General features: G+C 43.0%; 1 protein-coding gene, 1 long non-coding RNA gene and 1 other non-coding gene across 5 annotated transcripts in view; all 3 read left to right on the top strand.

Moving 5' to 3' along the window:
* LOC128412717 (uncharacterized) overlaps positions 1-5067 on the top strand; it is a 9256-nt gene extending 4189 nt beyond the window's left edge. Inside the window, exon 2 of the long non-coding RNA XR_008330144.1 lies at positions 4512-5067. This is a non-coding gene — a long non-coding RNA (uncharacterized LOC128412717). The remainder of the gene's footprint in view (positions 1-4511) is intronic.
* TRNAI-AAU (transfer RNA isoleucine (anticodon AAU)) lies at positions 83-156 on the top strand. The gene has a single exon. It is a non-coding gene; the product is annotated as a tRNA-Ile (tRNA).
* A 26104-nt stretch (positions 5068-31171) lies between the features above and the next one.
* Positions 31172-62751, top strand: KATNAL1 (katanin catalytic subunit A1 like 1). Of its 3 annotated transcripts, none has more exons than XM_053385979.1 (12): positions 31172-31277; positions 32288-32392; positions 36761-36936; positions 39950-40110; positions 40925-41090; positions 45627-45754; positions 47343-47448; positions 53475-53633; positions 55807-55933; positions 57360-57494; positions 60875-61001; positions 62398-62751. In XM_053385979.1, the coding sequence occupies exons 3-12, from the start codon at positions 36775-36777 to the stop codon at positions 62594-62596; spliced, it is 1470 nt and encodes a 489-aa protein (XP_053241954.1). In that variant the 5' UTR covers positions 31172-31277; positions 32288-32392; positions 36761-36774; the 3' UTR covers positions 62597-62751. The 3 variants fall into 3 exon arrangements, with proteins under 3 accessions (XP_053241954.1, XP_053241955.1, XP_053241951.1); XM_053385980.1 differs by having other exon boundaries at positions 32288-32420; XM_053385976.1 differs by lacking the exon at positions 32288-32392 and having other exon boundaries at positions 31177-31277.
* Positions 62752-71898: the final 9147 nt, after the last annotated feature.

The following is a 71898-nucleotide window of genomic DNA, read 5'->3' as shown; positions in this document are numbered from 1 at the left end:
AGGACCATTTCATTGAATGGGTGGAGTGATATGGGAGAATGTAGTCCAACAAATATCTGGTTCCTAAGCCATGTAGGAAGAGGGCCAGTTAGCTCAGTTGGTTAGAGGGTGGTGCTAATAACGCCAAGGTCGTGGGTTTGATCCCCGTATGGGCCATTGTTCTTGCTTACTTAACTTTCTTGCCCCTTCATGGATCACTGCCTTGCTGTGGCGAAGGGGCTTGAATAACTCAGAGAAGCTATGATCTATCCCGTGCAGGGCACCCTCCCTGTTAAATATTAGGTCTTCTTCGTTGTCTTTTTGGGACCTACTGAGCATCTTCTTCATCCAACGAGCCTTCGGTTTGCATCTGCATTGGAATTGTTTTTGGATGTTTTTTATTGTATTATGATTTGTGTGTTTGGGCTCCTTCATGAAGGAGGAGGGATGTAAATTTAATAAATAATAATTGATTGTGGTTTGCTGTTGAATATACACACAATGCCAAATCTGAGGGTTTGCTGCGCCATATATGAAATGGCAGACAGGTGAACCCTCTGAATGTAGGCATTCACGCCACATTCTTCTTTGGGTGTATTTATGTAAAAAAAATCTACATAAAAATTAGGGTAAGCGTTGTGGGCCTGTATGCTGAAGTATGCAGTTTGCAGTGATTGCCAACATAACTGAAGGAATAAAAATAGTTTGATTTGTCCAATTTCTCTTCCGCCACATTTATGCTCCTAAGCTTAGTGTGATATTATTAAACTGTTTGTTTCTGTGTGCTCTGTAAAAGGAAATTGTTAATAATTTTTGGGTATGCTTCAGTTGCTCATTCTAATTACTTGTGAGAGAAAACATCTGCAGACTTAACCACACTGCTAGGAAGACTGAAAATCAGATTGTGTTTCTTCTTTCCACAATATATTAAGTTGAATGAAATAAGGTAGCAAATCCAAACTGTGAAGCTCGAAAGCAGACACATTTCTCATCCACACTGCTATGAATTAGGTCTAGTTAAAATAACTTCAAGTTGATTTATCAGTTAATCAGCTGAACAACTGGGATCTGCAGCAAAATGTTGCAGTGTATTTGCAGTGGTCTTATTCAGACAGCCTCCAAGATACATCATTTTTCTCTCACACACCTTTTCTTTCTCTCTTTCCCAACTGTGATGCAATATTTCTTGGCTTCTGAGCATGTTCAGTCCTTACTGGGCTGCTGCTGGGTTGTTGTTGTTTTTAAGAAGGGTTTCCCTCCTAAAAACAGCATCCCTGAATAATCTGAGGTCCCAAGGGACCTTGCAGCTTTCCAAAAGCATTGGCTGTGGCTATTGCTTGCCTACAGTTGCTTCTTCTGAATTGCTTAAAAAAAGGAGAGGAAATGCGTTTTTTGGAGGGCACAGATCTACATCAAAAATTGCACGTGCTAATGTATGTGCATAATTAAAAATCATTGTTGTTGTTTAGTCGTTTAGTCGTGTCCAACTCTTCGTGACCCCATGGACCAGAGAACGCCAGGCACTTCTGTCTTTCACTGCCTCCCGCAGTTTGGTCAAACTAATGCTGGTAGCTTCGAGAACACCATCCAACCATCTCGTCCTCTGTCGTCCCCTTCTCCTTGTGCCCTCCATCTTTCCCAACATCAGGGTCTTTTCCAGGGAGTCTTCTCTTCTCATCAGGTGGCCAAAGTATTGGAGCCTCAGCTTCATGATCTGTCCTTGCAGTGAGCACTCAGGGCTGATTTCCTTAAGAATGGATAGGTTTGATCTTCTTGCAGTCCATGGGACTCTCAAGAGTCTCCTCCAGCACCATAATTCAAAAGCATCAATTCTTCGGCGATCAGCCTTCTTTATGGTCCAGCTTTCACTTCCATACATCACTACTGGGAAATAAAAATCATTACTATAATTTAAATAGAAATATATCTTAGCATAGTGGCTGGGACCAAATAAATAACTTGTGTGCCTGCCTAGATGATGGGCAACTCACACACCCCAACATTTCTCCGGTGAAAATAGGGATTCTCCGGTGAAAATAGGGAGTGTCTGGAGGCGGTTGGAGGATGGATGGCGGCTAACAGATTGAGGTTGAATCCTGACAAGACAGAAGTACTGTTTTTGGGGGACAGGAGGCGGGCAGGTGTGGAGGATTCCCTGGTCCTGAATGGGGTAACTGTGCCCCTGAAGGACCAGGTGCGCAGCCTGGGAGTCATTTTGGACTCACAGCTGTCCATGGAGGCACAGGTCAAATCTGTGTCCAGGGCAGCTGTTTACCAGCTCCATCTGGTACGTAGGCTGAGACCCTATCTGCCTGCGGACTGTCTCGCCAGAGTGGTGCATGCTCTGGTTATCTCCCGCTTGGATTACTGCAATGCGCTCTACGTGGGGCTACCTTTGAAGGTGACTCGGAAACTACAACTAATCCAGAATGCAGCAGCTAGACTGGTGACTGGGGGCGGCCGCCGAGACCATATAACACCGGTCTTGAAAGACCTACATTGGCTCCCAGTACGTTTCCGAGCACAATTCAAAGTGTTGGTGCTGACCTTTAAAGCCCTAAACGGCCTCGGTCCAGTATACCTGAAGGAGCGTCTCCACCCCCATCATTCTGCCCGGACGCTGAGGTCCAGCGCCGAGGGCCTTCTGGCGGTTCCCTCATTGCGAGAAGCAAAGCTACAGGGAACCAGGCAGAGGGCCTTCTCGGTAGTGGCGCCCGCCCTGTGGAATGCCCTTCCAGCAGATGTCAAAGAGATAAACAACTACCTGACATTCAGAAGACATCTTAAGGCAGCCCTGTTCAGGGAAGTTTTTAACGTGTGATATTTTACTGTATTTTTGGTTTTTATGGAAGCCAGCCAGATGGGCGGGGTATAAATAATAAATTATTATTATTATTATTATTATTATTATTATTATTATGCCCCATTCAATAATAATAACAATAATAATAATAAATAAATAATTTATTTATACCCTGCCCATCTGACTGGGTTGCCCCAGCCACTCTGGGCAGCTCCCAACATATATAAAAACACAATAAAACATTAAAAAGATTCCCTATACAGAACTGCCTTCAGACGTCTTCTAAAGGTCGTTTAGTTCCTTACCTCCTTGTCTCAGGGGTCACATCAGTCTATACCAGGCTTCCTCAAACTCGCCCCTCCAGATGTTTTTGGCCTACAGCTCCCATGATCCCTAGCTAGCAGGACCATTAGTCAGGGATGATGGGAACTGTAGTCTCAAAATATCTAGAGGGCCGAGTTTGAGGAAGCCTGATCTATACCCACCAACATTTCTCAGGTGAAAATAGAGACGTCCTAAAGAAAAGTGGGACATTCCAGGATCAAATCAGAAACCGGGATGGTTTCCGTAAATCCGGGACTGTCCCTGGAAAATAGGGACGCATGGAGGGTCTGGCAGCTTCGAGGCCCCTCCTGAAATCCCTTCTTGTGGTTTGTTCTCTTTAAACCGGCTGCCCTCTGTAAAATAGAACTCATGACCCTCCTATGTTTGCCACATTTCTAGAATCGACAGAAATGCTAACTGAACCTACAGCTTGTTGTTAGTTTGCTTTTCAGGACTTAAGCCTTATGTTGAATCCCAGGACTGGGTTTTTCCGTTTATAACTCAAGCCATAAGCAAGATTCTTGCGGCAGCAGAACTGAAAAACAAAGAGTTCCTGCAGCAGCTCAGCTATCTGCAGACAAGGGTATTGCAAAATGTGTCGTTTGAGGCGGATGCTTCTGATGCAGCCATATGATGAAGAAGCCTCTCAGACCAAAAATAAAAAAGCGTTTGCTTGCAGGATAGGCCTCGGCCCAGTTTCTCTCGCAGTTTGGGCGCCCCAGGGTTGGTTTGCAGATGTTGCAAAGTGCAACTTAGTGCCACCCAGTGTTGGCAACTCGAAAAGGAAAAGGTTATGTTGGGTCACAACCGAGCGTTGCTGAGTGAAACACAGGAAAAAATATAATCCTGCCTCTCACTCAGTGTGTCAGAGGTGAGCTTGCTTGTTTGGAGCAGCGCAGCTCTAGCGGAGCATAGAAGCACACTTGCCAGAAGACGTTGCTGTTTTGAGTCACTCTGTTTTGTTTTTTGCTCCTGCGGTTTTTAAAAGGCCTTTTCCAAATAATTTAATATGTTTTGAACAAAGCGAGTTCCTTTTGTAATATGTCAGGCTGTTGTGAAACAAGGCCTCCTGCTCCAGCCGTCCAGGACTCTGAAGTTGTTACGAGATTGCTGTGAGGCAGATGTTTAAGGCCGTAGCTCAGAAATGTTTGCAAAAGGTTTAAGAAGCCTCACTTGTAGGCCAAATGATTTTTCTCACTGTCCAAGGTGAACAAACGGTTCCACCCACCTCTTAAATTAAACTTGTGCCTTGAATTTTGCCCATAGGCATCTTTACCATATATTAAGGTTTTGCTTGTCATTTCAGACAAGAAGCACCTTTACAGTGTGAAATGCTTGAATTTTTAAAAAAAGGAATATTTAAAATTCTATAATTAATCTTTTATTTAATATTTTCTTTTTTCAGGGTTTGTTTGTTTTTTACTCATTCATGGAAATGCTCCTTTACACATGAAGGAAATACATGCCTGATTTTACTTGCGAATAGGAACGTAAGAAGGTACGGCTTTTCCTGTATCCTATATCTGCCATATGCAGCACTGTTTCCATTCAGCTGCAGTTCATCTTCTGCCAAAAGTTATATGACTTACTGTCCACTGGGGCTTAGGCAACTGACATCACTTATTACATAAATTATGTATGTTCCATTGTCATTACATTATTCCACCACATTCATTTCAATGCAGAGGAAACACAAGGCACATGAGGGAGACCGTAATCAATTACGGATTGTTTGCGGATTGAAAGGAACAATAGCGAATACCTATCAAATTCACTGGATGGATTCCCGTTCCATACATGGGGCAAATAAGAGAACACCACCAATTTCCATTTCTGTTTTGTTTTAGTCCGAATTCTCCAACATCCCTACTTGTAAGTCAAGCACGGATATGGCCAGCTCTTCCTGGATACTTGGCATGTACCCATTTGTGATGAATGAATAAACCCAGCAGTAAACATTTTTTCAGTGTTAGGATTTTTAGTTACAAGAATGATTTGTAGAATGCATTCCTGTGAACATCCTGATTATGGCAATAATTTACACCCTGCCTTCTGACAGAAGCTGTACTCAAGGCAGATTGCTTTTTAAAAACAAAAACAAACAGTAAGTTATTAAAATAGCAGTGGCTTGAAACATTATAAAGGAGACTGCATTTAACTAAAAGTTGGCTAGAAAAAGAGAGAGTGATGGAACCTGGGGGAGGGGGGTGCCATCCTACACAGCTGAGAAGTTCCTCTTGCGTGCCAAACCACTTCACCTCAGATGCCGGAGCTACAGTTCCCAGCACCCCTAACAAACTACATATATTCCCACTATTTTGAGGGGAATAAACCACACCATATATTTAAAGCACATGGCTTCCCCCAGATAATAAGGGGAAATGTAGATTACCTCAAAGAGCTACAAAATCACCAGCAACTCATAACAAATTACAGTTCCCATAATTCTTTAGGGGAAGCCATGTGCATTAAATGTGTGTTTTCAAACACGCTTTGTCAATCACTGTGTTTTCTTAGGAATACTGCTATGCCTGGGTTTAGCAAATCCTGCTGGCCTTGTGGCAGAGTCTGGGTACACACGGCATCTTTATTCAGTGCCTCTGTTTCTTTACCGAAAGGAACGTTTTTGGAAATGGGGCAAGTGTAGACAAGTTAGCATGCTAGCTGTGTAGGGAACAGAGTGGAAACTGGTGTTGTATGCACCATTACTGAGCAGCCAGGGCTGTGCAGATGCAGCTCTTGAAGAAACATAGAATTGTAAAGTTGGAAGTGACCTGCAATGCAGAAATATGCAGCAGTCCCATATGGGGATCAAACCTGCAACCTTGGCGTTATCGGTGCCATGCTTTAGCCAACTGAGCTATCCACTTGGATAGGGGAGAAAGAAAGAGGGGAAGCTAGAACCCCACCAATCCACCATCTGGGAGAGGACATGTATATTTGGCTCCTCGTCTCTCCTTCCCACCAAACAGCTGAATGGTAAATCATAGCTGCTGTGTATTTGTGTGAGCGTGGCCTGAGTGTGACACACACACCATCCACACTCTGGGAAAGAAGGCTACTAGCAGAAAGGTCCCTCTAGCTCTCATCATCAGGACCAGACTAAGACATTTTGGATACCTCTAATCCAAAATCCACATATTCCTAGTCGCCTGCATATCTATCTATCTATCTATATCTATCTATATCTATCTATCTATATCTATCTATATCTATCTATCTATCTATCTATCTATCTATCTATCTATCTATATCTATCTATCATCTATCTATCTATCTATCATCTATCTATCTATCATCTATCTGGCATCTATATCTGTCTATCATCTATCTATATCTATCTATCTATCTATCATCTATCTATCATCTATCTATCTATCATCTATCTATCTCTATCATCTGTCTGTCTCTATCTATCTATCAATCATCTATCTTTGTCTGTCTGTCTGTCTATCTATCTATCTCTATCATCTATCTATCTATCTATCTATCTATCATCTATCTATCATCTATCTATCTATCTATCTATCTATATCATCTATCATCTATATCTATCTATCATCTATCTATCTATCATCTATCTATCTATCATCTATCTAATCTATATCTATCTATCTATCATCTATCTATCTATCTATCTATCATCTATCATCTAATAAAGCCTAATAATAAAATAACTAACAATTTCCCAGTGGCCCTACCATTGGGCAGAGGGAGGCGGCTGCCTCTGGCGGCAAATGCTAGGGGCAGGAGTTGCTCAGCTGATGGGCCAGAGCCGCAGCAACTGTCTCCCAGCAGCAGCATCTCTGCTGCTTACCAGTAGAGGAAGGTGCTGACAAGGTCAGGGCTGTGGAAACGCATTAACAGAGCCAATCCAGCACTCCCGCCCTGACCTTGCCACCACCCCTTCCTGGTAAGTGGTGGCAACAGCATTATGGGGAAGCTATCGCTGCAGCTGTGCCCCACCAGATGATCCACTCCTGGCTAGGAGGGGCAGGTGGAGAAAGCAAACTATTGGACGAGGTGGTTTTGTGTGACCCCTAAGCTAGCCTGCTGCCCTTAGATCTAGTTGGGGGGATGCTTTCCAATCAACAGCATTGAAGTAAGAGTCAGTTGCCAAGCCGGTCGGTCAGCTTGTGGAAGGGAGGTGGGGTGCTGTCCTTCACTGGCCTCAGGCAGCGAAAATTCTTGGGCTGACATTGATTCCCCACCTCTGAATGGGGCTCAAAGCCTTCTGCCCAAAGAAGCTGCCTGGCCCTGGCATCATTCTTGCCTAAAAGGGGGCAGATGCTCCTGTGCTCCTGTTTGGCTGCAGTCCAACAGGCGAATTATTAACACACGAGAGTTGCATACAATCAGAGAGCCGTGCTGAAAATCTGCACTTGGGGTTCCAAATGCTTGGCACTCTCTCCGTCGTTCTGATCCCAGGATGAGTAATACATTTGCCGTGTTTGTATAGAACGGCTGGGTGTTTTCCATCCTCCCTCCCGCCCCGGTTCACTGGGAAAGAATCTGCAGGGCAAAGTTTTGCTTCAAAGCATATCTTCAAACATCTGCTTGGACTTATTGCACAAGTATTTAGCGCAGAGCAGCGCATACTTGCCTGTAGCTTCAAGGCAAACGCGAAGGGCGGGGGTGGGGGGAAGCTAGTACACTGGATTCGGAAAAGAAAGACAACAACAGCCCTGAAGAATTTTGAACGGGGGCTTCTCCTCCTGGGTTGTAATGGAGACAGTGCTTCCACCTTCGGCCTCTTTGAGATCTGAGCTGAAAAGGGCAGCGATTGGTTCTGTTAACATGCGCAGGCGACAACTGCGTCTGAATCCACAACGAGAGGACAATTTGCAAAGCAGAAAATTATACTCGAAAGCTTTAGCAGTATGTCTTTATGCCACCGCTGGACATATGATAAGTGTGCTAGCAAGTTAGCGGCCAGGATTTGTGCCAGCCTCTAGAGTCTCTGGGGACTCTGCTGGTTTAAATAGCTTTCCTGACCTGAAATGCAAGGAGAGCCTCTGCTCCCTCTAGCGAGAGGAATGCCTCTTGGTTTTGAGGCTGTGCCAAAGAAATATTCCCAAATGCTTGATTGTCTGGCAAGGAACTGGGGAATTATTTGCTCAGTTCCCCAGAAAGCTGTGTTGAACCAAAGCAGCAGTCCCCAGACGCCCTCATGCCCTGTGTAGGGTGACAGGGAGAAAAGATGTCCAATTAGCTGTCACTTACCTGAGAGTAAGCCCTTAAAAGGTAAAGGTAAAGGGACCCCGGACTATTAGGTTCAGTCGTGGCCGACTCTGGGGTTGCGGCGCTCATCTCGCTTTATTGGCCGAGGGAGCCGGCATACAGCTTCCGGGTCATGTGGCCAGCATGACTAAGCCACTTCTGGCGAACCAGAGCAGCACACAGAAATGCTGTTTACCTTCCTGCCGGAGTGGTACCTATTTATCTACTTGCACTTTGACGTGCTTTCTAACTGCTAGGTTGGCAGAAGCAGGGACCGAGCAATGGGAGCTCACCCTGTCGCAGGGATTCGAACCACCGACCTTCTAATTAGCAAGTCCTAGGCTCTGTGGTTTAAGCCACAGTGCCACCCGGGTCCTTACTGAATCCAATAAGACTTTTTTCTGAACAGACATGGTTAGGATTGTGCTGTAAGTGCTAATTGTTCTAACTGCTCGATGGTGCTGCCATGACATGCAGATTGGTGCCTAATGGTTGGTGCAGTACCTTCCTGGTTGCATGGGTATCACCATGGTTTGAGTGGGGTTTGGATTTGGCAAACCTGGCTGCCAGGTGTCCTTCTGCCTGGTATGCCCCTTCCATTCTTCCGCCACACCCCCTTTTCCACTTGCCTTCCACCTTCTGCTGCAACCATAGTTTAGCATTCTGCACTGATTGGGACTGGTATGGATTAATTAAAACCATGCTTTGAAGTTGATGGTTTGGAGATGGAGAACTTTTTACAGCTGAATAAGTCTATCTCTTTTAACACTTCCCTCTCACTTTGTCTCAGACAGTATTTCTCAACTTTTAAAAAAAATTAATATTTTTATTAAATTTTAACATGCCAAATTTCAATTTAAACATATCATTCACCTTCACATTTAGGATTCTCAGAATCCCTTGACTTCCCACTGCCCTTCCCTGGTTTCCATTGTCGATCCCTTTTTCCTTCAGTTTATCCTATTTTCTCTAATCTGTTAGAAATATTATTAACCATTTTTCCACTGTATTTTGTACATTACAAGTATTACTCTAATCCTGCCCAAGTTTTTAGTTGTTTACAGCGTTCTCTTAAATACATTATAATTTTTTCCCATTCTTTCTTGAATTTCTTCTCTTCCTGGTCTCTGATTTTCCCAGTCAATTTTGCCATTTCAGCATAGGCCATCATCTTCATCAGCCACTCCTTTCTGGTTGGAACTTCATCCAAAACTTTTTTTTTTTAATGCCCCCATTTAGCTAATATAAAAATTCCCCACCCGTTTCAAACCTGGCTCCCATGTTTATTTTATTTGAATTTCTAAATGGAGTGAATTTTTGTTCCTTCCTTCCTTCCTTCCTTCCTTCCTTCCTTCCTTCCTTCCATTGCACATCTTTTTTGGAAGCACTCATGCCCCTCCACATAGTTCTTCAGCTGAAAAACACTGCTATAGAAGTTCCATGATGAATTCTGCTCTGTATTATGGTTGGAAGATGGCTGTGGGAATAAAGGGCTTTGTTAACCCCAATTCCTTGACGCAGGAGGCCGATCCATTTCTGCTGCCTTGGGCCAAACTGCATGTTAACTTAATTGTGCCTTTTTTAAAAAAAAGCATGCTTAATGCTGCTTTGTCTAATTTGAAGGAAAAGCTGCCCTGGGGCCCTGATCTTGCACCCAATTCTTATCTGGGACCCTCACCAAGCCCCATCCCATGAAGCTGTTTGCCCCCCTGGGTGCTTTTATGGACTTAATAATATGACTCTTATTTTGAGGATTAAAGGTGAGGATTAAAGGGGCCACTGACCCCTAGGGAACATACACACAGAATACACACAGAAACTTTCTGATTCAAGAGGTTGTTTGCCTGTTTGTTGACATATTTTAAAAATACCAGGGATATAAGAAGGTGTCACTTTCCATTCTTCCACGCCATCATCACTTGCAGCACTGCTTCCTTTCCACTGCAATTCAGCTTGCAGAAAAAGCTATGTTATTCATCTCATTGTCCGTTGTGGCAAAATTTTACCCAATCAATTGTGTGAATAATGCCATAATTAATTATAGAATCATTACGTTATTCCACACCATTCATTTCAGTGCAGAGTAAAATGTAAGGCAATTTGGAAAGAAAGTCATCAATTACACATTGCTTGCAAACTGAAAATAACAACAGTGAATATTGATCATGTTTGCTGGATTGACTTCGGCTCCGGACAGGGAATGAATAAGCAAATGCCAGCAATTTCTGCTCCCATTTCTGCTTCCGTCAGAATTCTTTGACAGCCCTGTGGTACATAGCATACAAAATTACAATCAGAGTCATGCCAGACAAAAAGACACCTTTCCTCTTCCAGCACAGTTATATATTTCTTAATGAGCAGTTAGAATGTTTTTCTTTAAATAGAGTAGCTCAACCAGACCAAAAGAGCTGACTGAAAACTTCCAAACAACATACCAGTCAACAGACGGCAGTTTCTCTCCCCACCACCACACAAAAAGCCTACAAAATTACTCAAGCAACAGAAATAATATATTTTTCTTGCCCAGAAGGTTGACCAAACATGTTTCCTGAAGCTTAATGATCTTGGCGCAGTTGTTTCCATAAAGCCTTCTGTTTCTGCATGTGTTCTAGAGGCCAAGTGCTGGGGAGGAGGGTTATGTTTATTTTGGAATGTGAGCATCTAATTTTTGCATCAGCCGTCATACACTATTTCAGGGCAAATCCAGATTTCACTGTCTCAAATTCATATGTAGGTAACACAAGCATTCAGCCGACTGAATATCCTGAGGACATGTCAAAAATGGTAGCTTCCTATGCTCTTGTCTCAGCATTGCAGTGTCCAACCAGAAAATCACTTCCGGGGAAATCCAGATACCATCCCTCCTGGGAAAGGGACACTTCCATCATCACTGTGGGAAGCCAACCATTTAGACTGCACAACCTGCTCTCAACACTGTAGCTTTGTTGCCCAGCAGGAGTGCCACTCAGTCTGTCCATTGGCACAGCAGGGAGTGAAAAGACTAGAACCACAGACCATATGATCCCTTGAAGTCCTTTAAGGTTAGGTATTTTGTGGTTCCGGGTATATAAATTCAATAAAAATAAAAATACCCTTCCTACCTGGATGTTGTTTCCAGAGGGTGATGCTTGTGGAGCGTTCTTTGGCCCCATGGAGCCTCAGCGTTCAGTTTTATCCCCTGTGCTGTTTAACATCTATATGAAACCTCTGAGTGGAGTTATCCTCAGGTTTGGAGTACATTGTCAGCAGTATGCTGATGACACACAGCTCTGCTTCTCCTTTGCATCTGCAAGTGTGGCAATAGATATGTTGGACCATTGTCTTGCCTGGGTAATGTACTGAATGAGAGCCAACAAACTGAAGCTCAATCCGGTAAGGTTGAGGCACTGTTAGTAGGTGGTTCCCTAGACTGGATAGATGGGAGGGGACTGCTCTTGATGGGGTTACACTTCCTCTGAATGAGTGGGTATGTAACTTGGGGGTACTTCTCGATCCATTGCTGTTGTTTGAGGCTCAGGTGGCCTCAGTGGCGCAGAGTGCCTTCTACCAGCTTTAGCCGGTGGTCCTCCATTGCCCCTTTCCGGATAGAGATTGCCTAACGCCTGTCATCTATGCTCTGGTAACCTCTAGCTTAGATTACTGCAACGTATTGCACACAGGGCTTCCTCTGAAGATGGTTCAGAAGCTTCAGCCATTGCAGAATTCAGCGGCCAGGCTGCTGACCAGGTCAAGACAGTTTGAGAATGTTATACCAATCCTGGCCTGACTGCATTGGCTACCAACTGGTTTCCAGGCTCAATTCAAAGTGCTGGTTTTGACGTATAAAGCCCTGAACAGCTCAGGACCACAAACCTCTCTCCATATGAACCAACCCAGATCCTGCAATCGAAGGCCCTTCTTTGTGTGCCTCCTCCACAAGAGCTCTGGAGGGTGGCAACACGATGACCGGCCTTTTCTGCAGCGGCTCCCTGCTTGTGAAATGCTCTCCCCAGGGAGGTTCGGCTAGTGCTTTCATTACATATCTTTAGGCGCCAGGTGAAAACATTTCTCTTCAACCCAGTGTTTGGCTGATAAATATTCTATGGCTTTTAAAATGTGTTTGTGGAAGGGGGTTGTTGGTTTGTTTTTATTACGCATTCTGTATTCTCATTTTGTATTTTTCTGTCGTGAACTGCCCTGGGATCTTCAGATGAAGGACCGTATACAAATTTTTCCAACAAACTCAGTGATAGAAGTAATCTGCCCTCATGAGTGAATGGCCCAAGAGCTGCAGCTAGTGCAAACTGCAGTCACTAGGCTGTTGTGCCCATCTGTTGCCATGTAACACCTTTGCTGAAAGACCTGCACTGCCTGCCAATTTGAGGCCTGGTTTAAGGTTTGGGTATTAACCCACAAGGCCCTAAACAATTCAGCGCTGGGATACCTCAAGACTCTAGACCTGTTCCGCCACTTTGGTCATCGTTGGAGTGCCGCAACCTGCAGATGTCCAGATGGCAACAACCAGGATGCAGTTGGTGGAGTGGGGGTATTTGCTTGACCCATTATCACCAGTGTTGCCAGTCTGGCTGAGCCAATCTGGTGCTCAGTGCCAGTGTGGTGTAGTGGTTAAGAGCGGTGGACTTGTAATCTGGTGAACCGGGTTCGTGTCTCCACTCCTCCACATGCAGCTGCTGGGTGACCTTGGGCCAGTCACACTTCTTTGAAGTCTCTCAGCCCCACTCACCTCACAGAGTGTTTGTTGAGGGGGAGGAAGGGAAAGGAGAATGTTAGCCACTTTGAGACTTCTTTGGGTAGTGATAAAGCAGGATATTAACTCCTCTCCTCCTCCTCCTCCTCTTGCCAGCGTGTTTGCACTGTGCTGACCTCTGCCACTTTCCCCCACCCTCACCCCCTCTCCCTCCCTCTCCCTCCCAGTAAGCTGCAGCAGTGCAGCTGTCAGTGGTGACAGGGGGTCGGGTAAATGCCCCAAGCCCACTGGCCACAACTGGGGCCTTTTCCAGGGTGATGCTCACACTCTGAAATAGCCTTCTCCCTGTGCCGAATTCGTTAAAGTTTTGGCAGAGGCTGAAAACCTTTTTGTTCGCCTTCGCATATGATGGCTCGTGATACCAGCTGCTATGGCGTTGAATGCCTGCTGTTTTTACTTTAGATATTTTGGCTGCTGATTATGTTATATTGCATTGTTTTTACTTACGCCGCATATTTGTAACTGTTGTGTTGTTTTTCTTCTTGTTTATTGTCTGGATATGATTACATGGCAGGCAGTATATAAATATTTTTTATATTGGAATACATAGAATAAAATACCCACCCGCCCGCCATTGCACAGCTAACACCAGTTAAGCTAACAATTGGAAGATTGGACAGAAACACCAAGTGAAATATTATGGAATGTATCTTTGGCATATTGAGGCTATTGTATTCCACAGAAAGGAAATATTTCTTTCCCTACTCTGCACATAGCTGCTTCGAAAATGCTTCTTTTCAACACGTTAGTGCTGGCAACTGAAGAATGAAAGAACTGTCTCTATAGCTATAAACACCACTACAACTGCTGCTGATTTCTGCATCTAAACCAACTTGGAAATTAAATGTCTTCCTTCTGCAGGAGAGTCTCTTAAGCCTCAAACTGTTCACCCACAAAGAGTATTATTGGACTCCTTTAAAACATACATCAGAGGGAGAGTAATGAGTCCTATAAAAATAAAATCCGGAATTTAATTAAATTGAAAGAAGAGAAAACAGAGACCGTGCTGCTTCACCCTTCCTTGAACTACTGAAAGAAATACAAAAGGCAAAATTACAAAATTAATAAGAAGTCTTTACAGATGAAGTTGGGTTTGCATTATGGTGTTAAAAAAGAAATGCGCTGGAGGAGAGGGAAAAAGGTTAAGCTGTTCATTTACCAATGAGGCAAGCATTCAGGCATTGCTCACTATAAGAACTATCACAGATACACCAGAGCTGTGAGACCACTCATTCAACTCTGCCCACAAAATCATCAGGCCCCTCATGTGGTAACATGGACCTCTGAAGCACGGCTTCTGTATCTGTGAAGGCTTCCCATGAGATTAAGACCCCTGGTTTTGGCTGCGTACACATCAACATTTATTCTGGCTCCAGTGGGCTCCCACCACTGGTGTCTGAAGCAACGTGCACATGGCATTAACCACAAGGCATATCTCTCCTGTAGTTTTTTGATAAATACTATTGCTTGATGTGTTTTCCCTCAAACCAGCTTCCATCCGATTTGAAAACGTAACCCACATTCACTTGGCAGTTAAGCTGAGGTGTGTGCATTTGAGACAACCACTGTGCATGCACAGATGGCAGCTTTCTTAAATGGGAGTTTGGGGGCAGAGTTGTATGCAGGGGAAAGCCAACGGGTAATGTGCATCTGAGCATCTCAAAGTTGTGCTCCTCCAAGCTCACATTCCCAGCACATTCGCACTCCTGTCTCAGCGACGTCTACGCTGGTTTGGTCATGTCCACAGAATGGAAGACGGCAGGATCCCCATGGATGTGCTCTATGTGGGGCTGACTTCAGGCACCAGGTCCGTTGGCAGTCCAGTTCTGTGTTACAAAGATGTCTACAAATATGACATGAAGGCTGGCAACATCCACCCTGCCGTACGGAAATCCCTTGCAGATGACCGCAGTGCCTGGAGACCGTCAGTCAGATCTTGCATCCACAGCAGTGACCAGAGGAGGAATGGCCGCTGGGAGGAGCACAAAGAGAAGAAACGCCATTGTACATCTGCAGCAGCACAACCAGACGCCTTCTTCTGCCCCAGCTGCAACAAAACATGTCTCCCATACTGGTATCTACAGCCACAGCAGGAGCTGTAACTCTCCAACGGTTTGACTTCACCCCGAAAGGCCCACCCCTCCAATGTCTCCTGAGAGAGATGGATGCCAGCCAAAAATGTGCATCGAGTGAAGACATCCCTGCCCCCTCACTACCTTGAGATACATTCTCCACTCTCCTCTTCATATACTCCTTGTCTGGGGGGGGACAATGAGGATTATCAGAGGCTGTGGGGAAATCCTGTTGTTTCCACAGCTCCTCCCAGCCTTCACCCTCGCTTTAGGCACTGACATTTGAGACCAGGAAGCCTACGGACATAGAAAATAAACCCATCAATTCCCTCTGCCTGCCACTTGTATAATGTTCTACTTTTACCTTTGGCCAGATGGTTAATGCAGCAAACACTGCAAAAGTTTGTTAGCTCTTGGAAGTTGAATAAAACAACTCCCACTGACAAGCCTTTAAAAAAATTTTTTTTTTCTTAAGACACCAGAAAGCAAGACACCCTGTGGGCAACATCAAGCACCACAGCTCACTGTGTAATGTGCCAGGGCAGTGTGCTGCACTTACATGTTGCATAGTCTTCTTCCAGCAGGCAAGGTTTTAATCATTCTGCCCGAAAACAAGTAGTAACAGCTCAGTGTCAGCCTAACCTAAGCCACGTGGCACGAGAAGCAATGAGAAAACCTGAATTGTTTAAAATAAAATATCAGGCAGGAGCTGAGTGAACAAGGGGTGGCATATTTCGTATTTTCTAATTCTAGGTAACTGCACTCTCCACCCAGTTTCTTATATTCTGTTAGAGGAACATAGGAAGTTGCCTTATACTGAGTCAAACCATTGGTCTATCTAGTTGTCTACACTGACTGTTAGCGACTCTCCAGGATTTAAAATAGAGGACATTTTCAGTTCTGCCAGGGATTGAACCTAGGAGCCGCTGAATGAGAAGCAAGTGCTGTAAGACTGAGCTATGACCCTTCCCCATGTTGTGAACATCAGAGGTCCGTGATGTGTGTCCGGACTGCAGTTTCCCAGAGCTTCACAAGCTAACACCAATTCCCAAACCCTTTGCAAGGCTTCAGTTACAGATTATGCCCTGAGGCTCCCCTTCTGACATGAGCTGGCCTCACTGCCTCCACTCCATCACTTTCAGCACTAAGGACAATCCTGAGCATCCAGACATCAACTGTGTGAATTAAAACGCTCGGCCCTTTCTCCAAAGGGAGACCTTAGGCGGTGTGTCATGTTGGACCCACACCTTAGCTTCTGCCTAGCTCTGTCATGCTTGCCAACTTTGCACCGTATGTCTGGGTGCCGCAGTGAATTTTGGAATAAAGCTTTTAATCCCAACAACCGAGTTGAGAGTCCGAGGAGACCCGAGTCTGCGAGTGGGAGCCAGGACAGTTGGTCCACCAGATGTACCCAAATGAAATCCTGCTGTCGACTTGGACCCGCGAGGCTGATCCTGATAAGGATCTGCTCTGTAGCGCCAAAAATGTTCTCCGCCCCTCCTTTAAGCAAGTAGCGCTTTCCAGCATGGGTGGGTCCAACAATTAGGATCCAGCTGTGGCTGCTACTGTGTGGGGCTGAGACCTAGTTTGTTTCTTGCCAAGGCTGTGTTTGGAGCTCTGTGTTCCTAGAATCCTGTATCCAGCCTTGTCTTGCCACAGTGGGCCCTACATCCAGCCTGAACCTCTCCCTTCACCCAGTCTGAGTTCTGCCTTTCCATGCCACACTGCAGAGCAGGACACATTGTTGTTTAATTTAAACACATGAACTGGAACTAGTTGTTTTATGGTGAAAGGAACAAGCTGTGACGAGCCTCCGGTATACATGCTCCCCTCTCCTGTGAGGCTGCGAGGAAATTGGAAGCTTCCTCTTCTGTTTTTAGTTAGCTACAGTTTAGTGTTACGTCGGAATCCTAACTTGCAGTTAAGTATAACTGTGGCTTATTGAAAGAAGCTGGCTTCATAATTCATAGTTTGAAGTTGGCTTGTTTCAAGCAAACCACCGTTACAACCAAGCACGGTTTGTCAGGTTTGGATGAAATGGCAAGCTGCGGTTAATCAAAAGAAAAGTGAAAATGTCCAAACTCCTCATCATGCCACCCTGCAGGTGGGGGGGCTGGAGCCTGGATCTGCTATCCCTGTGGATCTTGCCACCTGAGGCAGTCGTCTCAAGTTGCCTCATGGGCAGGCCGGCCCTGTGTATCTGCCATTTTCATTACACAGTTTCTAGTGAATGCTGAAGGAACACACCTCTTTGCCCTGGCTTTTGATGTGGAGTGCATTTTTTAGGACCCACCTCATTTTTGTGATTGTAAGCGGCTTTAAGCTGCTTTTAATATTGCGTTTTAATGTTGTAACCTGCCCTGAGACCTTAGGGTGAAGGGTGGGTAATAAATAAATAAATAGGTAAATAATAATTAGTTCCAGAGGTCATGTATTGGAGCTGTTTCCACTATTACCTTTTTGGAGGGGTGGGTGTGTGCAAAATTCTACAAAAGTACAAAAATATCTTAACCATGATTCCAGTTGAAAATTGCATGTAATATCTTTTCAAATGGCTTCTAATTTCAGGGCTCATAGAACAAAACTCCCTACTCAACAAAGCATAGTAAATAATTGTATGTAGATATGCATACTGTTTATTGTTGTTATACACAGTATTTCAAAGCTGTTATCAGAGCCACTCCCCCCCCCCCCCCGGAATACAAACGACACATCCATCAATGATATTCATTCATTCCGCATGAACTGGTTTTCTTTCGTTACTGTATAATTTATTTCTATCAGTGCCATCATTCACTAAATGATCTTTATTGAAAATTGCTCAGATTAAAGATCCATATACTGTATTTAATTTGCTATTAACGATTGATTTAATTGTACTCATTAAGCCATGTAACCTTGTTTATTTTCTTTGTTTCATTAAAATCCCCTCCCTGCCATGAATTAGTTTTCTAATTATGTTTCTTCAACAGGTTTTATATCCATAACTGCTTCTTATTCTTGTTAAAGGAAGGCTGTGCTCACGAGGTTTCTTTGTGTAACAGACTCTACACACTTATGCATAGGTTACACATTACTTAATGCTCCAGAGTATCATGTTTCCAAGGCTTAGCAAAGACACAGAAAGAAAAGAAAAGCAGCCATTGGCTGAAAATCACCTTGCTGATGAAAACCAGAACCAAATAAAACCTTGCTAGTTCATGAGCAGTTAAATGTTGGGCAAAAAGACTGCAGCTCTTGAATAAACTTGCATAGGAACAGTGGCTACAGACAATAACAGCTCCTTGTGTTATGGGTGAGAATTTTTGCCAACATCACCGCTCCTTACTCATCTCCTGTCCTGCTGGGGTGGAAACCCTTTTATGATATCCTTTTGATAAGACCAACCAAAGAATTAAAATGTACAGACATTATTGGGTAGGATCCAAGTTATTTCACATGGTGCTTCTGCAATTTGAGCGGTTTTTATGCCCGGGAAATTCCAAACGTATGGCAACCCTACATTAAGGCCCCTTCTGCACCATACATTTAATAATAATCATAATAATTTATTACTTACACCCCATCTGAATGGGTTGGTCTAGCCACTCTTGAGCAGCTTCCAACAGAATATAAAAAACACAATGAAACATCAAACATTTAAAACTTCCTGATACAAGGCTGCCCTTAGATGTCTTCTTAAAGTTGTATAGTTGTTCATCTCTTTGACATCTGATGGGAGGGCGTTCTACAGAGTGGGCACCGCTACCCTCTGCCTGGAAAAGGTCCTCTGCCTGGTTCCCTGTAACTTCATTTCTTGCAGTATCACGCCACACCACACTCCAAGAAACCTGGAAACTATAGTTTGGTAAGGGTGCTGAGAGTTGTTAAAGGTAAAGGTACCCCTGCCCGTCAGGGCCAGTCGTGACCGATTCTAGGGTTGCGTGCTCATCTCGCTCAAGAGGCCGGGAGCCGGCGCCGTCCGAAGACACTTCCAGGTCACGTGGCCAGCCAGTACCAGCGCCGCACACGGAAACGCCGTTTACCTTCCCGCTACAAAGCGGTCCCTATTTATCTACTTGCACTTAGGGGTCCTTTCGAACTGCTAGGTGGGCAGGTGAGAGTTGTTAGGAGACCTGTATTCCCCTCATAGAACTACAGCTCAGAGTGGTTTAACAATCTCTCTTCCCAGGGAGCTCTGGGAATTGTAGTTCTGGTCCATGACTGGTTACAGCGATATGATGCTGTTTAACCAGGGCCCTTTGGTTTGTGATGTTACAGCTGTTTCTATCCACCTGCTGGTTAATGCATTGAGTGTACAGTGGTACCTCGGGTTACAGATGCTTCAGGTAACAGACTCTGCTAACCTAGAAATAGTACCTTGGGTTAAGAACTTTGCTTCAGGATCAGAACAGAAATCGTGCTGTGGCAGCGGGAGGCCCCATTAGCTAAAGTGTTACCTCAGGTTAAGAAGTTTCAGGTTAAGAACAGACCTCCAGAACGAATTAAGTTCTTAACCCGAGGTACCACTGTATTCATAATTAAAGCCTCCTACCTAATGATACCCAAAAATTCACTTTAGTGGTACCCTCGCTCCCTATGTGGGACTCTAGCTCCCATCATCAGTCTCTGCCACCTAGCACAGCCAATGGTCAGGAACGTTGGGAGATGTTGTCTCACAAAATTTGGAGCAGTGGCAGACTTTGGGCTCTTAAATTTCAGTGGTGCCCTGCGAGATGCTAAAATTTGGCACCCCCTCCCTCTCATGCTGCATTCTATCCACAGCATTGCTGTGGCACCCCCTGCAGCACAACGCCCAGCGCAACCCAGTTCCACCTGCTTTTGTACATGTCCTTGCTGTCCTAACTGATGGTTTTTTTCCATCCTGCCTGCCTGAGGAAGTGCTCTATATAATTCTCTCCCCTTGAATGCCCTCGCTTGAATATTAGACAGGTGCCGTCTTTTGGGCAATATCTTCCTCTTTTCAACAAGTTGTTTAAGTTGAGATCTTTCCAAGTCGGCAGCTGTACTGGAATTGTTTTTAAAGATGCCGTTAAAAGTGTTTTTACCGTTCTATCACTAGTTGTTTGCCTTCAGGGGCTCCCTTGGGAAGATTGGTGGTGGTGGGGATATAAATTTTATAAATAAAGGATCAAAATCTCGCATAAGCAAATATTTTGGCCCAGTAACAGGCATCAACATGACCCTTCAGGAAATGCTAAGGAACAGCCCCGTTTGGAGTATACTATGAGCTTCTCTCCTGCAAGGCTTGTGCACCCACTGACAGACATTTCCCTCTCTTTTCAACTCTCTTGTGTCTCAGAAGACTCCCTGTCTGATTTCTTGCTCTGAGGAGATTAGTGTCTTGGGGGAAATACAAAAAACGACAACCAGTGCTTTACACATTGCTCAAATGCGCCACCCCCACTGCTTCAGTAGCCTTAAAAAGAAAAAAAGGAAGGAAACTTGAGGTTGGTGGCTTGGCAGGTGCAACCCTTTTCAGGCAAACATCTGTTTTAGTGGTAGCTCGGAACCAGTGCATGAAAGCAGAAAGCCTGCCTCCGCTCCCTTCCCTTCCCCTTTTCTTACTGTTTTTACAGACATCGAGGTTCCTGTAGAAGAGATGCACTCATGCTGCAATTTCACTCAAGCTTGCACATTGAGACTTTGCACTGTCATACTTGTAAAGGGGGGTTACCAAGGGTGAGGACGACTTCCTTTTAGACCAATAACTGTTTAATGCAGCTGTTATTGTTCTACAGAACAGCCAGACTTTAGTTACAGCACAAAACTGGTGTAAAAAACCCCCTAAGCTTGGAAAACTTTGATCACATTCACACCATACTTTAAAGCTCTATGATACCGCTTTAAACAGTCATGGCTTTCCCTAAAAAATTCTGGGAGCTGTAGTTTGTTAAAGGTGCTGAGAGTTGTTAGGAGGCCCCAGAGCTACAATTCCCAGAGTTTCCTGTGCATTGGGGGAAGCTGTGACTATTTAAAGAGGTATCATAATGTTTTACATGTATGGTGTGAATGTGGTCTTTGTGAAGGCTGTTATCTTTTTCTTTCTTTTTTTAAGGATACAGGCACAGTTTGGTATAGTGCAGTAAAATTGGCTTAATAAATACAGTTTGCCTTAAGGGGCTAGAAGGATGTTATTACCAAAGACGATGTTGGATGTTGGAGATGTTGCGCCTGTAATGTAGGACTCTATTAAAAGCATTTTGCAGAAAGTAATAGCAAAACAGCTGAACATGCAATATGATGAAAATTGTTGCTATGTCCATATATCTATCTATATATGTATATGTATATATACACATACAAAAAAACAGTAAAAGTAATAAGCGTAACCAAAACAAATGCATGCAGAGATAGAAAAAATAAAATGAAGATACAATGGGGAGGAAAACCTAAAAACAACTGAGAATACAATACAGCATTCAACTAAAAGTGGGGTGAGTCAATTCATTTCTCCATAAAGCCTCTCTACAAGCTTATCTGTAGAACAGGAGGTTTAGTGGGCTGTTCAGCTGAGTTAAAATAGGAGAAAAACTTAATAGCATGTCGAATAAAAAAGATGTTTTTAATGAACCATTAAGGATTCTCTGTCCTGAAATATCTTGGTTGATTTCTATTTAACACAAGTGGAAAAGAAACGCAAAAAGATTGTTTGGGCAACCGTATCAAACTAGGAACATAGAAAGCTGAATTATACCAAGTCAGATTATTGGACCTCATAGCTTAATATTATCTTTGCTGATTGTCGGGTTTTCAAACGGCACATTCCAAGCCCGTCCTGAGGAACCAACCCTGTAGATGCTTTCCTACTGAGCTATGTGCTTCCCATAAATGGCCCCTTTTAAACCTTTATGTAGCCTCTTCTTTTACAACCTCTATTTATTACCCAGGCAGCTGACAGTTTAAAATCATGGCTTAGATTTGCTCAGCAGTATTTCCAAATAGGCACGCCAGCCAATCATTCAAAGATGCAGGCTCCACACCTATTCAAAAATAGATTTTCCCATGAGAAGGTGCCGCAGCTTGTTGCTTCATGTGGCACATCCATAGCACATTTGCCTCATTTACCTCACAGCTCTTTTGTATGTGTGGTATGGGCTGCAAATACGTGATAAGCTGTGGAACAAGGGAGGAAAAGAGATTCCAAGAGGCCAGTCAAAGAGAAATCCACTGGAATGAAGAACCTCTGAAGCAGAGTAACCCCTTATGTATGAAAGGAAAGTAGATCTTCTCATGCTGCAACTTGAATCTCTACACAACTTGCTATGTGTACGGTAATTTATTCTTCACAGATTGTATGTCTTCTTGAAGTCACTAGGTGGCGTTTGACTATGACACTTGGTTGAAAAATTCGACTAACACCCTATCCTACCCTTTTTAGATGGGAGCCAGGGCTAAAGTAACTAGATGTGAGAAATGCATAAATGCAACTCAAATGGATAAAGAGACATAAGAAGAGCTCTACTGCATTAGACCAAAGGCCCATCTGGTCCAATACAGTATCCTGTTCTCACAGTGGCCAGCCAGATTATTTACTTATTTTATATGCCACTTAAATGTCAAAATAAGCTTCTAAGGAATTTATGAAGTATAAAAAGCAAGTTACACAAACCATTGAAATATAAATATCCTTAATTCAAATACACAATAAAACAGCATCATTAAAATAATACAGAAATAAAAAACTAATGTCAGGAAATCAAGGGAATAGCAACAAGCGTATCTTCAAATGCCCATGAAATCTGTTGCTCACATTTCCACAGTAGTTATATTTTATTTTTTTTAAAGGAAGAATTCAGTTAAGTTCACATCTAACTTGGCCCTTGGTCCCATTTATTTCAAAGTGACTTCCAAGTGATTAGATTTAGGGTAAGGATGCATTTATTGTATTATCACAAGTCATTTTTGTGATTGCAACCCATTTCCCACTGGTTTCTGAGATTGGCTGATGAGAGAATGGCTCTTTCCATGTCCTGAATGAACCTCCACTTCTGTTGTTGCTGAACAATGTCCACTTTGACATGTTAAGCAGAGATCACCAGCTTGGCATTGCGGCATCTGATCATAGCCTGCATTTTAATCAAGGCTTATATTTTGATCAGATTCCTGTATTCTAAAAATGAGCTTAAATTCACAAATGTTTCTTTTCGAGACAGGAAACCAGCAGGCAAGGTCTTTGTCGCAGGCAAGGTCTTTGTCAGAGGCCCCTTTGGTTTATTGCGGTCATAAAACAGGCTGGGAGCAAAAGGTCACACTGACCATACAAATTATAGAATACAATCAAGGTTGCAAAAATAGTAATAATTATGGTGCCTCCCATTAAACTTGAGCCACATCTTCCTAAGGTTAAAAGGGCAAATAAACAGCAGCTAGACTAGGCAAAGCAGCTCTCTGAAACTGCTTTGAATCTTTGAAGCTTCAGAGAATTTAGAGAACCTAGCTTTTACTAAGTTCCTTTTTACTTAGACAAGATCTTTGCTTCTAAAAATCTATATATGTTATGTTATGAAATATATTGGCTTAAATGTAATTATGCAAAGGATTTAGAAGAAATGTTAAATAGAATCATAGAAGAGTTGGAATAGACCATGAGGGCCATTGGGTCCGGACCCCTGCCAGACAGAGAGACGCCATCAGAGCACTCCTGACATATGGTTGTCGGGCCTCTGCTTAATGACCTCCAAAGAAGGAGATCTTTCATTGATAATGTGTGAGGAGGTGAACCCAAAATATCTGTTTAAGATAAAAATTAGAACCATTAGCCACCATCTGTTTTGGAGTGAATAGGGCAATAGGGCAAAAGATGAAATGTTAGTTAAGGCGCCTAGTCTAGGGCAAAAGGTTATTTGGTAATTAAGGTGCCTGGTCGAGGTAAATGTAAGATATATGACTACTTATTTGCCAATTATAAATAGAAGAATATATAGCTCTTTGTCTCCCATAAAAGGTAATAGGAAATGGGTGTATCTTTTATGATTGGTTCTAGCAAACAGCCAATAGGAATTTTAACCAGGCTGATTGGACAGAGGCAGCCAAAGGAGGAGCAAGGGGGCTGAGCTGAGGGAATATAAGTGCTGGCCATAATGGCAGGAGGCCAGGCCAGAGCTTGGTAACCATATACCACTGTGCCTCTTATTTATTTGTCCGACAAATAAATTATTATTTTAATTTCTCTATTGCTGCGTTGAATATTTCATTCCAGCTAAGCGTTAACCACAAGCAGGGTGCTACAGCATCAACAGGCACCAATATGTCTGCCAGTAATTCTTATGGCACCCACAAAAGGTCTCCGTAAATATCCTCTCAAAAATCCACACTACATGAGAGGTTTGCATTGGCTTGGCCTCTCTGACATAGAACATGCATCCTTAAATATGTCCATATTTCTTGGATGCCAAGGACTTTTGGAGAATGGCAAAGAGCATTTCTCCATGAGTGTGCGTGGCAGTGGCCGATGCAGGTTCCTTTCCCCACATTGATGGGCTCGGGGAACATGTCAACACCATTCTGTGGTCCTGCCTCTTTTCCTGCTCTTTTAGATGTGGCAGCCATTTTGTGTTATGCCACAGACACGCACCGCCCCCCAGCAGCCATTTTGTATTTGTTACCTATGGCACTATCTCAAAATTCCAGATATGCCCACAGGTCCCAAAAGTATGGTGACCCCCCCTGGTGGTAAGGATATGTGGCTCAACATCACACATTCTTTCTTAATTAATTAATTAATTAATTAATTAATACCTACTGGCACAAACACCTGTTTACTGACTTGCTACATTAAAAGAAATAACATCATTTTGGGTGGCTATGAAAAACCAGCAGGGAAACTGAGTTTGAAGAGAGAGTAACAGAGTATCATACCTCTGAAACACTACATCCACATAGATTTCTGAGCTCAGAGCTCTGAAATGACATGATGTGAGTTCCAGCAAAGCATGCAATCCACTTTTGTCACTGGGAAAAGCAGAGACCACCCACTGATCACCAAGAACAGCTGATGTCTTTTCTTGGCCTAGAGAGTGCATTCACTGGACTCATATGGCCATATGCACTCATCAGGAGAATGTGATAAGAAATACCACTGTTCTTTGCACTGCAAGGGAAAACAGGTGCCGTGAGAGCCTATCTTTGGGTAACTCTGTGTCTGTCTCTGTGTGAGTCTGTCCACCATAAAGCATGTATGATTTTCAGTGGGGAAAGAGAACTTTAATTGCGGTTATTCATAATCCAAGTTATTCATAATCAATACTGGAAAATGTAGGCTATAAAAACCCAACTCTGCTCTCATCTGCACTTGTATAAATCAGCCACTCGCTTGATGTCCTCATTTTATTATTGATACCTCAATGTTCCAAAATAATCCATCAGGTCCTAAATCAGGCAAAAAAACACACACCATACTTCAGATGGACGCCGCTTGCTTTCAAGGCATGTTCCGGAGCCCAGGAGGTGATGAATGTTAGGCAGCGTTGCCAGATTACCCATTTAGAACATGCTGTCTCAAATCCTCATGTTTCATTTTTGTTTAGTTTATTCAGACTGTTGCCTCATATTGCCATCCTCTTTCTTTCAGTGACCCAGACGTATTAGCTGCTGCCTCTCATACATAGAGGCTTGTAGGCCCATCCCCTTGTCTCCTGCCCATCTGTTCTCTTGCAAACACTCTTTGCCTTTTTCCACTCCCTGAGGGAACCAGCTAACAATCCACATTGACAAACTGAGGGGGAGAGGAGAGAGAAGCAAGGACAAGGCAGCCCCCACACTCTGTGAGCAGGAGGGTTTTCACAAACATAGCAGCAGCCTTACAGCAGGAAAAAGCAAATCCTGTCCATCAGCTCGTTCTCCCACTCAGCCATTTGTTCGAGTTTCCTGACTGTAATAACAAATCCTAGTGTGCAAGTTAGCGCCGTGTGGAGCATACCTAAATTCTTCTTTTTAATTATTTTTTTAATGGGCTTCCAGTTTTCAGAATACAGTGGTACCTTGGGTTAAGTACTTAATTCGTTCCTGAGGTCTGTTCTTAACCTGAAACTATTCTTAACCTGAAGCACCACTTTAGCTAATGGGGCCTCCCGCTGCCGCACAATTTCTGTTCTCATCCTGAAGCTAAGTTCTTAACCCGAGGTACTATTTCTGGGCTAGCAGAGTCTGTAACCTGAAGCGTATGTAACCTGAAGCGTATGTAACCCAAGGTACCACTGTATACAAACTTAGTTGCATAACAGCATAGTGCTTACATCAGTATAGATAACAATAAACGACTAAAAACCAAATAACATTAAAACCCAGGTCTTGTAAAGTGGATGAGCAGCCCGAAATTCTTGTATCTTTTTGTACAAAAGTGCAAAGCAGTTTTTGCTGCCTGAGATGGGACTCAATCCCTTCCTCTGTTCTTCCACACCGCCAGCAGCCACAAGTCTAATATAGCTTCATCAAGTCAGTGGTGAAAGGCTTTGCCAAGTCTTCTGAGGCTTGGCCAGGCGAGACTTGTTTTTTTTTTTTTTTTAATAATATTTTTATTGAACAATTTTTAATATAACAAAAACAAAACATACATAAACAAACATCAGACAATAATAAAACATAAAAACAAGTACCATTTCATAACCCAATTTGTAAACCTTACTTCCTCGACCTCCCCTTACTTCCCGTTTCTGTATTCCAAATTCTTACAGTTATTCAGCGAAATCTTGCCTTATTTTATTATAAATTTATAATATTCACCCTTATTCTCTTTATCATAACCCTTACTGATAGTAACCATTTATTTTAATCCAACATCATTCTAACTGTCACCAATTTTATAATGTTTCTTTAAATACTCCTTAAACTTTTTCCATTCTTCTTCCGCCGCTTCTCTTCCCTGGTCTCGGATTCTGCTTTGGCCAGGCGAGACTTGAAGGAACCTGTAGGAGGGCTGCTGACCAGACCAGTCCTCTGCTGGAAGTGGGGCAGTTGCTGCCCTTCGGACAAATGAGAAAGGGGCCCAGCAGCAGCTCCCCATGGCCTAGCTGGCAGGCAGAGGTTCCAGTGGTGCAGTAGTCATGCCTCATGGCTGTAATGATCCAGCAAGGCAAGAGTGGGAATTCAAGCAGTGGGGTGCAGAGACTCAGGCAGTGACCTGAGGCAGTCACTTGCTCGGCTTCCCCCCTCTCAGCCATGTTATCATCTGAGACGAAGGATCGGGGAGGAATTTGATTCAGTTCACATTTATAGCTGAATTTATCAAATTAGCACTTTCTGAAACCGTAGGAGAACTGAAACATAGCCAGCCTTCCAGATTCACACCGATCTGAATTTTGTGATGGAGTTCAGCAGCTGACCAATGTGTACAAAAATCAATGTATTAGGTAAAAGTGCATAAAAAGGAATATATTAGTGAAAAGAACAGACAAAAATGCATTATACTGGGAATTTTCTTTTGCAAAAATGTGTACATTAGTCAAAACAGAAGTGGCTTTTATGTTGTGTGAAAGAAAAATCAAAAAGCAGAAATTAAAGGAAACATTGGGAAAACGGAAAAATGTGCTGTCTGGCATGCCCACCACAGAGAGGCTTGCCAAGCAACAGACTCATGAAGTTTTTGGTAAAATATGATTTCTTCTGCCACTCCTACAGAGATAGTTGCCAATGCTGTTGACATGAATTTTATAGTGTTCTTACCTTAAGATATTCTATTGTTGAGGATGTTTTATTGCATTGCTTTTATGTGTTTTATTGTACAGTATATCATTGCAGCTACATTTGGAGAGACTGTTTATAAATATAAACAAACAGAGTGGCATTTGGCACATACGTCCGGATAAGTTGCTTAGGACTGAAACAGATGTGACTCCAAACCCCCCCCCCCCCATTTAAAACCAGCCTCAGAGGGATTTTAATTTATGTCAAAGCAGCCTGGGAGAAGGGAATGTTAACCCTGCTTATGTGCCATTATGAAGCTGCTATGACATCCATCAATGGGGAAAAAAACACAGACACAGGTACTTGTAGTGTGTTCGTATTTTTCCACCAACAGGGTCAACAGCTGCATGGGAGTGGGCCAAACTGAACATTGTTTTTCACCAGTTGATGGTGGTATGCACCACACAGGTCCCTGATGCACATGGCTTTATTTTGCTTTATTCTGCCTTACAAAGGGGCCTGTGTACTGAATGGAAGTAGAGATTTGAGAAAGTCCCATTTTCTTTAGGAAATAACACCTAAGAATCCAACTACATGTGCTGTGACCAGATCTCCTGGTGACCTTTTGGCTACATACACACCATACATTTAAATCACACCTCCCCAAGGAATCCTGTAAGCTGTAGTTTGCTAAGCATGTTGGGAACTGGAACTCTGGGATGGTGGTAAACTACAGTTCCCACGTTTCTTTTCTTTGGGGGAGGGGAATGTTCTTCAAATGTATGGTGTACATGCAGCCTGTATGTATTTGTGACTTGTCTTGGGATAGAACCTCTCTAAGGAATGAGTTAAATACCCAGAAGTTGCTAATAGACTCACTAAGGAGGAAAAGACAGACACTAAACTCAGCGGAGCTTACTTCTAAATAGGAATCCACAGGATTTTTGCCAGCTCATCTATCAACCCATGTCTGTTTATTGTGTAACATTTTGCTCATCAGCGCTCCCAAGCAGGAAGGACCATCTGCTCAACACCCTCCTCTCCCCCCCCCAAAAAAAACCAACCACCTTGCATATAAGAATATGCTGTGTGTGCTTCAGAGATGCAAAAGAACGGTATCTTCAGCCCTGAGTGTAGTCAACAGCAGCTTTGAGCTGAGGCGAGGGACGGGGAGGTATGGAGCCAAGTCATTCTTTCCCATATCCACCCACAGTGGTTTTTAAGATTTAAAGAAATTATCAAGAGATCCAATAATGCATTGCCTGCATTACATCTTACTTGGCCTTAAGGGGCAGCCTTTCATTGGAAGATGACACCCTTAGGAGTGCTGTGCAGCAATGAATAATGGCTATTACATTTTTTAGACATTTCCAGTGCCTAATAATGCTGATCTGATACCTACCAGGGAAATTGCCATTTTAGGCCTGGAGCCTTGAATTGAGTCCTTAGCTGCAAGTTACGACTGCAAATTAATGCTAAGGTTTTCATTGCTATTTTAGATGCTGCACCAAAATTATGGCACACTTTGGTGCTGTTCATTGAAAACTCCTTTTTTTCTCCTCTTTGCAGATGTTCAGCCGTCTCCAGCTCAATAACTTGAGCTTCTCTCCAGAGAGCTTTAAGTTCTTTAAATATCTTCAGGTTGCCAGATTTCTTATGTTCTCTATCCAGGAAACCAATTTTGTGTCTAAACTCTCGAGATTAGTTTGACAGCATCTTCCGTGTGTTCCATGCAGCCCAATAAAATGCTGCCTAATTGCTGCCTTTGCAGAGTCTGGGGAGTGAGTGGATTTGGCTTTAGACTATCATTGTGGACAATAAATTCTTCTCAGGCTGCCGTTAAGCCTTATTATTGAAATTGGAGCTGCAGTTCTCTAAGTAACCCCAAAGCACCTTGTACAGTTGCTCCCTTCACACACAATGCAAGGCTGTGATTTGCAGGCAACTGATATGATGAATGAAGACAGAAACACCAGCTTTCTTTCCTCTTCAAAATGAAAATCAGTGTTTCTTCAAACACAGCAGTGAGCAGCACTTAAGTGGAAACTGATAGGATTTATGTTAGTAGTGACAAAACTGTTTTGTCACCCACCCACCTAGAGACTTAAACATGACTAAATTTAGTTGGATCTGAGCCAATTTTGTTAAATTTAGTTGTATTTTTTATTTATTTACTCCATTTCAAAGGGCTGCAACAGGAGGAAGGTATTTAAAACACCTTGCTTCTGCTTAAATATGTTTAGTATTGTACTGTTTTCTTTCATTACTGCTGCTAATTTTATTTATAATAATTAACAGCACAATCCTAGGCCTGTCTACTCTGAAGTATAATCCCAGTGAATTCAATGGGATTTATCCTCAGAGGCTGCAGGGTAAATGCATTTTTTGTATCAAAAAGCATTGTACGGTAATGATGACTCTATACAGCTTTAATAATGTACATAACACCTCAATTTTACGATGGAGGAAATAAAGATAGGTACAGTGTCCACAATTTAATTTTCCCATGATTTGTAAAGTTTAATAGAACACATCTTATTATATAGTCAGAGACTTGGTAAAAGCTCAATATGATTTTATTTGTATTTCTTTACTTCATAAAATTTATATATCATTTGATTGTAGGAAAAAAACTCAAAGTGGTTACCGTTTTCCCATGACTACATTAAGGACCTTGGTGGGATAAAAGGTGGGTTATTTAGAAGAGGTAGGGCTGCATCCAGACCCATAGCTGACCCACTGACACTAATGGAACAAGGTAGTCATGACTACCTTAATTCCCATTGATTTCAGTGGCATGACTGTCTAGCTACAAGCCTGAATGCCTATTTTATTTTGTGTGTGTGTGTGTATATGTATATATGTGTATGTATATATATATATATATATATATATATATATATATATATATATAAAAAAAACACTATTATATTATTACACTTTGTAGCCATGATCGTTATACATCAACCAAGCTTGCTTGTAATTGAAAAGAAAAATGACATATGAAGGGGGAAAGGGGGCAGCATAGTAACACTCCCCCCCCCAAATCTCGGTGAATAGATTAAAAAATGTTTTTTAAAAAATGCTGACGTGAGCAGAAAACTCTGAACTGAGGAAAAGTTTATTGGATCGGGGAGGGGAGGGGGCAGCAGAAGACCGTCCATTGGTTCGACCTCGAAGATTCAAGTCTCCCTCCAGCAGGGGGAGGAGCGGCAGGCGCTCTGCACACACGCGCGTGCGCCCTTCCCCTCCCCTTTCCGCCTCCATGGTAACCAATCGCCGCCGCTACCGCGCGCTCGCACCAACGAGCCGGAGGGCTGAGCCCCCTCCTCTCCCGTGCGCGAAGAGACACGCGCGAGCGCTCTCTCTCTCAGGTCGGCCTTTCCATCCTCCCCCCGCCCCGCGCGTTCTCACCGGGTCGTCAGCCCAGAGTCAGGAGGATGCGAAGCCAGCCCCCTCGCCGCCAGCCGCCAGCCGCAGTGTTTCGTAGTTAGGCGTCCCTGCACAGGTAAGCCAAGTCCAAAGGGGTCCGTGGGGGGGGAAATATATTTTTCTTTCTCCCCCCTCCCTCTCACTCCTTCGCGAGGCATGATGGGAGTTGTAGTCTCGCCTTTGCCTGGTAGCCCAAGGAGACGCGAAGCTGACAAAAGGACTACAAATCCCAGCGAAGTTCTTGTCTCGGGCTTCGTGCCGCTTCTTTTTGCCTGTGAGTCTCTTTCAGCGCCCCCTCCCCGCTTGATTTTGAGGGTCGGCAAGAGGGGGGATGGGGAGGCAAGAGAAAGGCAGTTATGTGGAGGGGAAGGTGGGGGGGAAGCGACCGCAATGTGGGGCGTCGCCCATATAACGGTGTCGAGAGGCCCCTCCCCTCCTCTTCTGCCTGTAGGAGGCCTTAAGATTTCGGGCTCTCAGCCAAGGTTGGGGTGGCAACGTTAGGCAGCTAGATCATGATGCTATAGGTTTACGCGACAAGAAGGAGCTGGGAAATTAATGAGATATATTGCCATGGCTGCAGAACCAAAAGAGAGAGGCTGTACTTAGGGCTCTGCAGTCATGTCTTCTGTATAGATTTCAGTGCAAAGCACAATAAAAGCAGATAATTCCTTGCAGCTTTAATGGTGGAGATTGCTCTCCCCCTTCACAATGTGATGGGATGAATGTAATATTTCAGGCTTTATTATTAATAATACTGCCCTAACTCTGCAGGTCTCAGGGCGGTTCACAGGATAAAATTAGAATATAAAACCACAAAGTACATAATCAAAATAAAAACAAAAAGAACCCAATAACAACCCACCCCCGCAACACATTTTAAAAGGGCATAGGATGTCAAACATGATGCTAATCATGATGTAGCAATGGATTCATTTTGTATTTCAGTTTGTTTTCCTTAAAACACTTAAGATTTTAATGGCAACATTTTAGGCATTTTAAAAGAAAATCTGTTCAGGTCTGTATTGGATGAAGTATTTTGAAGCATTAAGTTGGGTGAAAGCTAACTGCAAACTCACCCTTTTCTAGAGCTGTGCCCTTTCAGAGTTCTTCTGCAGTTACAGTGATGTGGGTTCTCACATGAATATGATGCTTTGCATGTTTGAAACTGCCATCATCAGGTGAGTGCCACAAGTAGAACACTTGGAGGCTTTCAAACACAGTATGTTCCGATAGAGGCATTTCACACAATCAGCCTAAAGTCATTGTGTGATGCTCATGAGGCAGCTATGAGTGGCATCTAAGTTAGCAAGGTGTGCTCAACATGCTTTCATATTCACTTAAAAAATATTATTATCTCTGTTTCCATGGAGGACCCAGAAGACAAGACCGCATCAATGGGCTTGATGTGGTCAAATAAACATGCAGAATCCTGGCTAGACTGAGGTCCTATGGGCAAATGGGTATTGATTTGAGAAGCTGCGTAGGTAGCCTATTCTGGAAAGGGTTGCAACCCCCCCCAAAAAAAATGATTGTGCAGCCTGGGGCTGTTTCTGTACCCAGCATTGTTACTTGAGGCACAGGTGGCCTCAGTGGCACAGAGTGCCCTTTTCCAGCTCTGGCTGATTCATCAGCTCTGACCATTCCTGGTTAGAGAGAACCAAGCCAGAATGACACATCGTCTGTTTATCTCATGTTTGGATTACTGTAATGCACTGTATGTATGGCTGCTCTTAAGAACAACCCGGAAGTCACAGTGGGGAATGCTACTGCCAAAATATTGTTCAGGGCAGCATGTAGGGATAATTTAATACCTAACCTGGAAGATCACTTCCAGCTGCTCTATAGGTAGTTAAAAAGAGAAAAGGGGCAGATCTGGGATTATGCCTTAGACCCCCCCCCCGAGCATGTGCATCTGTATTGTGGAGCAAAGGCAAACTGAGGAAACGGGTCTAGTAGAGCATAGTGTTTGCTGCAATGGCAGAAAACAGAGTCTGCAAAAATGTTGGGACTCTCTCTTTCTGAAATGTAATTAAATTTGAAACAAACTTGTATGCAGGTGATTCAAAAAAGGAAAAGCCTTTCAGAATGTATTAGATCATTGGTGTCTTGTTTGTAACCCATAGAGAGAACTTTCTTTGTAACCTTTGTTAGGGATCAGCTCAGCTTATGCTGTTAAGAGTGAAGGTTAATATCTTTTGTGACCTCCTTATCTTATCTAGTGTAAGATTTCTAAACCTTGGGCAGGAGCAGCAGCTTTCTGACATGCATATATGAACTCTCTTATGCATGATACATAAATGAAGGAGACTCAAAAGCTACCTGGATTTTGTGATGGACTAATACAGGAGTCAAATTATAGTTTTTGCAAATCATGACAAAACTGTAAGGGGGGGGGCAAGCTGTTGGCATAAATGTAAGTAGCCAAAATGCTAGTTTTAAAGAGCCAGGTTCTGCAGGCAGGGGAAAAACATGAAAATGTTTGAAGAAAAAACATTTTTGGTTATATCCTGTGCTGTATGAGCAACATTCCACTAATGCAGTAGGACTTTCCTTTCCTCTTTTCCATGTGCCCCTCAAATTGCTCCAGAGGGTCCCCCAACAACATGAGTTGGGAGAGCATTGCAAGCAGTGCCCCAATGGTATGGGGACTGTTTGCTTTGCATAGCAGAGGTTGTCTTGTGTTCATTTCAAACTGAAGAACATTTTATAGAGCCTTTTTGGAGATGGACAGCACTCCTTTTGAGATTTGTGCTCTTGATTTGTGAATACTTAAGATTTAGAAATGTCTGGGCCTGACTTTGAAGACAGGTTTCCTGTTGTGTTTGTTATTAGTAGGATACAGTAAGCCTGCAACTTAGGCACATTTTAGTTGTGCACATTCAGCTTTCCACACATGACAATTTTAAAAAAATAAATAAAAAGAGGCAGAAGGGGGCAGAGTTATGGAAAAATGATTTTGGCAATCCCATCTGCCATTGAACCCAGTGAGTTTTGACCACATGTGATTTTGGCTTTACGCACAATCCCCAGAACATAATCTCAAGGTGTGTATAGAACATTGTCTATTCCTGTTGTGTTGGATGAGTTTCAATTTGGAAGGCTCAAGGATGTGGACAGGGTGCTTGGATCAGTCAGGGCGACCACTTGAGCTCTGGACCCTTGCCATCTTGACTGATAAAGAAGGGGACAGTTGGCTGGGCCTGGGAGGTGATTAATGTTTTCTTGTGAGAGGGGGTGGTCCTTGCCTGCTTGAAGGAGGCAATGGTAAAACCACCTCAAGAAACCCTCCCTGGATTTATTGGTTTGTTTCTGTTTTAGTATGTATTATGTATATTGTGTCCTCATTTTGCACTTTTCTGTTGTGAACCTCCCTGTGATCTTTGGATGAAGGCCGGTATACAAATTTAATAAACAAATTGTGTCTTCCTTGTGCCAGAAATAACTAGGTGACATCACCTTCTCTTCAACCATGTTTTCAGAAGTGTCCTGGAGGGCTTTACTGTATCTCAAGTGCATTAATTTGTTTGGGTTGTTGTCTGGAAAGAGGCCAGCTTCAAGTAATCAGCAATTCTGTACATTGAAGCAAAAGAGCATTGCTTGCCCAGAACCTGCAGTGTAGCCCATGTTTTGACTGCTTTGTAACTGTAATTCAGCAAGGCATCTTTTGTGAGGACTAGAATGAATAAAAAACAACATAGAGCCAGCTTGTTGTGTGGGTTGATTTTTTTGAAAGATCTGAAAAACCTGCTCCTGTATGGATGAGCAGAGGGTTGGAGACTATTTTTATTGATGAGATGCAGTACTTTGTAGCAGAAACCTGTATCCTTGCCATTATTGGGCCTCACATGCATGAATACTGCTGTTGGGTCTTCATTGTGTAAACCATTGCGCTATATATTTCTGTCTTATTCACAAATGACACCTTTTCAGTGAATTTATTTTTAAAGGTAATATGTGAATGATGGCTGGGAATAAGTGTACCACAAGATGTATATATCAGAGAGCTTGAATAAGATAAGATTTCTGGTGATGGTTGGAGGCTCCATAGTTAGCAAACCAGCAATAAATTGTGCAGAACAGTAAAAGGTGAGATTATAGGCCTAAATTGCAGTTTTTTAGATTTGTTGTTTTTCACACACAGAAGAATGTCCCAAAGTGACTTACAGCATAAAATACATTAAAACTGTTTAAAAAACAATGCAGATCCTAATTGTGTTCATCCAAGAATATTCATAGAAGGACAAATTCTACCCACCTCACTAAAGGATGAACACTGAAAAGGCCAAAAAACAACAACTCACTACCCTCCCAATTAATGAGGTCTGGGTAAATGGATGTTTAAGCCTTGCACCTAACACAAACACTGATGGCACTGGGCATAAGTCCCTTGGGAGAGTTTGCTGCAAACATGGAGATACCACTGAGAAGGCTTGCTTACATATTGTGGATCTCTGCATGTTGAGAAAGCATGTTGAGAAGAGCCTCTAAGGGCTACCACAAGGCCTAGATAGGTTCAGATGAGGAGCGGTATTGGAGCCCTGAGCCATATAGAGCTTTTAAAGGTCAAAACAGGACTTTGAACTGAGCTTAAGAACTGATCAATGGCCACTGCAGTTGTGCAAGAATTGGACTCCTGACCTCCGCAATTTTACTACTGAAGTCTGTTCTAGCTGAAGTTTCTGAGCCATCTTCAAAGGCAGACCCATCCATGTATACAGTGGTACCTCGGTTTACGAACTTAATCTGTTCCGGAAGCCCGTTCTTAAATCAAAGCTGTTCTTAAACTGAGGCGTGCTTTCCCTAATGAGGCCTCCCGCCACTGGTGCCCTTCCACCGTTTGTATTCCATTCTTAGACCGAGGTAAAGTTCTCAAACAGGAACACTATTTCCGGTTTTGCGGAGTTTGTAAACCGAATTGTTCTTAAACCGGACTGTTCTTAAACCGAGATACCACTGTAATGTGTTTCTGTAATCTAACATTGAAGCTACCACAGCACAGACAAGACAAGTTTGGTTATCTCTGTCTATACAGTGGTACCTCTGGATGCGAACGGGATCCGTTCCGGAGCCCCGTTCTCATCCTGAACCGAACGCAACGCGCATCTGCGCATGCACGGGTCGCGATTCGCCGCTTCCGCGCATGCGCGTGACACCATTTTGAGTGTCTGCGCAAGTGGCGAAACCCGGAAGTAACGCGCTCCGTTACTTCCTGGTCGCCATGGAGCGCAACCCGAAAATGCTTAACCTGAAGCTACTTCAACCTGAGGTATGACTGTATAGGGTCATAGGTGTTGGAAGACACGCTATGCAACAAAGGTGGTTTGTGCCTTGATCAACAGTACATAATGGATTCATAAATACCAACAAGCTATGCACCAGTTTCTTCGGGGGGGGGGGTAGCAGTATTCAGAGCAGACTGAGCCCCACTCATCTGGTCTAACAACACCTCAGTTTTTTTTGGTTTCATCCAGTCCATGAGAATAACCTCAGGTTACTACTTAATGATTTGTTAGACCGCATGCAATTATTTTCTTTTTATGTTTCCATGCTGCATTATAGGTTTCTCGAAGAAAATGAATTTGGCCGAGATCTGTGATAATGCTAAAAAAGGAAGGGAATATGCACTTCTCGGAAACTATGACTCCTCCATGGTTTATTACCAGGGTGTCATCCAGCAAATTCAAAGACACTGTCAATCCATCAGAGACCCAGCACTGAAGGGCAAATGGCAGCAGGTAGGAAAAAACAATACTTGCATGACTAGATATTTTATTTATTGGGAAATATATATGCTGCTGGTGGTGGCTCATGTGATGGCCAGAAATAGAACAAAAAGATTGAAAACATTAAAATAAACAATACAAAACTTCATAACATCAACAAATTAGGAGCGGGGCAGGCTGCAACATCTATGGAATGCCCTTAGCTATCAGTCAAATTAAAGCCCCCCCCCACCAAATGATTTTACTCTTTTCCTAAAATCCATTAGTTGATCTGGCTAGGTTAGCCACACCTAGTAAGTGAACCACAAGAAAATGGGAATATCTTTCAGCAATTTTTAAACATATTGATGGTCATGTATGAATTCTGCTAAATTGAAGTTCATAAACATTTAGTTGACATTTGCAGATTCGGTTTTTTTTCTTAAACAATGGTTTTTTACATCTAATGGAATCTGTTTTCTTTTTATTAATAATATTTTATTCATTCTCTTCTCTTTCTGAATGCATATTCATCATTGTACAGTGGTACCTTGGGTTACATATGCTTCAGGTTACATACGCTTCAGGTTACACACTCCGCTAATCCAGAAATAGTGCTTCAGGTTAAGAACTTTGCTTCAGGATAAGAACAGAAATCGGGCTCCGGTGGTGCAGCGGCAGTAGGAGGCCCCATTAGCTAAAGTGGTGCTTCAGGTTAAGAACAGTTTCAGGTTAGGAACAGACCTCCGGAATGAATTAAGTCCTTAACCCGAGGTACCACTGTATTCCAAAGAAACACCCCTGTTAACAAGCATGGTTAACTCTTTCTACTTCCTCTGCTGCCCCCGCTTTCCGTTGCCCATCCTTCTCCCCATAACCCTCTTTCCTGTGTCTTGCTTTGATCCCTCCTTAGTAAAGGAGTAGGTGCTATAGTAGGTGCTATTTTGCAAGTTCTTCTTCTTTCCTGTATCACCTAATGTGCAGGAAGCTTAGACGGATAAGCCTGATTTGCTAAAAGCATTAACTTAGTCTGGACATTGTACAGTGCCATCAAAAATTTTGTGGCATATGTTTTGCGTTGATGTCAGAGATGTTTAATTTTCTACAATTACTTTTTGGTTGGTGTCAGTTCCAGGTAATACAAATTAAGAACAAAGCAAATAAGAGTCATAGAACTCGGTGAGACTATATATGAGGAAAATTTAGAGTTGGGCTACAAGTCACATCTTCAACCACAATTCTGTTACAGAATTTTGCTTTCGGGGGGGGGGGGGCGAATTGCACCCTTGTGTATGATGTGCTAAACTAGAACAAGGATAATTTAATTGTTACTGTGTCTTTTTATTTAAACTGGCATTTTACCTGAATCCTCTTTTCATATAATAAAAAAAAACCCTAGCAGGATTTCATCTCACTATTTCAAAATAGATTTTTGTTTTGACTCATTTAGCCTTCATATTTGTTGGGTCCATTATGGCAGTTGCTCATTGCCTTGTCATTAATAAGAGCATCAATTTCTCCTGACATATTATCATGACTCTGTGACTGTGCAATGTACAATTGGCCCTTTTAATTTAGGGGTGCATTCACAAATGCCATCTTGCTGTACATGCAAGCAGTCCTAATCATCCGTATACATATACAAATGTAACTTGTAAGGCATGCAATCATGGATACAGTCAGCAGCAATGTCCATGATTGCATCAGCACTTTCCAGGGGCACTGATGATGGGCATTGCTGCCTGCTGGATCTGTGAATGCCTACTTTTCATGTTACTTTGGCCCTACAAATGTGTAGTCATTAAAGTATCTGTTGTTAAGTGTCCTTGATAAAATCAGAGCTTGAAAAATAATATCTCTCTGATTCAGCAGGTTAATTCTCCCTGCCAAAACTAGAAAGTCCAGTGATTTCAGTGGGTCTATACTGAATGTCACTTCCTTGGATACTGCCCAATGCCATTACACCTATTTAAAGATTTTTGTGGTGTGACACACTGAAGTCTTTCTTATTTGTTAAACTCATGGAATCATACTGTTGGCTTTCTGTGTGAGATGCTTTGATTTTGTTTGAGGTGTGTGTGGAATTGATCGTTTCAAAGGCCACACATCCTTTGATCGCAACAGGAGCGGAAATAGGCCATATGTTTGCTGTTGATAGATATGAGAGCAGGTTCATTGGAGGTTTCCGGTGCACTGTCTGTTCCATCTGTACTGGATCAGTTTTGATTACTGTGTCCTGAGGTTGTAGACAAGCTGCTTGAAGATGTGTGTCCGACCACCTGTCCCCTTAATACTTTTCCATCTTGGCTTCTTAAAGCTAGTGTTAGGCTATTGATTGGGTGGCTCCAGGAAATGATTAGTGGTTCACTGGAGAAATACCCAGCGACTCATATCCTCTTTTCAGGCAAGGTGCTCCAGAGGGTGGCAGCGGTCCAGCTTCAGGCATGCTTGGATTGAGACTGAATATCTGGATCCATTTCAGTCTGGCTTTAGGCCTGGTCATGGCACTGAAAGAGCCCTGGTTGCCCTGACATTTGTCAGGAAAGAGATGGGGGGAGTGTGACTCTCTTCATTCTGTTTAACCTCTTGGTGGCTTTCCAAAACCATTGACCATGCATGCTATCTTTCTCGAGCAGCTCAGGGAGGTGGGGTTGGGGGCACTCTATAGTTCAACGGTTCTGTTCCTACCTTTAGGGCTATTTCCAGAAAGTAGTTTTGGGAGGCTACTGGGAAGCCATGGGAGGCTTCCTGTGGTGTTCCCCATGCTATTTGAAATCTATATGAAACAACTGGGAGGTGCTATCAGGAGTTTTGCTGATGAAGGGCAGGTAATAAATTTAATGGTGATAACATAAACACATTTTAAAAATAATAAATGATACGATCTCATACAGAAAATTGGGCAAATAGGTGTTGGAGAGATAGACTCTGCCTACTGCCGGCTGTGCAGTATACATTCCTGCCTTATCCTGATGATGAGCTTAATTCTTTTGTAACTTAACTAGGAATGCTTTAGTCAGTGTAATAAACTCTGCTTATTTTCAAGGTTCGGCAAGAACTATTGGAAGAATATGAACAAGTAAAGAGCATTGTCAACACTTTAGAGAGTTTTAAAATAGACAAACCTACAGATATTCCTATATCTTATCAAGATGAAAATTTTAGGGATCCAACTGTTTGGCCACCTCCTGTTCCAGCTGAGCACAGGTAATTGGGTTTAAAATAAGTTTGCAGTTTTTATTGGTGGATTAATTACTTGTACTTAATATTTGAGAGTGTATGTAATATAGTGACTAAGAAATTAGGTTTATTTCAAACCTTGTATTACTTCTTTCCCTGTTCTGGCTTCTTTAGACTGTTTTCTGGTAAGGGCTTCAACTTTACTTGTTTCTGGATCAGTTCAGAAAACACAGCAAACAGCAGTGGTCTGTGTGAACCATTGTTCATAACCCTAAGTATGGTTTGAGCATATAAAGATAGAGAAAAACTATGATTTACAGTGAGTCTTGCTTTGGGTAGGGATTGGCTGTTCTTCAGAGTTCCCACTTGGGAACTCCATAGTGTAGCCAGTCCTACTGTGGCATGTTGTCAGTGCTGATCAGCTAATTGGGGCTGACAGCAAGGCTTGCTTGCCAAGTAACAATTGGGAATGTACTTTAAGGCTCACAGTTTTTCCTTTGCAGCCATACCTCTACTTGTCCCATACCTGACAACAAAATTGGGACCCGTGTTGAGTCTAATTTGGCTTCTGGGGCAGAGGTTCCCCCTCTCTACTTTACAGAAATACAACCATTAGGATTTTCATAGCCGTAGAAGGGATGACAAGGTAGTATGGGGTTACAGTGTACTTTAATTCCACTCTCTGCCCCAAAGCATGGCCACCTACCCACCGGCTTCTCACAGATCAACTTTCATGATCTGAACATCAGGTTTTCCCCACTGAATTGGGTAGCAAGACACAGTAGTAAAGCGTTTTGTTTCTCTCCAATGCTAGCTGCATCATGTTTCCTTTGCTTGACAGAGCCCCACCTCAAATAAAACGACCCAATCGAGAAGTGAAACCTCTGAGGAGAGAATCGCCAGGATTGCAGCGTGGACCTGTGGGCAGAGCTCAACCAATCTCAAAAAATGAAAAACCTGCCAGCAGCCGAGAAAGGGAATCTAGAGCAAAAGGAAAAGATGAAAAGGTAAGAATTTAGGGGGCAGCTGGCAGGTACCTTTCTTTTGTGCAAATAATAATAATAATAATAATAATAATAATAATAATAATAATAAAATGTATATTTTCTGTTGGCAAAAAAGCATGAATGTGTAATGATTGCATACTTACAAAAATATAATTTCCCTCCCAATATTTACAGCTGGTTCAGATATTAAGAGAGATAAAGGAACAGACTGTGAGAGTTACCATCTCCTTTGAACAGCTGATACAATATACCATTTTCAAATCAATGAAATATAGAATGTTGAAGAGTTTGGTATTATATTCTTTGCTTCCCAAGCCAAAATATGTCTGAGAGACTGAACTGCCCCCCCCAAAAGAAGAGGGGAAGATATGAACAGTGAATCTGTTTTGCTGTGTCAACACAAGAGAACTGCATTTTAAAAATTACTCTGAAACTATTAAGTTGTATAATACAAATGTAGTCCATGGGGGGAGCGTATTCTCAGATAGCAGTTCTCTGCATGTCTTATGGTTTTGTCCTTGAGTTCATTATTACCTTGACATAAATAACCAAATTAATCTAATTTTAGGTTGAGCAGTAGATACCGATAAAAGCTACAGCTTTTTAAAACTACTGGGCACAAGCAGAGGATTTTAACACCAACTATTCATAAAATTGGAAGTTTTGCTCTGCACCAACAGTGGCAAATTAAACCTGACAGATTTTTATTTTGGAAAGACTTTAAAGATAAAGTGAAATTGGCTCAAGGAAGGAAAAGCAATAATGATTTTCTTGAATTGTAATGAATGTAAGGTAATTATAAAGAGGCAGGTTTTTTCAGGCTATCTAAATACAGAACAATGTTTTTGTATTGGCAAACTGTTTTACTTTGGTACATCCTTTATAGGTTGAGGGAAATGCCTTTTGTTAATATGATTAGGAGATTATATATCTGCCACAGTCTCAGGTTTGTAAAAATTCTATGGTAGATAGCTTTACTTTGTAAAGTATTGTTCTTTGTGACAATTTGATTTAGCATCTGGAATTTAGATTCACATTTTAGCTTACAGGGTGTGTAAAGGAACGCACACAATGTTCTCTGTACTAAGATTTTAGATAATATCTTTGCGGTCAGCTTGCAGAAGTAGGAAGTGCCTGTCTTTATTTCTGCTTTTATGCCAATGATGGCAGTGTTCTTTATTGTTGTTTTTCCAAAACTTATATAAATAGTAGGAAATGGTTTCCCCACAGATCTAATTCCAGTGTGATGTTCTAGAAGGTAGAGGATCAGAGTTGCAGTAGGGCAATATGAGTTTCAATTCATTATCATCCATGGAGTTAATTGCAGGACTTTGGGCTAGCAATCTGTCCCTTAGGATTGCTGTGAGGATAAAATTGGCTAGCCCCAGGAATGTCATTCTGGGCTCATTGAAGGTGGAGAAGTATACAAATGGAATAGAATAAATGGTGTAGTTAATCATACATGATGTGTGCGTGCTTTTGCTTAAATGGAAGTGACCTCTGTATAGGAAGACGGTGTATGAAGCAGCCATTAATAGCAGTGTGACAGATTCTTATGCTGAATGGATCAACAGTGCCAAGGTGAAATTAAAGGTTATGGTTAGAATGGAAAAAGACATGGTAAAATGAAAATGCTTCGTGAAAGTTAAATGCATACCTGTTATTTGCATATATGGAAGATGGCACTTGTCATAAAACCTTTATATTCTACTAGGGGAGAGCTAGGGCAAAGAGGGGAGGAAGATTTCCTTTTTCTTTTTGTCCACCCTCTCCACATGTTCATGCACACCCATTTTCTCTTTCATACACCTACATTCTCTTATAAGCATGCAGATACATATCCTCTTTCTCTCTTAATTTGCATACATGGAAGTATACACACATGCCTTTGTTCTTTCTCAACCCCCCCATGCATTATTTCCCCATTCATCTTCCTTGCTGCCGCTTTCCCACTCATTCTTCTTCTTCCTCCCTCTGCTCTCCCCGCAGTGTCTCCTATTCCTACTTCTTATCAGTGGCTGCCAGCAAGATTTGCTGGATTTTCTGGATCCAGGGAGGCTCCTTGCCACATCCCGAGTGCTCTTGGACAGGATAACTAGATAGGACAGAGAGACCCTTTGCCTGCCGTGTTTCTCAAACTCGGGTCCCCAGCTGTTGTTTGACTACAACTACTATCATCCCTCACCATCGGTCCTGCTAGCTAGGGATGATGGCAGTTATAGTCCAACAGCAGCTGGGGACGCAAGTTTGGGAAACAGTGGTAGATGCCTTGGGGCAAAGGGATCCTGCAGCTGAGAGCTCTTAGAGTTAACCCATCAGTGTTCACTTTGCGTAAGATAAGAAAAGCCTTCTCCCTTTGGGTGTAGGTCTAGCTCAGGCATCCCCAAACTCGGCCCTCAAGATGTTTTTTGGGACTACAATTCCCATCATCCCTGACCACTGGTCCTGTTAGCTAGGGATGATGGGAGTTGTAGTCCCAAATCGTTTGGGGGTGCCTGGTCTAGCTGTAGTCAGGGCGTGGGTCTTGATTTTTAAAGCAACAGGAATGTGTTTTCCAGTAGCCCATCCCCAATATGTTTTTTGTCCTCAGCCAAACTGTTTATTTCTCAGTCTAGTTGTTTCAGACAGTTTGAAGTCATGTTGTTCCCTCCCTCTTTCCACTGGGAAGTGTGGTCCCTAAGCTGAGGGTGGGGACAGAATGAGCAGCACTTTTCTTCTACTTCCCAGTAAGCATCTGGCTGGTTCTAGTTGTCAGAAGGCCTTTGAGTGTGCCTTTCCTAGTCAGAGCAATTTATCTGACATCACATTGATGTCATGTAGGAGTTGTTTGCAGAATGTCTAGAGGCGGGGCCTAATATCACCGCAGCGTGTAATGCACCAGGATTATATATCGCCCTCCAAGCACTGCTTGTAACCAGCAGAAAATGATGAATTCTGGGAGTTCTTGTGAGATGCATTACAGAACTTGTACATGGGTTAAACTTCCACTGATATGCAGCTATTGGTGGGAATAGTAATCCTAAAGCAGTGGCATTGTTCAAAGGACCCTTTATTGTACAAAGCAGTTCTGCTTACCTCTCAGCCGGGGATTTTTAATGCAAAGAATCTGGTCACTAGGTGGCAGAAAGGAAATAGTTTATACTCTATATTGCAAAATGGAGCACAAAATGTGAAGATGCATAGCCTGGGCAGCTGCATGAAGAAGTACTGTTGTGGGTTACAGTACTATATTGTTTCCTGCCTGCTGAGCTGCTGTAGGGCGCAGATGATCGGTGGGCTTTGTGTGAAGAAGCCAGCACCCAGAGGACAAAGCTGTTGGCAGCCTTGCACAAGTTTAACAGTCTTCTTTCCTTTCCTTCTGAGATTCTGCACCCTTTGGCTACAATCTTCTGATTTAAATGAAATTTTCAATGTTGCTTTTCTGTGCAAAAGGAAAGGTTGGTCAGAGATTTATGAATAGCTCTGCTTACTCTTTTTTAAAAAAAGTGGGCTTGGGAAGGAACCAGACAGGAGTATTCTGCTTCCAAAGGGACTTGGGAAGAAATTGCTACAAAGGGAACCCCATAAATTACCACTTCCGTACCCTCCTATTCCTCTGCCATCTTGCTTACCTGTGCCGCCCAATTCCCCAGCTGCATCTGTTCTCTTTCTCATTATCCCAAGCAGCTAATGACACTTTCTGATTTGATTTGAAGTATGTAGAGAACAAATTGTTTCTTAATTCTGTCTAGCTTGGCTAAAAACAACCAACCTGCAGATGTTTTTCTGCATTGCTGGGTACTGTAAACTTGCAAGGCAGCTAAAAGGTTCTTTCTGAACTATTTGTAGTGCAGTATGGAGCTGCTGCTGTCTCATAAACTTCATAAACCTAAAGTATTTATAGGAACACTGAACTGTGTTGATTTAAAAACAAAATGAAGAGATCATTGGCATGTAGGGATTAGGATGAAATTTGATTCAGTTCATATTTAAAGGTGGATTTATCTGATTTGCACATTTTGTCAAATAGCATAGCTATCCTAGGTGGAGCTGAGCTCAGAATGTCATTCCTCCCTGAAAACAGCACCCTCAAAATCCTCTCCAACTTGCAGCACCGCTGCCAGTTTTAGGACTTCCCTGGAAATCCTAAGTTGTTTTCAATAACCTTTAATTTGCCCCTTTTAATTAAATGCAACCATTCCCTATTTTCAGAGTTCATAATTCCCTTTGAAACAAAACAGTGGGAGCAGGGGACATAGTGCTATCAATTCTTAGTTAGTTATCCCAATTCCCCCCACAATGTATATTGATCTGATGTACCTGCTTTTAACCCCCCCCCTTGGCATTTTCTTGAAATGTGCTTGTGCTCCACCTCCCCGTGTGTGTGTGTGTGTGTGTGTGTTGGGGGGGCTTTTTTTAGTCTGTTGCTTTCATGTCTTGTTGAGGTATGATGATGAAGGGAGTATGGCACAGAGAACAGCTCAAAAGAAGAAAAAGAAACGTAGCTGTAGAATTCTTTTAACTTTCAGTTGATTAGCTTTCAACATCTTGATCTAGGGAAAGAAGATCCCCCAGGACGGTGCCGGTGATGGTGAAATTCAGAAGTTTGATGGAGCAGGATATGACAAAGATCTGGTTGAAGCTCTCGAAAGAGACATCGTGTCAAGGAATCTAAGTATTCATTGGTACAGTGCTTACTTTGTAAAGCGAGAAATGCTAGAATTCTTATCTGCCCAAGAAACCAGATACCTTCATCCTGAGGTGGTGGTTACTGCATAGTAAGTAAAACTCAAGGGAAAAACAGGAAAAGTGGCTTGTGGCCCCTTAAAAACCAGCACAAGCTGTGGTGGACTAGAGCTTAGTTGCAAAAACAGAATGCACAGCTACCTTTCTGCAACTTGTATTGTGAGTGCATTTTCTTCCTACACTACAGCCATTCTCTACACATTGAGTGCTCTGGATATATTCAAAGGCATGTTCCTGCCCCAAAAGTACAAGGTAAAAACTGATTTCATAGTTATGATCCCCAATATTCAGAGTTAAGTTCCAGTGAGCCAAGGCTCAAACTAAGCTCAAATTGGCATCAAGTCTGGTTCACGTGACATGGTAATCCAAGCTTTGTCTGGCTGTTGCAAAGCAGCTCACAGTGATTTTCGCCTCCTTGGTCTTTTTTGCTTCCATTTGGCTTGTGGTTAGTGAGAAGAGAGCTTACCCCATGAACCTAGGCTTAGCTCAGCATAGTGTGTGGATGCAAGAGTAAAGAAGATGAGGGACTGCAAAGACAATTTCTGAAGCCTCCCTTTTCCCACCTATGGTCATATAACCAGTAATGGACAGGGCATGTAATCCACCTAGAAACAGAGGATCCAAAGTTCTCAGCTAACTTTAACTGAGGTCCTGCATGATGCTGTCTTATCCAGCCCAAATAGTGTGGGCCTTACAGTTTCTTTTAGGATCCTACCTCCTGAAAGGTGTTCAGTGATGTTCCTTGCTGTTAGGGCTCTCTGAACTTGTTCAACTTCACACCCTATCCCTCCCCCCCAAAAAAGAGCAGTACTAGCCTAATCCTCTCCAACGTGCAGGACTGTTGGCAGCCTCCCCTTTTTGCTTGGTCCAGGCTACCATTTCAGCTTGAGATTGAACTAAAGGAGAGTGTTGGAAGTCTAAAATATTTGGGGCATCTGGTACAGTTGTCTCAATCACTCAGTGGATCTCATATATTTCATAGTCTCATAGAAGGCTAGCTCCGTGTGGATTTAGACAGTGGATATTTCTCCTATATTGGGACTGCCTGGTCTACTATTGTAAGCAGACATGTAACTAGCCTCTTTAGGCTTCACAGCCTGACCTCCCACCTGGTTCATTTGTGTTTCTGTTTTATCAAGAGAGCTTCTTTTGCTAATGGTGTACTGTTCAGAACATAAAGCAAGATTTTCATTCTTAGTACCATGAGCAAAAGCTTCATTACAGGCACTCATTAAAATGCCCTTGAGCATTTTCTCACATTTAAAAATGTTTCCTTGGTGATCATGCTTTCAGGGAGCCTTTATTATTACTATTCTTATTATTCAACATCTTGTGGCAGGGTTAGTTGAAAGTCATTCTCCCCCACCCATGTCTTTCATGTAGAAAGCCATTTTCAGGAGGCTGGCTTTTACTTGCATCCTGCTTAAGAAAACGCTGTTACTTATTTTAAAATAAATGAAAGATGTTACTTTTTTGACGCAGAATATATTGTGCATGAATCTTCTAATCTCGGTTGATCTTTCACAGGGATGATATAGCAGACTTGGAAGAAGCCAAAAAATTATTAAGGGAAGCAGTTGTTCTTCCAATGTGGATGCCGGATTTTTTCAAGGGGATCAGGCGACCTTGGAAGGTGAGAACCATCAAACTATTGTATTCATGTCTGTGCAGTTGTAAGTACAAAATATGTGTATATTCATAATACTGCATTGTGTATTTAGACGTTTCCTCCTATAATTGGCTGCCCAAAATTGCAGGGCTGCATGTTAAATTTGATCATTTGTATTGGTTTACAAACAGTTAATCTGGTTATTGGGTGTGTTTTGAGATGATGCTGTTGTCACTGGCAGATGACCTCATTTTATTTGGGAGTCACAACTGTGGACACAGTTGAAACTTTGGGGATATTTGAGGCTTAGTTCTTTTTATGTGAATCAGGTTCAGTCACTCCATTCTTTTAGATGATGGGTCAAGATGCATCTGTCCCTGCCAAGCTTTTGGAGAAGGGTGGGATGTTTTGGATGGATTTGTTTATTTATTTAACTTTTTGGTCACTTGTTACCCGAAGGTCTCTAAGAGAATTACAATAAAGAAAAAATACATACAAATACATAGTAACAAAGGGAAAAGGAGAGACTTTGAGACATATTCCCCCATTGTACCATTTTATGTGTTGCTTTTTATGTTGTTATCATTTTAATTAGGGTTGTACTTGTTTAATTTCTGTGTGCTACCCTGTGACCATAAGGCAAGGGTGGTATATAAATATTCCTGGATTTCTGCTGATCTCATTTTCAATTTGGATATTAAGATATAGCTTATTCTTTTGATCAACAATCACACATTAAGAAACCAATGTGGAAATTGCAGCCTGTAGATCCTGATAGACCTTTCTTCTGCTATGTATATCATGATCAAAGGACCTAACAGGTGTTTGGGAAACTGAAAAGTGCAGAATGTTTGCTAAGCAATAAATACAGACACTGGGAAAAATATGGAATGATGCGCGCGCTCTCTCTCTCTCTCCATACATACATACATACATACATGCATAATTTTGTTTCTATGCCACCTTTCCACAGTTCAAACCATGCTCAAGGCTTACAACATGAAAAAATATATAACTGAAACATAACAAAAGTAGTCAATTAATGAAGCATTTAAAATACACAACCAAACGGAACAATTTCCATGTATCTCATAAGATCCAAAACAAATATACAAAAAACCACAGCATCAATGACCTCCTCATCCCCTGGAACAACACCCCAACCCAACTGTCTGTTCAGCAGCCTCAGCTTTTGTAGCTTCAGTCAGTTAGGGCCCTGCTCTCCCAGGCCAGGTGGGGAAAGGCCTGCAAGACAGGGAGCAGTTCTTCCAAGACAGGTAGTATGGTCTTTTCTCTCCTCCATCCCCTCTTGACCTTTGTTTGCATTATGGGGTGAGGAGAGGAGCAGTTCTTCCAAGACAGGTAGTATGGTCTTTTCTCTCCTCCATCCCCTCTTGACCTTTGTTTGCATTATGGGGTGAGGAGAGGGTGATTTTTCATTGTTATTGGCCGAAAAAAGCAGCATTTGGTGTCAGTCATTCTGAGTAATAACTCGGATAGCAACCAGCCAGCTCTTGTGTGCTCAGGCTCTCTCGAGAACAATTCTCAGGACAGCTGTTTTTATTTCCAGAGTAGGCCCTCTGTATGAAACAGACAGCTCCCCTCCTAGCTGAGCACAGGCATGGGTAGATATATTTGTGTGGACATCAGAGAGATTCCGGTTTTGCTTCCTTTGAACTGTACTTTGAGCTAAGAAGGGCAGGCGCCAGTTGTGCTTCCCACTGTTCAACTAGCGATGGTTACAACAGCAAGGCAGACCCCGCTGTGCTCCCATCAAAACACCCACCCCTTGCAGCGCACTTGAGCATATGTGGGAAATTCCTAGATTTGACTGAGCCAGAACGAAAAGATAAGTTTTGTGTAAAGGATTTTAACTAGCCATTCATTGCTGGAATCTAATTCTCATAAAGAAACATAGCAAGGCGTTTCATAAATTCACTTTGTGCAACTGCTGAGCTTTGAAAAATAGGCCAACTGTGTGGAATGGAATACAGTGCAGATTAGCATCTGGGTTCCTATAAAGCAGAGATTGGGAATCCATGGCTCCCCAGATGAAGATAGATTCCCATCAGCCAACAGCAGGTATGGCCAGAAATGATTGGAGTTGTAGCGCGGCGACATCAGGGTGGGGCAGATTTTCTCCTGCTATATAGGTATGAGTTTAAAGAGTCAAAACATGATTGGATCTCATAGCACTTTCACTTTAATTTATCTAGGGTTGTTTATGACTTCATGACTACTACAACCACCATGGAAATACCCTAAATGGTCTCTTATTTATTTATTAAATAAGAAGAGGGGGAGGAAGTGCTCCATTGTGCAAGCAGTAATCTTGCACTCGTGGAAGCACTTCATCAGATACTGCCCCATTTTTGTTCTTCTGTACTTTCTGGTGGGTTTTTTTTAATCTATCTGTGTTTGTTTTCTTTTTCGCCTTTGTTGCTAAAGAGAGTATTTAATTTTTTTCAAAAACGAAATATATTTTTGTGTGTGTGGATCAGAGCCCATTTTATTGCTATGGCCAAGTATTTAACGATATTACAAAATACTATTTTATCTTCTGCAGCTTTTACCTTTGATTTCAGGAGAATGTCTGCAGCCACAGAAATGCCATTTAAATACCAGCTGTATAGAAATAATATGAACACTTGTGATTTAATTACCCATAAACGTACGTTGGAGCCTACATTAGGAGAGTCCTTAAATGGCTATAGAGGTAGTGAGAGTTAATGGAAAATCTAGACACAGTGAGTCCATTATGCCCAAAGAATCGGGGAGGGGAAAACAATTTTGAATAATTGCATTTTCGGTTGATTTGTTTTTATAAGTCTTCTCCATGCCATTCTTTCAAAGTAATCTCCACCCCACTCTGAGGAGCAGGCAATTTTTAATTTGCAGAGTGGATAGCTTTTAACCGGTTATTTTATTGTGGTGGTGTTTTATGTAAGATATTAATTGCATAAAGTCTATTGTGATGTGCAACTCTAATTTCGGCTAATTTTATTACCCTGAAAAAAAGAAATTCTTGTTAGAATTTAATCTGATCTTATGTTTGCAGGGGAATGAAATATGTGCAGTAACAGCAGAGTGTCTGATAAGAGAGCATGGTGGCAACTGCTCTCCTTAAATTATTGCTGTGCATTTCTGGTGGTGAAAATGCTCTGCAGTAAGACCCCAGCCTTTCCCAGTGATGGCCAAGTTCTAGCTCCTGAGCTCTTCGGAGGCTCTTTAAAAGATCTGAACATTGTCAACAGTTCAACAATGTAAATGGGAGAAAAGGGGGGCGGGGACCCGCATGTGAACAAGGTTGACATTCTTCCCACCTTTCTAATCCCCGTCTTCCCAGCAGATGAAGGATTAGTTTGGTAGGACAGGATAGTGAAACCTTGAGAATCAAAGGGCAGGGTTAGGTAGGGGCAAATTTTTAGCTTCAGGCTAACTTGGGTAGGGTGAAGAAGAAGTGAAGTGGGGTTAGGGTTTTAGAAAGAAAGGACATGGTGGCAGTTGAGACTATTATCCAGTACCTCTTCGAGATATATATTTTTAAAATAGAGCTCTGGGTCCTCATCATCCAAAGGTGAACAAGCTTTAATATCTGTCTTCTTTCAGAGTACTTTTAAGTTGATATTTCTACTGTTAGATAAGCTCTGTCCCTGAAGACAGAGTTTGTGAAACACAGACGCTTACTAGTTTATCAGAATGGCTTATATTCCCCCTGCTCCTGTCTGTCAGTTGAAACACTTTGGATATTCCTTTTTACTTTGTACTATGCTGATATACAGTGGTACCTCGGGTTACAGACTCCGCTAACTCAGAAATAGTATCTTTGGTTAAGAACTTTACCTCAGGAAATTGAAAGAAAGAACAGAAATTGCATGGTGGCGGTGCAGCAGCAGCGGGAGGCCCCATTGGCTAAAGTGGTACCTCAGGTTAAGAACAGTTTCATGTTAAGAACAGACCTCCAGAATGAATTGAGTTCTTAATGCGAGGTACCACTGTATTCCTTTCAACTTTCATTGCACACTAAGAGGTGACTTGTATTTTCTTTAGGTGTGCAGTATCTTCCTGCAGAAGTGCTTGAAAATATTGGATGGTTTGAACGATGGTTCCAGGCTTCATAAACCATAATGTGATCCTGACTTACTTTCCTGGTTTATTAACCAACATTAAGCCAGACTTCCTGGTTCAAGTGCAATGGGGAACTCTGGCTTAATACAAGCCAGAAGCTGGTGCATGATGGGATTGAGGGGAGGAGCGCTTGGCCCTGATGCTTATCTCTGGCTTCATAAACCGTGGAATGATTGTCCAAAGCAGGCCACTACATGGGCAATTGCATCTGCATAGGATTTATAGAAGAAACATTGTTTTGCCCCGAACACTCAGCAGAAGCTAAATTGTGTCCATGCTGATAGGTGCTTGTGAGCTTTGCTGGTCAGGACGCAGGAGAGACAGCATGCAGGATATTCAGGAAGCCAGTTCATATTGCATGCGTGCTTGATGAAGCCCTAATTTTTAAAGCAGGGAGGGCCTTTGTATTGCAGAAAGGTCACCTGATTAATTAATTAATTAAATTTGTTAGTTGCTTTATCTTATCAGGGCAACCCAAAGCAACATAACATCAACCAAACAGTCTGGCAGGGGTCAGCAACCTTTTTCAGCAGTGGGCCGGTCCACTGTCCCTCAGACCATGTGGTGGTCCAGACTATATTTTGAAGAAGAAGAAGAAAAAAGAACAAATTCCTATGCCCCACAAATAACCCAGAGATGCATTTCAAATGAAAGGACACATTCTTCTCATGTAAAAACACACTGATTCCCGGACCGTCCGCAGGCCAGATTGAGAAGGTGATTGAGCCGCATCTGCCCCACAGGCCTTAGGTTGCCTACACCTGCTCTCTGGGGAGAGCATTCCACAAATGAGGAAGCACAGCAAAAAAGGCCTGTTCTTGTTGCCCTTCAGACCTCTTGCGGAGGAGGCACATGAAGAAGGGCCTCAGATGCTGGTTGCAGGGTTCAGGTTGGTTTGTATGGGGCGAGGCGGTATTGAATCTGAGTTTGTGGCGGGTTGTTCATTGTACACAGTCAGCTATTAATTTCAGTGTAAGGTGTTTTCTCCATAAAGTGGCAAACTTAATTTGGGGTGGGAGGGGAACCTGCTACAGTGGTATTTATTATCATTATTTATTAAATTTATATACCGCCCTTCATCCGAAGATCACAGAGCAGTTTACAGAATAAAAACACAAAAGGAAAACACAAAATACATAACAAAAACCAACAATCCCTTCTCACAAACACATTTAAAAGATGGTAGATAGTTTAATCAGCCAAAAGTCTGATTAGAAAGTTACTACATCCCACAGATTAGAGCCAAATACATTCTGCTGGCACCTGGATCTTGGCACTTTTCTGATCTGTGCTGCTGAAAGGGAAAAGCCTCCAGGTAAACTCAACCTGTGGAAGCTGGAAGAGCAGGTTGTTCTCATTCTCTCTTCCGCAGTCTCTCATTAGTGCCTACAAACTCCTCTTCCTTTCCTGGGCCCCCTGCCAAGAAAAAACCAGTGCTGGTTCAAAATGTATTGCTCTGGAGAGCCCACTAGGGTGAGTGTTTTGCTGAGATGCACTTATCTGCTGGGACTCTGACCCTTGGACCACAACTAGCACACTGCTTGCTCATTGTAAGCTGATGTGCACCATCTTAGTATACCTCCAATTTTAAAAAAACGACAACCCATGTCTTATCATTTTATCCTGCGGCAAGACTTCTAGGCTCAATTTAGCTCAATATTTCTACAATAGTAACTACAAAAGGACTATAGGAGATACTCTCTAATCTTCCGTTACTTTTCAGGTGTCAAGTAGCAGTCAGCTTTGTGTTAATGAAATCATTTACGGTTTTTATGAATCAACAGCCGCAGATTATCGTAATAGCACAACTGGCTTTGACAATGCTAGGCTGTGTTTAGACAAGTTCATTTAATTTTATTATTCTGCACCGTTGTGCACTTGTACCCGCTTGTGCTTATTCAGTTGCCCTCATTTAATTTTAGGGAGTGTTGATGGTTGGCCCTCCCGGGACTGGTAAAACCATGCTAGCAAAGGCTGTCGCTACAGAATGTGGAACGACTTTCTTCAACGTATCTTCCTCCACTCTGACATCGAAGTATCGAGGCGAGTCTGAAAAGTTAGTTCGCTTGTTGTTTGAAATGGTAAGCATTACTGATGCTCAAGTCTCACAGTTTCTTGTTGTATAGTGGGCATCTAAGTCACTCCAACACATTGGATAGTATCCAACTCAGTTTTATTCAGAGCAGACCCATTGAAATGAATGAACCTAAGTTTGTTGTACCCATTGATTTCAATGGGCGTACTTAGAAGTCCTAGAACTATCATTACTGATTGGGGTAAGGCTTCTCAGCCACATTTGCCAACCATGTTATACCAACCAGCAACAGAGTGCTACAGAGTGCCTGTAATATCCCCAGCTTTTAGAACTAATGGCATCTGTTTCCAAAATGACTCATTATGTGTGTGTTGTTTACCTGTAGTATGAAATCTTTCACAGCTTCCTTTAATGTTTTGCATTTATCAGAGTCAAGGCCTGATATTTCTTTAACTTTCCGCCTTCTGAGGTTGGTTTTTGTTTTTGTTTTCTTTTTGTTTCTTATTCAAAATGTTTTTGTAATGGTTCTAGGGGTTGCTCGTGCGTAAGCCTGTGCCAACACCTGGCTGGGTTGCCTGAGTGAACCTTTCCTGTCCGGACAGCCACTCACCCGTGGCTGTCTCAATCGCTGGCAGAATCCATCAGTGGGCGTTTCTTAAACTTCTTCCAGCAAAGAAGCTCTTTGACGCCCAGTCTCCTCCTACTCTCCCTGCACGGAAGCCTTCTGCGCAAGGAGGGCGTAGGCAGCAGAGGACCCTTCCTCTCCCCGCTGGTCCCCGGCAAGGAGTCATGTGACCGCCTCGCTGATTCCCCCATCTGCCCCCCTTCTCCACTGGAGCTACGCTGATTCCCTTCCCCAGAAGATGGGCTGCCTCTCCCAATCCCGGGACGCTCTCTGGGATCCCTCTGGAGCTTGCTCTCTCCCTCCGGCACTGATGGCAGTTCCCTGACAGTTTTCTTCTTTTTATTTCATATTTTGCATTTCCCCCTTTCATTTTCGTAGCACTTGTAATTGCAAAATGCTTTCTAAACAACATGTACTCATCTTTACACAATTCTTGCGAGGTAGGCTGCTTTGATACCTGCTTTACAAAAGAGGCTCATTGATTAACATGCATATGTAAAATATAATGATTCAATCACCACAGCCCCACAGCTCCTTAGAACGTTGTGTCAGAGCTATGTCACACATCTGACTGATTCACGGTTTGCAATATTTTAGAAATGACTCCAACAGTAACTAGAATTTACGTTTGCAGACACACAAACAGGGCCAAATCTTTCAAGTTTTATAAGGTGCCACAATACTTTAATTTTTTCAAGAGATTTGCAAAAATAATAATAATGAAACATTGAGTGGTTTTTTTGTACATGTACAATTTTTAAGTCCATTCCCCCCTTCTCTCTCTCTCTCTCTCTCTCTCTCTCTCTCTCTCTCACACACACACACACACAGAGAGAGAGAGAGAGAGAGAAACATAACAGTTGGCCAACATCACAGTAGTGATCTCTACATCTGCTCTGCTGAAACTTTCCTACCGACAATGCAGCCCTATGTCTTTTGTCCTGACAACCTGACAATTAAAAAACAAGCAAGTGTCTAAGCACCTGGAATATTAATAAACATTCAGTAGCACCTTACCAGGTGAGCCAGTGGCTAGGGAGGGCTCATTTACTCCACTGAAGCCAGAGCCCTCATAATCTATAATACTTTGGTGTCCTCCAGATGTTGTGGGACTCCAACTCCCAGTCGCCCTGTTCAGCATGGCCAGTGGTCCTATAACATTTGGAGGACACCATGTTGGCCATCTGCTGTCTATAGCTACAAAATGTTAAGAAAACTGCTAACCTAACATTTCCCCCTCTTGTTGATTCCCCCCCTCTTGTTTTTGGAGATAAATTGACAAAAACTTTATTTTTCTATATCTGTGTGATTTAATTAGATATATTATTTGCCTTTCTGCAATCATGCAAGTGGTTCTAAAAGAATATCCCAAACCAGCTTTGATTTAGCATTAGATACATAGATGCTGTTCCTAAGGCAAACATTGTAAGGTAAGCTGGACAGCACATTTTTGTCAAAGGGGCATAGTCAACCAAGCTTTGCTCAGAGTAGACTCAATGAAATGAATGAATATCACTTAAGGTACATCTTGTATATGATGGAATCTCACAAAAACTGAAATGTTGTGTTTAGTAAATGTTTTCTTTGTTTCAAGGCCCGATTTTATGCACCCACAACCATTTTCATTGACGAAATAGACTCCATCTGTAGCCGCAGAGGCACCTCTGATGAACATGAGGCAAGCCGTCGGGTCAAATCTGAGTTGCTTGTTCAGATGGATGGTAATGTTTGATATCTGCACTGGAGCTTCCCTTCCCTTTCTATAAATTGCTTGTAGGCTTGTTTTAGAGAACGCGTGCAGCCGGTTAAAAAGCAGCATATTTACCAACATGTCCTGAAATGTTCTTGTTTTACGCTGTCCACCTTTTGCTGACATAAGTATTCTGGGCATGGTCAGAAGACACATGATGCAGCCATCTTGCTGAAGCTAAGCTGTTCTGGGTCTGCATGGGGCACCATGAAAGCTGCTTGGAGTTCTATCATAGATGAAATGTGAAATGTAAATGTAATACAAACGAAGAGCATGGCATAATTACTCAAGTTTTATGCTCATTTTTCTTTACAAAGGCCACTTAAAATGCATTTTCCCAAGTAAGTGGCAAATATATATATGCTTGATTATGTAAAAGGTTTTATAAACTGTTCTTAAGACTGTTTCCAGGGTACTTAATAAAGATGATTAAATATAAGAATAAAAAATAATATATTACAATACACAAGACATGGGAGATTAATAATCACCATTTTTTAGTTTTGTTTTATAGTAATTAGCAGCCCTGCGTCGCTGCTTTGAAAACTGATAAGAGTTGCTATGGGAAATTAACCCTTCTGCCCACCCCATTTCCTGGCCATCTAAATTCTTACTTACCCTCCAATCCTGTTTGGATGTGTTTTTCTGAGCATCATTAGTTTCCTTCTGTGGGCTGGGTTACTTTGTTGTGCTTTGTGGAAGCAAATACTGTGGAACCTCGGTTGTTAAACGTCTCCATTGACTAATGTTTCGGCTTTCAAATGCCAAAACCTGGAAGTAACTGCTTCAGTTTTTGAATGATTTTCGGAAGCTGAACATGCCACACAGCTTCCGTTTTGGGTTTCCCTATTATACTGAGACTACTGTTTTCAGTTTTCGGTTTTCGAACATTTCGGAAGTCAAATGGTCTTCCAGAACGAATTATGTTCAAAAACTGAGGTTCCACTGAACATGGTTTGGTATTGGGCCTCATACACTGCCTCTGTTCTGTACTCATCATATTGTGCCTAGGCAAGTGCCCCCCCTCCCCTTCACCTGTGTTATGGTGCTGCCCACAATAGGTTCTTAGATTTCTCTGTGCACCCCTGGGCTCCAAAAAGTTTGGGGCCTTAACCTCTTCATTTCATGGTTTTAGGCTGGTGTTCTTTAGTTGAGGAGGATTTAGTGGCTCCCCTGTGTAATGAATTCTGAGCTGGAATCTCTGCTTAGGCTTTTGTTGCACTAGTTTTATAGGATCTCTGTGTTATATAAACTAGCTTTATTGGAACTGTGATTTTAATCGTTTGGTTGTTTTGTTTCTTTGAAGTATAGGATAAGCTCAGCTCTTGGATGTCTGAAAAATCTAATAAATAATAGAAATAGTACCCTGTTGTCTGCTATGTCTTTTGTTGATGTAGGAGTAGGCGGGGCTCTGGAAAACGACGACCCTTCGAGAATGGTGCTGGTGCTGGCTGCTACAAATTTTCCCTGGGACATTGACGAAGCTTTGAGAAGGAGGCTGGAGAAAAGGATCTATATACCATTGCCAACAGGTGGGAGGGCCATAATCTTTTCTGTCCAGATGCACTGTTCTTACATTTTGCTATTTGAAGAATTCATTTGACACTTTGGCTGCAAACATTTGGTTGCATTTTCAGCAGCTAATAACTTGCCAGTGCTCTCTCCCTCCCTCCCTTTCCCCTTAAGGGTTGAGACTGGAGAATGAAAGGGTTGCAGTATTCCATTGCAGACCCGGTGAGAGAGATGGTAATGAGCTTGGACTTATTTTGAATCTTTAACCGTCCTTGATTGAGCATCAAAGGCCGCCTTCAGACATCTTTTAAAGAAATATTGCCAGTGCATTTCCATGCACTCGCCGATTAATGCAGAGAAGCGGATCCATGAATTTTCACTCTCAGGCTGGCGCTGCTGTAAATCAACTCTCGCCTGACCTTTACGACTAGATTTCCAGCCGTTCAGATCGTAGCACGCTGATTGTTCCCCTGCCTGAGGATGCCATATCATATATTGCTTCTCCTTGGCTGTCAGTCATATATGCTATTAATTTCAAGATCCTTTATCATTTTAGCTTTATAAAGTGGCGTCTTCTCTTGATACACTGGGATGCCTGCTTGCCTCCATGACCCCTCGAGATAACAGAATAGAAGTACAGTGTGGCTGTAAACTCTTAAGGGTTGAAACAACATATTGGAGCACAGCATGGGGCTACTGGCAATAATAGCATCTCTAGCATACATTCTTCCCCTCTCCCCTTGTAAGGTTGAGGTTGACTTAATATATATCATGATGGCATTGGTGTGAGTTTCCCTACTCCACACCTTCGGTTTCTGCTGGTAGGATGGGAGAATCACTACCGTGTGATGTCTTGATACATGAGAAGCGATCCAAAAGGTTACAGAGAAGAGGGGAAATGCTTAACCTAGAGATTCAGTTTTGCTGTGTCAATTTCATGTTATATGTAATGTGTGGTGTGGTGTCTAGAGTGTTGGACTGTCATCAGGGAGTCTCTGGTTCACATCCTCACATAGCCATGAATTCACCTGGTGAGCTTGGACCAGTCACTCTCTTGGCTTTGCTTTCCAAGGCTGTTGTCAGGATAAAATAGCTGACAATGGTTGGGGGAGAACCATGCATGCTACCTTGAGCTCGTTGGAGAAAAGACTGACTACACACATTCAATAAATACTAATAGTTCCAGCTTATAATGGGAGCCCTGACTTTATGGCTGATTGGGGTATTACATATGATTTAAATTGCCTTGCAGATCTCTATCATGTTATCGATCTAAACTTCCCCCTTATTGCTAATGCAAAAGAGAAGATGAAAGGTAGACATTTGTTTGCATTTATGGTTTTAATCATTTGAAGCCATAATTGCTTTCAGCCCTGTTGGCGGGGTGGGGGAAGTGCCTCATCTGAAGTTCTACCACGTTATTGGTTCTGGCTTCTATCTGTGCAGTGCAGAATGGGCACCTTGCTAAGGTGTGTCCTCTTCTCCACAAGGATACAGTGCCCCTTCCAGATTGCCACTATTTTGTGAGTGGGATTCAGTCACACCAGCAAATTTAGGTTGTGCAGTTAAAGTGGGTTTGGCTCTCTTGCATAATGAACACACTTTTAAAAATAAGACTTTTTGTAGGAAGGTAATTGATGAAAAATTGCACTGAAAAGTGTAGGATAACAACGGCTTGATCTGTCATCTTATAGCATCCCCATCTTTTGCAAACAGATCATGAAGAATGTTCAATAAACAGGTCATCTGGAAGAGACTAGTGTTGGAAAAAACATGGAAAAATATTTTCCACTGTTGGTGTTTTAGGTACTCTTAGGTACAAAGTTACCCATGGTGAGACATGCATGCAGAATCTTATTAAAAGATCAGTTATTATTCTGTGTTTTTTGAGACCACTATTTTTAACTGTCAACACAGTACAGAACTCCCAGCTACAATGTGTACATGGAATGTTTTTATACCAGTACACTATAGCTTGCCAAAGGCACATTGTGATGGATGGGAAGCTTGTGTATTTTATGTTTTTGATGTTTATACTGTGCCATCAGTGTTCATTGTGCCTTACAGCACCATACGGGCAAATTGGGCATCTCTCTGCTCAGAAAGAGCTTGCACTCGAAAACTAACAACGAGGGGAAAGGGAGAGAAGAATGTGGGCAAAGGCCAATGCATGTACTTAATTAAATTAAATTAAAAAGAAACATTGTTCAACTGAAACCCCTGGGTCACTTATATCACCAGGGCAATCATTTTCATTATCTAAAACTTGTTCAGGGGTCCCTCCTCAGCAGCTGGGGCAAACACTCTTTAATAGGGAGGGTCTTAAATTCAGAAACTGAAGATAATACAACAAAATCTATTGGACAGAGGGAAAGGAGGGATCTCTGTGCGTTTGACAGGGGAGAGGGAAGGAATCCACCCATCCTTATTTAGAGTGTATCCGTTCCACTTGGCTTCCCCCATTGTGTAACCACTTCCTTTTTCTCATAATTAAAATGATCCTTCCCTTCCTATTTTTCTGTTTGTCTAAAAAGAAAGTGAAAAAGGATCAACCTGGTTTAACAGTAACTTAATACATTAACCAAATAATTCATTTAATGCCAATTGCTTTAACAAATGCTGTTAGCTAAATAGGACTAACTTTTAGGGTGTTTTCTGCTGAGTTGTCTCTTTCTACAGCTTCTTATTGTCCTGCTGTCTTGTAGACCAATAGAACAATGTGTTTCCATGGTCTCCTGTGAGATGCTCAGTGCAACACCAAGTTTGCACTTAGCATCACACTTTTCATGTTGGCAAGGCATGGGCCAAGGTGCTGCCCAAGGTGGCCTTGCCCTTTCATACCTGGGGGAAGAAGGGGGGTCAGCAGGGGGTGGGGGAGAGGGCCCAACAAAACTTCAGTCTCCAGCAACTCCCCCCAGACAAACTACGCTAAAGTTTGGTTTCAGCTAGGCATTAGCAAAGGCTGCACAGAAAAGGTGGTTTTGAGAAATTGTTGACACTTGATGCAAGGTTTGCTGAAAAAACTTGGGTAGGATAGGGTAGAGAGTGCATGTTTATGGATGTATGCATATCTATGGATGTTTTCATAGTTAATGGCAAAATGGCTATTGGAAATTGTGCGCTCTCTCGCTCTCTCTCTGTCTGTGTGTACACACACACTCTGCTTCATACAGAATTCACTAAAATTATATAATTGATTCTCTTTTAAAATGCACTTTTTGCAGTTAATACAGTGGCAGTGTCTTTAACATTCAAGAGTCGTCACCAGCGAAATTGCTTCCAGGCTGCTTTTGTTTAGTAATCCCCACCCCCCCATAAAACCAAATTACAGGGTTAAGTGTTATTGAATATCTACATGTTTGCAAGCCCTGCTCTGATCAAACAACTTTTATTTTCGCAGCAAAAGGCCGAGCAGAGCTGCTTAAGATTAATCTTCGGGAAGTAGAACTGGATCCTGACATCAGCCTGGAAGAAATTGCTGAGAAGATCGAAGGCTACTCTGGTGCTGACATCACTAATGTTTGCAGGTATCCTATTTCCTGGGTTTGCAAGCTAAAGAAAAATGGAATTGCTAGGCAAACTACACATACTGAATGCTTTTTTGAGTACATTGCTGACGACTCAATCTTTTGCCTTTACGTCAGTGCTTTTTAAATTCTCCTTCCTTGGAAACCCTTTCCGCATCAAATAGTTTGCTGAGGAACCAGCACAAAGCCCAGAGTGTTGCATAAGATCTTGGAACCGTTTGGCGGGCCATACACTCAGTTCACACAGAAGGCAGATTAGGTTTCTTAGGTCTTACCGTTGTTCCTTGTGAACTGATAACCTGAAAAGACATGTATTGCAGGGGAAGCTTGTTTGCCATTATGGATCTTCTTACTGAAGGACCCTTAATAGGGGCCGTGGAATGTAAGTTTCTCCTAGCACTAGAACTCAGGGTATTTCCAATGATCAAGAGAATGGAGCAACCAGTGGCGTCATAATGGGGGGGGGGTAAACCCCGGGTTCCATGCCTGTGGGGGTGACAAGAAGTCACCCTGCAGGGGCTCGTGGCGGCACGAGCAGCTATCGCACCACTGCAGCTATTGCACCACCGCAGCCGCTTTTGGAGGATCCTCCATTCGCGGCTGGAGCCACGAGCAGAGGATCCTGGCACTGGCAGCAAACCGCTACGTACAGCGCATGTGCAGCGTCGCACGCATATGCGCTGTACGTAGTGACGCTGCACATGCGCTGTATAGCGATTTGCCGCCAGCGCCATACGGATGGTGTTGGGATCCTCAGTTCGCGACTGTAGCGGCGCCAGAGGGATCCTGGCACCGTCCATACGGCGCTGGAGTGGTGCTGGCGGCAAACCGCTATACAGTGCATGTGCAGCATCGCTACGTACGGTGCAACCCTGTAAGGGCTGCAGCATTGGGGGCTTTTTAGTTTAGAGAAAAGACAAGTAACAGGTGACATGATGGAAGTTAATAAAATTACACATGGCATGGAGGAAGCCGGTAGAGAAAAGGTTTTCTCCCTCTCATAACACTAGCACTCATGGACATTCAATAAAGCTGGATGTTGGGAGATTTGGCACATGCAAAAGAGTAGTTCATGAACTGAACAATTGCCTCAGCATCTCCATAAATCCTTGCAAAAAGGGGCGGGTGGGTCTTTTTTATCGTTTTAATTATCCTCTGCACATTTACCAGATGCCTTAGTGGATTTCTGTTCCAAAGTGTTGTTTTATGTTACATTAATGTTGGGGGTGTTGCGAGATGTGCAGGCTTGTTTCGCCACAGGGGAACGCTGAGATAGCTAAGAATAAATGCTTCTGCATTTCTGCTAGAGGCCTGCAACACGAGAGAGGTAATCAAAATCCATATAGTTCCTAGCACACGGTGTTAGTAATTAGTTCTTGCGAATTTTCCTTTGCAGGGATGCTTCTTTGATGGCAATGAGGCGGCGCATTAATGGCTTATCCCCAGAAGAGATCCGTGCGTTATCTAAAGAAGAGCTTCAGATGCCTGTTACCAAGGGAGACTTTGACCTGGCTCTGAAGAAAATCTCCAAGTCTGTTTCAGCAGCAGACCTGGAGAAATATGAGAAGTGGATGTCAGAATTTGGATCTGCTTAACAGACATCATCTCACAAAGGATTTTAGCTTTTCAGTTATAAAATATTACAAAGACTTAGAAATCTTTTAAGGCTTGAGTTTTTCCTACGGACAAGGACCCTTTTAAACTTTTTTTGCACTTTAAAGGGAACAAAATAAAATGTTACACAATGAAATCATGGTATTTCATGGATGAATACTAAAAGCTGTAAATGTAGCAAGGGAATCCTATGTGTTTTTGGTTGTCTGCACTTTTTTTTAACACTAGTTCCCAGGGTCCTGATTTTCACGTTCTAGTCTTTCCTGGCTTTTATCTGCCAGATATAGGACTCTGCAGGAAAAAGTTGACAAAACTTACTGTTCTGTACTCTTGTTGTTGGGTCATATTGTCTGTCTAGTTAGAACCTGATTCCTTGAGCGTAGGACTGGCATTTTTATTCTATGCCTCTCCCCCTCTGTTTAGAGAGCCCATCAGTATGATCTAAGTTGAAAATACTGAGATCACTTTACACTGCAGTCACGTTGTCATGGCTACAGTCGTATTTGCTAGAACACTAATAATCATATAAAATGTGAAAGGGAGGTGCATACCTCCAAAATATACAGTGTGGCCAGTTACAGCTCTTTGCCATCTTTTGCTCCCAGCTCTGAAGAAAAGCACATGTACTTTTCTCTCCTCTTGTGTTTGCTGCAGCCGGCACCAGGAGAAGTGCAGTGAATGCAATCGCTGCTTAAAGCGCGGAGCAGCCCGTCACAGAAATCATGTATCACAACCTTGATGTTTGAAATCTCAGGGCTGCTCTCATTGCAGTTTTACAGTTGTGTCAATCTATGGATTTCGCTGGATCTACTGCTGTCTTTGATTTCTCATTGTATACCACTGTAAGCAAAAGTTTGGTAAGGGCAGATAAATTCCAGAGGTTATAGTGGCTTAACTCTCCAGAGTAGGTCATGTTAAATGAGTGTACATCTTGCACTTTTTCATGCTTTGTTAGTGCCAGTTGCACCTTTGCAGTATAAGATACCAAGGTGGAACACTTGTGGAAACTAAACTTGAAGATATAGAGCCGTCATCCTTGACATCCAGGAATAATCTCTCCTCCTCCCCCACCCCACCCTTATTTCTGGTGCTTTCTAGCATTTAAACTTACTTTTGCATATTTCATCTGTTTTTTCAGATATGACAAATTGGTTCTCATCTCTGCATAATATTACCAAGGGTCCACAGACATGAAAAGAGGCACACAACAATGGCTTGTTCTTTGGGGCCCTTCAAAAATAATGTATAGCTCACTTCTTGAACTTGTTTTGGGTGTATGTGTGTGGAACTCGTTATCAAAAGTTATGTATTTGGAAATGAATGTATATGATCAGAACTGCAATTGAATCTGGCTGTAGGAGAGTTACATGAATCACCTAAACCTAAGGCAAGGTTTCCAGTTTAGAAAACAAAACAAAACAGGAATGTCATGTAAATCGGTCTTAGACATCTTGAAATGATCAATAGGCATTTCCAAGCCACCTGTTCATTTGGCAATTCATCGAAAATAATTTGCATTTCTGCCCTTTAAGGCATTGCAAGATGTAGGGGTTTTCAGATGTCAAGCATGCTGGTGCAAGGATGTTTAGTTGTGCTTGGAAATTTCCCTCCATCCCTTATCCCCGCACATCTCCTAAATTTGTTCTAGATTAAGGTAGGGAAAAAACCCAGAACAGATTTAGGGGTCACACAGAGAAGTTCTGTGGTGTAGATAAGAGTTCTTGCACTGGCAGAAGTGTTCAGTTGGATATTGCTCTGACACCAGTGAGTCACCTGGGAGTAGAGCTACTCCCTGTATAGATCTCTACTGGTCTTGCCACCACCAGCTGTGTTAGACCAAGGACAAGTATGTTCTATGCTTTGTGGGTGGCACAGTAAAAAAGAAAGAGTGGTCAAGACATTGCATTACCTGGTGTCTTTTCCTGGAGGTGTCTTTCCCCCAGTTCAGTACTGCAGTGCTAAATCAGCTATCAGGAAAACTTCCGCCTAGGCCTGGCCTTAGTTTAGTTTCCACCTAGATTTCCAAACTACTAACAGGGAGCTTTTCCTTATAAGGGCTCCCTGCATTGTTACTTATTCATTGTAATAGCCACCTCGTCAGCATAGCACTTGCTAGACACGTCCAGAACTACAGATGTGACTTGGTTCCATAAGAGAAGCAAGAGTGTTTACGTAGCAGAGTCCCATCATACCGTATGCAGCCAGCTATAAAGGTTGTGTTGGGTTTCTTTACTTTGTTTTAACATAGAAGAAGATGTATTGGGTCAAGACTGTGAATGATGCACTGTGTTCATCTCCAACAAAAGGCAGCTCTACTTTGGGGAAAATAATAATAAATGTCCTAATGGTGACTCGCTTTTTTCTTTTTATGTGGTGCTGTGTGTTCTGTGTACATATTCTGTTGTGTTCCTGGTGTGGCTGAGTTGGATTTCCTGCTTTGGGAGCGTAAGAGGAGCATGACACCTTATAGAGCTTTCCCCCTGTTTTGCCAACATTATCTCCAGTAGTTCTTCTTGCTGTCTCCCTTTGGGAAGGTAGCTGGCAACATCATCAAAGTACTTAAGGAATGAAAGGGCTGTCATGGAAAAGGCAACACTCTCTTGGGACCCACCACTTTCCCTCTCGCAGTAGGAGCTGTCTGATTCATGCCAGTAGCAATTTGTGTACTTCGGAAATGGCAGAACTTGATGAATATAAATGCAGGATGGTTTTGATCCTGTTGTATTCTGGTGTCGATTGTGTGCACAAATAGGATGTAATACGTTGGACATTGCAAAGATATGGCTACCTGTGACTAGGTTTAATAGAATGTATTTGTGAATAAGTTAAAATGGGTGTGTGTATGGGGTGTGAAGGGAGGGGTAGTACCTCTGGTGGGGGACATGTCATGCTCCTCCTGGGCTAGTTTGTCTGCCTTTGGTCTCCATCCTGCACTCAGCTCTCACCTGTGGCTCCTGGAAGCTGTCAACATGTGACAGTGGTCGCACCCTGAGAAACAGCTTTGATTGGCCGGCTAAACCAGGTGAGGGTATCTGATGGGTCTCAAATCCTCGGTGAGTTAGGAACTTCCCCCTGCATGCAAAGACAGGCTCTGGTGGATTGAGCGGATGAGGCCAGTGGCTTCAGGGGTCAAGAAGGCAGTAGAGGGAAGTGAGGGGCAGATGAGTCTTATCAACTTGGGAAGGTAGCCCATCTAGGAGAAGGAAAACTCTGATCCTAAACTTCTGCTGCCTTGCAAAATAGCTTGGGGAGAAGAAAAGGCAAAGGAGTAAACCCTACACAAATTTGGGGTGGAGTCTCTAAGATGGTCGGATGATGCCTTGTATACCTCCTGGCTGTTCTTGCTCTGCTTTCCTTTGGACCACATCAGCAAGGCCATGGGGGGGGGTCTTGTCATCTGGGCATCCCAGGACCTCCATACACACTGCCCAGGCTTGGAAGGGACCCCAAGGGTCATCTAGTCCAACCACCCCTGCAATGTAGGATTTTTGGGGGGGAGGCACTGGTTGATTGGTCACATTCACACCATACATACAAAACACATTAGTCTCCACCCCCCCCCCCAAATCTTGTGAATTGCAGCTTACCCATCACCAAACTACAATTCCTGGCATCCTTAACACACTAGTACTCAGGATTCTTGGGAGGAAGACGTGCTTGAAATATATGATGTGAGTAGGAACAGCAGTTTGACCATGGCGCGACTCCCCTGTGATGAAAAGTTGCCGTGTCTGGGGTGTTTTAATTTAGAGAAAAAGTGTGTAAGCGGTGACATGATCAAATTGTTCACGGCATAGAGAAAGTGGATAGAGAAAAGTTTTGTTTTCCCCCCCCCCAAGTACTAGAACTTGTGGACATGCAATGAAGCTGAATTTTGGAAGATTCACAACAGCTAAAACAATTTCTTCATGCAGTGCATAGTTAGTTGCTTCCACATGAGGCAGTGATAGCCACCGACTTGGATAGCTTTAAAGGAGGATTGGATAAATTCATGGAGGGGAGGGTTGTTGATGGCTACTAGCCAGGAAGGATATGTTAAGCCTCCTCTGTTTGAGGAAGCAGTCCTTCTGAACTCTTGTTGCTGGACACCAAAGGAGGGGAGAGCACACTTGTGCTCGGATCCTGCTTGCTGGGTTCCCAGTGAGAACAGGACTAGTTGGGCCTGATTCAGCAGGTGTCACAGTCTGGTTCATGGGCGATCGAAGTCCTGGCAGGGGACATCAGGACCGGGAGCAAGGTGGCAGGGTGGGAGCAGGAACGGGGGTCCAGGAGTCAGGAGTCAGGAAGCCAAGAGTCCGAGGGTCAGAGAGCTGGGAGGCACGAGGATCAAGAAGGAGGGAGTCAAGAAGCCGAGGTTCAAGGATCAGGAAGCAAGAAGCCAAAGGCAGGGAGCGTGTTGCTGTGGCAGAGCCAAAGGGAAATGCTGACCTTATATCTCTTCCCCGCTCTTGCCACCAGGTGCTGTGAGTTACCAATCGGCCTCAGCTGTGAGGCTGCACCTTGCCTCTTCAGAACAAACTTAGAAGGCCCCAGTCCTGCAAAGTCCTATTGGTCACAGGGCCTGGCTCCTGCATGCACACCTGACAGCAGGCACTGCTATTAATTGAACTAACTACTTAGAGGGGTGGTGAACTCTCCCTTGCTGGAGTTCTTCAAACAGAGGCCGGTTGGGGGTCCTCTGTTTCTGCACCAGATGGAGTTGGATGAGATGATCTGTATGGCTCCTTCCAAGGGAGCGTTTGCCCAAGACATTTTGGCACCTGAGGCAGACCCTAAAATGCTCCCCACCAAGAAAAAATGGGACCAGGGAAGATCTACATCAGGAGCAGGGGCGGGCGAGAAAGATTGACATCAGGATCTGCTGTCCCTGCCGCCTGAGGTGGTTGCCTCACCTTGCCTCAAGTGTGGGCCAGGACTACATCCAAGTCTCTATCTTGCCCGCATAGAAGTACGAAAAAGTATCAATACTTCTCACTAGGAGGAAGTCAAAATCACTTCTAGGTTATGTAACTTAATAGGCCAGAGTGTTGTCCTTCATGAGTCACTTGTTTGTCTGAAATTACTGAAATTTTCTATTTCTCATCACCAATGTTCCTTCTCTTACCTATTGGGGGTTACCTATTTTCTTAACTGCGGGTGCGCTTGTATAGTCTGTGGCAACGATTATACCTGAACTGACAATTGCATGCAAGAGCTGAGAGGGGGGGTGGGCGGGAGTCATTGTGATGATGAAAGTGAGAGGAAATGAGCCGTATGCCAAATGGGCTGCATGTAATGGAAACCATAGCAACTCCAAGAGAGGTTTATAAATACCATATCACACAGGCTAAGTGAATTACTCCAAGGATTTGCAGGTAACACTTCAGGACCCGGACAGAGAAAATGAGTGCAACATACAGGAGTGCCAGCCGGGAAGATGTGGTGTTACCAAATGGTGGATCAAACCAGTGGCCCCTCTGGTCCAGCATCCTGTTCTCACAGTGGCCAACCAGATGCCCGTGGGAAAAACCTGCAAACGGGATCTGAGCACAAGAGCACTCTCCCCTTCATTAAAAAAAATAAAGTTAAATGTAAAGGACCCCTGACAGTTAAGTCCAGTCACGAATGACTATGGGCTTGCGGCGCTCATCTTGCTTTACTGGCTGAGGGAGTTTGTCCGCAGACAGTTTTTCCAGATCATGTGGCCAGCATGACTAAGCCGCTTCTGGCAAACCAGAGCAGTGCACGGAAATGCTGTGTACCTTCCTGCCAGAGCAGTACCTATTTATTTGCTTGCACTTCATGCTTTTGAACTGCTAGGTTGGCAGGAGCTGGAACTGAGCAACGGGAGCTCACCCCATCGCAGGGATTTGAACCGCTGACCTTCTGATCAGCAAGCCCTAGCCTCAGTGGTTTAGACCACAGCGCCACCCTCCCCTGCTTTTTTCTGTCCTGTGTCTTGCAACATTCAGCTTCGCTGGGTGCCCACGAGTTCTAGTGTTATGAGAGAGGGAGAAAAACTTTCTCTACTTTCTCTATGCCATGCATAATTTTATAAACTTCTATTATGTCGCCTCTTCCTTGCCTGTTCTCTAAGCTGGTTTACAGAGCAAAAAAAGACATGATCCATAGTTACTACCGCTTGCCAGCTTTTTTGCCCATGCTCCTTTGAATGGATGACATGGACTGGTTGGATGCAGAGGATGGTGGGAGGAACCAGCCCTTGTGACAAGCTTCCCACCCCACTGGCCTCCCAGAACCAGGAGAGGCATGAAGCAGGAGGGGTAGAGACAGGCATGCAGGCGCAGTCTCTGATTGCTTGGGGGGGAGGGACTGGAGAGGAAGAGACCTAGACAGTTGCAGGGACGAAAGACCTACTGGAGATGGGTTGCTGTGCTCCTCAGGTCTGGCACTCCTGTGTAGATCCTATTTTGCTAATAAACTCAAACTTGCTTGGTGTCATTTACTGCTACCTCACTCCTATCAATGAACTGCTTAATTGGATTACTAGGCTGTACTGGTTGCATTGTAGGGCTCGTTATCCTGCTGTGACTGTGCTCCTAGATGTTAAATGTGTGTGTGTCATGCTGAAGCTGCCAAACTGGAGACTTGGATTCAGTTTCCTGTTCCTGTTTCCTCTCTTTTTTAATATAATATTTTTTATTAATTTTCCATTAACAATAATTCAATATGAGCTGCATTGATAAAATACCAAATCATAATACAATTAAATGAGCCAATTATTCCATTCCAAATTAAACAGGTTTGGGTGACTTCCCATGTTCTGATTTTGGAGAGATGCTATTGTTATTCCTTCTTGCTACTTCCATTCTTATTTAATCCAAATAATACAATTCCAATGTTAATCCTTTATCTTAGCAGCCACTGACGTAATGACTTCCGTTCGTATTTAACTGTTCCATATCTGTTAATTTGCCAGAGGGGTTTACATCTTATAACTTTCTATATTCTAATGTTTGTCTTTCCTTTCCTGTTGCAATCCGCTATTTCTGGCATTCCCCGCCCCCCACTCCGAGAACTTAATTCTTACTGCACAATCCTCTCCACCATCTTTCTTTGGCATCTAGCCTTTGCTCTGGGCAGACTTCCAGCATTTCTCTTTGATCTCTTACCGTCCGTTAACAAGCTGGTATCTCTCCCAAGCTGTAATAAATTAAAGTCAGGGTCCTCATTAGGGTGGTATACAAAACATCCCATATTCCACACAGTTCTACTCTTTCAATTAGTCCATAAAAAATTATGAAGTTTTTGTTGATTCCCTCTCTCATTCCATTAATAGCTGCAATCCATTGATAATTATATTCCATTAGAATTTTTCTTTCTTTCTTCCGTGAAGGGTTGCCAAATCATAAAACAATGTAGTGCATATATAGAGAAGAAACAAAGGCTTCCCTCCACCCACCTTCCAATCTGGTTATGACATAGTCCTCTCCAGATCGAGAGCTTGGCGCTCAGTGGCTGATTCATTTAGCAGGTTATCTTATCTCCAGAACATGTCTGTTTCTTAAGTGCAAATTCATTTCTATCTTAAAAAGCAGGAACCGCCGCTGATAGTGACGACGTTGGAGAGTTACCAATATGTGCAGTGCTATGCACTCAGTGTCTCCTGACCCCGCACAGTAGAAGCGAGAAGCAGGTATTGGATGATCTGTGAGTGAGACCTCACCCCTCTGACCAGGGCGGGGTGGGGCTTGCAAGGATAATTACTCTCAGATTATCCTTAATTGGCTGCACACCCAGCCTCCGCTATCATGGGAGCTGCTGTTCACCATGACGGCTTGAGCCGGAAGTCCTTGTTCCCCTAACTCTAAGGAGACCACCCTAAGGCGGTGGGAATCCTATGCCCCCTGGTTGTGGCAACAGAAAGAAAGAACTGCCCAGCCCTATAGGGAACCAGGGACTGCCTGACCATTAACCCATAGACCACCCCAATGCTATGAATGCACAAGAAAGAGACTGTCTGGAGACCCTTCCATTCGTCTTTAACCACAGGACATATTGAAGTTTAATATGCTTCAGATTGGGCTATGTTCAACATTGAAAACTCCAAAATGGCTGCCCTGTTAATTTATAGTTCTGGTTGCTTCCAGGTGATCTGAATGCGGAACATTCCCCTGCAGGGACGTTGCATCAGAGCAAGGGTCATGCCACACTTTCTTGTGTGTTTCTCCATCACTTTCCTTGTTACAAAAAGTCTGATGGGGGAGGTGGATCATGACTGTTACACAAGACCTCCAAATCAACATCAATTGTGCCACCTGAATTTGCTGGTCTGTGATTGAATCCCACCCAAAAATAGCACCAGGCTGGAAGTGTTCTTTGCCAGCTTGTTTGGTTCAGCTTGGCACATGCAGCCCTCTGGAGGGGACTTTGAAGAATCTATTTCCAGCATGCGAAGATTAAAGGCAATGAAGATTAACACATTATCAGCATATGGCACCATCGCTTGGCTTCTTCTGATGTGATATGTTTTGTGTGTGTGTGTTGCTGCTAAAGAGCTACGTGCAAATATCCGTTTGCTCTAATTATCTTGGCTCTTTCTTCCATGATGCTTGAAGCTCAGGCCTTGCAATATTATGTTCCTCATTTCCTAGTGCCGGCTCCTGAAAAAGTGCTGAGCTGTGGGGTGGCAGCCAGCAAACACAGAATAGACAGTTTTGTGGAAAATGCAGCAACCGCAGCTTTCGTAGAGCTGGGAATTGCAGGCACATTTTGCTGTACATAACAAGCACATCAGTGCGACTTGGGCTTGAACAAGGAAGGGAGAGGACTGTAGCACTTCAGACTGCAGGTCACAGTTCTGCATGGTTGGTTGTGTCTAGTAATTCCTTGCAAGTGGAAAACTAGCATAATAGGGAGAGGGCTGGCACCTTTTCTGTGGTGTGCTGGTTCTTGCCTTCCACAATGTTTTGGTTTTTAACCCAGCACAACAATTGGCAGCAATATGTCACACCTATAGTCTGAAGTGAAATGCTCCACTCTGACTCCTCAAGTGCCTCTTTGCACAGCCTGTGTGCACCAGGCCTCAGTCAGCTTACTTTAAGGCACATTCTAGAAGTTTCTTGAGCAATCCCCTGACCATGGGCCAGACCAAAAAATGTTGGCACCTGAAGCAAGCCACAAAATGGTGCCCGTCTCAAGCCATCAGGGAAGAAAGGAGAAGTGAAGCTCTACATCAGGAACAGGGGAGGAGTAAAGCTCTACATGGGATGTGTTCCTTGGAGGCCAGATCTTCTGCCGCATAGGTCCTGCCACCTGAGGCGGTCACCTCACCTTACCACAT

This window comes from Podarcis raffonei, chromosome 4, assembly GCF_027172205.1.
Source record: "Podarcis raffonei isolate rPodRaf1 chromosome 4, rPodRaf1.pri, whole genome shotgun sequence".
Taxonomy (NCBI): Eukaryota; Metazoa; Chordata; class Lepidosauria; order Squamata; family Lacertidae; genus Podarcis; species Podarcis raffonei.
The sequence above is the reverse complement of the archived record's forward strand: the minus strand, read 5'-3'. Positions and strand labels throughout refer to the sequence as shown.

Bases quoted from the DNA above. Each gene is read 5' to 3' on its own strand.
- KATNAL1 (XM_053385979.1), top strand. From the start codon at position 36,775: ATGAATTTGGCCGAGATCTGTGATAATGCTAAAAAAGGAAGGGAATAT. The intron at 40,111-40,924 runs GTAATTGGGTTT...TTTGCTTGACAG, and splicing joins CCTGTTCCAGCTGAGCACAG to AGCCCCACCTCAAATAAAAC. The intron at 57,495-60,874 runs GTGGGAGGGCCA...TTATTTTCGCAG, and splicing joins CTATATACCATTGCCAACAG to CAAAAGGCCGAGCAGAGCTG.